General features: G+C 37.2%; 3 protein-coding genes and 1 long non-coding RNA gene across 6 annotated transcripts in view; 2 read left to right on the forward strand and 2 right to left on the reverse strand.

Moving 5' to 3' along the window:
• The first annotated feature begins 4,739 nt into the window (after positions 1-4,739).
• Positions 4,740-6,641, forward strand: LOC118765472. The gene is made up of 2 exons (XR_005001338.1): positions 4,740-4,963; positions 6,168-6,641. It is a non-coding gene; the product is annotated as an uncharacterized LOC118765472 (long non-coding RNA).
• A 582-nt stretch (positions 6,642-7,223) lies between these two features.
• LOC115217335 (mitochondrial ribonuclease P catalytic subunit) lies at positions 7,224-23,878 on the reverse strand. Of its 2 annotated transcripts, none has more exons than XM_029786993.2 (7): positions 23,119-23,878; positions 19,271-20,284; positions 17,762-17,812; positions 16,101-16,344; positions 13,009-13,148; positions 11,596-11,788; positions 7,224-7,451 (listed from the first exon to the last, which is right to left on the reverse strand). In XM_029786993.2, the coding sequence occupies exons 2-7, from the start codon at positions 20,230-20,232 to the stop codon at positions 7,287-7,289; spliced, it is 1,755 nt and encodes a 584-aa protein (XP_029642853.1). In that variant the 5' UTR covers positions 20,233-20,284; positions 23,119-23,878; the 3' UTR covers positions 7,224-7,286. The 2 variants fall into 2 exon arrangements, with proteins under 2 accessions (XP_029642853.1, XP_036363569.1); XM_036507676.1 differs by lacking the exon at positions 23,119-23,878 and adding an exon at positions 20,513-20,549.
• Positions 23,879-27,757: 3,879 nt separating this feature from the next.
• Positions 27,758-54,180, reverse strand: LOC115217687 (ESF1 homolog). 2 transcript variants are annotated; one of them, XM_036507674.1, is made up of 16 exons: positions 54,010-54,180; positions 49,828-50,311; positions 49,693-49,699; positions 48,028-48,173; positions 46,463-46,546; positions 45,228-45,412; positions 42,493-42,616; positions 40,876-41,035; positions 38,697-38,814; positions 36,982-37,117; positions 36,191-36,361; positions 33,956-34,077; positions 32,252-32,372; positions 31,373-31,476; positions 29,345-29,509; positions 27,758-28,093 (listed from the first exon to the last, which is right to left on the reverse strand). In XM_036507674.1, exons 2-16 carry the CDS (start codon positions 50,291-50,293, stop codon positions 27,773-27,775), a joined length of 2,430 nt encoding a protein of 809 aa, XP_036363567.1. In that variant the 5' UTR covers positions 50,294-50,311; positions 54,010-54,180; the 3' UTR covers positions 27,758-27,772. The 2 variants fall into 2 exon arrangements, with proteins under 2 accessions (XP_036363567.1, XP_036363568.1); XM_036507675.1 differs by lacking the exon at positions 49,693-49,699 and having other exon boundaries at positions 48,028-48,177; positions 54,010-54,175.
• Positions 54,181-61,390: 7,210 nt separating this feature from the next.
• The window catches only part of LOC115217387 (GRIP and coiled-coil domain-containing protein 1), a 22,070-nt gene continuing 11,371 nt past the window's right edge, over positions 61,391-72,089 (forward strand). The window contains exons 1-6 of the mRNA XM_029787063.2: positions 61,391-61,494; positions 64,235-64,267; positions 66,679-66,797; positions 67,185-67,378; positions 69,053-69,178; positions 71,725-71,814. Of these exons, the coding sequence (XP_029642923.1) occupies positions 66,713-66,797; positions 67,185-67,378; positions 69,053-69,178; positions 71,725-71,814 (495 nt within the window). The 5' untranslated portion in view covers positions 61,391-61,494; positions 64,235-64,267; positions 66,679-66,712. The remainder of the gene's footprint in view (positions 61,495-64,234; positions 64,268-66,678; positions 66,798-67,184; positions 67,379-69,052; positions 69,179-71,724; positions 71,815-72,089) is intronic.

Here is a 72,089-nt window from a genome sequence, read left to right on the forward strand (position 1 = left end):
TTTACATTCTCGATTAAATAGGTTCTTTCACTCGCAACATACTTGCTATAGACTTCCATCTTTTACGAAACACACTTTGCGACAGGCATTTCTTCTCCAGCCTTATTTTCCGTTTCATGTGGAAAACGAAAAAGTCGATTAGCTCGAGACTGGAGATAAACATGCCTGTTGCAATTCCTTTTACTCTCGTCTTCCACACTACTTCTTTCGCCATAGCAACTACCGAAAGAAAACAGGCTCGCTCCTCCCTATTCAGGAAGGTCGGCGGAACTATCTTAATTACAGATTCGCTCGACAGTTGTACTCTTCTCGAATGCGGCAGCAGGTGTTCGACATAAGTCCAGAGTTCAGTCACCTTGGGGCATTGCACAATCGCGTGCAGGACAGTTTCACTGTCCCTCTTACATCTTGCACAAACCGGCGAAGGTGCACACCCATGTCTAAAGAGCTTATCTCGAACCGGTAAAGCTCCTCTGTAACATTGCCAGGCCAGGGACTTTTGGTAATTATCCATAGGCCCCGGACCGAATGTTCTTTGGAACAGGCTGGCCAGTTGATTTTCGTCGAAGCCCAGAGTTTCTCCTAGGACGTCGTCACACTTAAACTCTACTAACCCTCTATAGAAGAACGCGGTAGTAGCCCCGCCACCGGCGTTGCCCGACTGGGAGAGAAGCACGAGTGCCTGATAGCACTCTGCATGCCACATGCCCAACCTCGGTCTACACTTGATCCATGGGTTCAGTTCGTTAAACGATGTGAACTGTGGAAATAACAGCTTGACAAACGGAGACCACACCTGCTCACCGTCCAGGTAAATCCAGAGGTGCCTAAGCCTGAGCGCATGTCTGCGCATTTTTAGCCACGGCATCCCTAACCCACCGTTCAGCGGCTTTTGGCAGCAAATAGAGCGCCTTACAAGAGGTCTGCTGCCCCTCCACAAAAAGCGAAAGAGCATGCGTTCCAGTTTGTTCAGCCACGAATCGGGGCAAGGCACTACGGTTAGGCGGTAAGTGATTACAGAGGCGATAAACACTTCTGCAACCTCCGCCTTCCCTTTCAAGGACAGATTCCGTTCAGACCATGTCTGAGTTAGGAGAGCCACCTTTCTCGCCACCTCGCTCCAATTCTTCTCTATCTGGAGATCTGGACCTAACCAGATCCCAAGCATTTTCACCGGTCCTCCGTCAACGTCCTACCGACGCTGTCGGAAGACATCGACTTGCCCCTCCAGGTGCCGAGTTGCAAGCCGACCGATTTATCCCGGTTGACTTTCGCTCCTGCCACCGCTTCGTAGTCCCTTAAGGCCTCACCCACCCACTGTAGGTGCTCGACTCGGGAAACGATGACGGTGATGTCGTCCGCATACGCCGAAGCTGACTTTCCGCACCCTAGATCTTGCGGGGTGCCTCTCATAGTTTCCAACCTCCTCAGCAACGGCTCGAGGGCCAAAACGTAGAGAAGCGGGGAGAGAGGACACCCTTGACGTACCGAACGTTCAATGCTGAACGGCTCCGAAAGGAAACCATTTACCCGAACTACCGATTCGATGTTGCTGTATAAAGCGATGATCCATCCGCGGAAGGTCGGGCCGAAGCCAGCCGCCGCGAGGACCGCCGCCAGATACTGATGGTCCACCCTATCAAACGCTTTCGATTGGTCCAAGTGGACCATAGCCCCACCCTTGCCAGAATCCTATTTACCCTTTCTAAGGCATAGCGTAGAAAGTGGAGATTGTCGTGGATGGTCCTTCCAGGGATGGCGCAAGTTTGCGCCTCGCCAACAAGTTCACCCACGACCCTCGCCAACCTTTTTGCTAAGACCTTGGCCAAGATCTTCAACTCTGCGTTAAGCAGAGTGATAGGCCGGAAATTATCAATTAAATCCCCCTTGTTTGGTCCTTTCTTAACAACGCTACCACCCCTCGGCTCACAGACTTAGGATTCTCCCGTTCTGCTGCCAGTTGGTGTACACGCATGCAAGTAGGTGCCCAAACAAGTCTGGCATGCTACTATAGAGTTCGTAAGGCAGACCATCGAGTCCCGGCGATTTGTCCCCGCCGCATTCTGCCAACATATCCTCGACTTCTTTGGCTGTGATCGGCGCCTCACAAGATTCCGCGTCCGGCCCCGATAGACGCGGCGAACCGGCTAGGAAGTCTGCGAGCTTCTCCCCGCGCTCCAGCTCGCCGCTCCTCCCGAATAGCTGGGCGAAATGATCATGAAACACCTTGCACATCTCCTCGGGTTCGTTTACTAATCGACCATTTGGGCCCGTCAAGGATCGAATGGTTGAGTTGTTGCCACGCTGGCCCTCTACCACCCGGGCCCATCCGGCTGCGTTGATCCCTTCCTGTCTCATTGCACGGATCTTAGCCCTAATAATGCACCCTTCATGTTTAGCTTGGAGATGTTGGTCTAGTGCTAACCTCGCCGCCAACACTTTCGATGCACAGCCTGACCTCATTGCCTCCTCTATAGCCTTAACTAGTTCCTTTTCTAATTTGTTTCTAGCACTAGCTAATTCTTTGCTAAACCTAATTGACTCAAATTTGATGGCTCTTTTCAGGGCGTACCACCATTTATTGTTGATAATGGATCAAAGAGAGAGAGAGAGAGAGGAGGAGAGAGAGAGAGAGAGAGAGAGAGAGAGAGAGAGAGAGAGAGAGAGAGAGAGAGAGAGAGAGAGAGAGAGAGGCCAGGGCAAATGTATATAAATTGATCTAAAGTAAATTTTTTATCAGTATATATACATGTTTGAAACTCTTTCTACAAAAGATTGATTCACATCCGTAATCGTGAATAAACCAGATAAATCTGAATTAAACGGGTCAGTTTGAAATGAACGCCACTAAAACTTTTCAAGTGCGATCTAGATACGTCAGCATAGATCCACAAAGAAAAAAAAATTAAAAAATGTGAAGTCAGCTGTTAGCTATTTAAAAAATAAGATGAAAGACCAATTCAGCTGTCGTCAGAATAAAATTTTAACTTTTGCATCGTTTGGCCAGTTTTATCGTATGCCAGAGTGTATAATGTGGTCCTCGACCAGTTGGAAACCCGATATATATATATATTTCTTAATTGCCCACAGGGGGCTAAACATAGAAGGGACAAACAAGGACAGATAAACGGATTAAGTCGATTACATCGACCCCAGTGTTTCACTGGTACTTCATTTATCGACCCCGAAAAGGATGAAAGGCAAAGTCGACTGCGGCGGAATTTGAACTTAGAATGTAGCGGCTTACGAAATACCTATTTCTTTACTACCCACAAGGGGCTAAACACAGAGAGGACAGACAAACGGATTAAGTCAATTATATCGCCCCTAGTGCGTAACTGGTACTTAATTTATCGGCCCCGAAAGGATGAAAGGCAAAGTCGACCTCGGCGGAATTTGAACTCAAAACGTAGCGGCAGACAAAATACTTCTAAACATTTCGCCCGGCGCTTTAACGATTCTGCCAGCTTGCCGCCTTTTTAGAAACTCGATATAACAAGGAAGAAGGACCTGTAGCTGACTACCATGGACTCTTCGATGAATGCTGACATGGAGCAACGGAACAACAACAATAATATGAACCTTAATTTTCGTTTTTAGATCGAATTTCGGGACACCTAAAATCGCGGATTTCCAGACGGTACGCCCAAACTATAAAACGGCTCTAGTCATAGGTGTAAAGAATAATTTCCTTCAACCAAAGCTCTGAGCAGACGGACAAGTTTACAAAATATATTCAAGGCCGGAAACGTTGCTTCTAGAGGCAATCAACAGAAATAATTTAATAAAAGAGAAAATAAGCCATTGGCATTGACATTAATTCTTTGATAAGCTCAACTTCCGGCATTTGAAGTTTCTATGAGAAACCTTTGTTTGTTGTTTGGCTAACATTGTAAATCATTTTAATAAAAAGATAACAGCCGCCAGCAACACCTGATTTCAGAGATTTTTACGACTTGCCAACTTTTCACTAGTAAACTCTGCATCGTCTGCCACGTCTGGACGAACATTTTCTCTAAGAAACGATTAAAACATGTCTTTGGTGAAGAATGATAAGAGAGAAATTAAATTCTCTATCTGTAAACATTCCTATTACAAAGAACGGACAGAGAAAATAAATCTGATTGCAATTATTCCAGAATTTGAATCGGTGAAAGAATTTCGGAAAATTCTTACAGATTGGATTATAATTGAGTTGAATAATAAAGTTTTATAATAACGTTGAATAATAGTTTTATAATAACAACTGCTTTTTCCTCTAAAAATATCGTTCTATATCTGATAATTTACTTTACATAAGTAACATACCAACACCTTCCAAATTTTTCCAGTCGTGAAATAATACGGGTTAACGATCACAGAGAAACAGGCTTCTTTTTCGAAATGGCTGATATAATATTTTAACATTAATTTATTCTTATAAATAAAATCATAATCGTATTTTAACATCTTTAACAGCATGCTAACATGTTGAAGATCACATCTCGGGAAAATGATTCCACTGTGCCTGATATATTAAACGAGTCTGCATCTGATATCTAATATTATTTATTTATATTATAATATCAAGTATTATTAATTTACCATTGGCCCTATCACGTCACTGAAGGCTGGGTCTCTGGGCACATCCTTGTACCATAACTTCCTAATTCTTACCATCCCCGTTCTGTAACGTGTGCGGGGTAAAGTAAAGTAAAGTAAATAAAAAAACCTTCTCAGAAGACTTTACGGTGTTGTGAAGCGTCTTTTAATCAAACTAAAAATGTCTGTTGCTGATGCTAAAGACAAACCTGAAATATGTGTGTGGTGTGAAGATAGAGTGGAAATACGTCAGATTTAATGGCGCATGAGTCAAAGATTAGAGAAACTAAGAAGTATGTAAGATGAGATATACAAGTTAACGGCTGCCAACTTGTACAATCGACAAGTTTTTCTTAATTGCGGTGTATTTTGGTAGAGTCAGGTTTGTCTTTTACTCTTAATCTTTAGTTTTTATGCAATACGAAAAATTCTTTTTTGTCTATATTATAGTGATTATATATAAGGGGATAAATGGTTTATGGAAAGATAAAGGATGGAATCCACCGATATGCAATAAGGTGAAGAAACAAATTTAATAAATTTGTTGTTTTACGAACCTCTAATTGCAAAATGATTACTTTTATGTAAAATAAATGAACCGAAACAGCATATGTATATAAATATATACTTTCAGCATTGTGTTGGCTTGTATTGCATTTCCTATTATAAAAACTACTAAAGATCTGGCAAAGTCACTGAACTTATCAGATTTTCTTTTTTTATTTATCTGTGACTGTAAAGCAGTGCTGCTGCTGTGAGTGAGGTGAGGACTAAATGGCGTCTTGTTGTGTGTGTAAAAGATTCTGTTTCATTACAAATCTTTTAATGTTTCAACAAACATTTTTACATGTCTGTGAATGTTCTTAAGGTAGTCTGTTCTAAGGTCATTTTAGTCCCCACCCCCACCTTCCTAGGCACCGTTATTACGGTCCGGGGGTGGTGATGGCAAAATTGGTTGAGCGTCAGATGAAAAAAAACAACTTGCAGTATTTTTAGCTACATTACTTAACGTTCTGATTTCGAATCTCACCAAGGTCGAATTTGCCTTACATTCTTCTAGGAACCAATAACCTGAAGTACTTATCAGGAACTAGGATCACTAGTAACCAACAAATATTTTTTCGGGAATATTCATTTTTGGAATCAAACTCAATTTCAGATGTTTAAACATAAAAAGACAATTTCCTGAGCTAAATGAACTTCCATTTCCATCATAGTACTTTCAGCAGTTCTTGTAGAGTTCTGGTTCCTAGCTTTATTTCTATTGGTTCCACCTAGAATAAATTCTCCCTACCTTCTATATATACCTACTACAGACTCCTCTCATAGTTAGACAGTAACAAGTGAAGCTACCCAATTTCTCTTCATCTTAGTTCACATTCTTCTTCATTTCTTATCGCAACTTCTCCATTCCGCTTCATGCTGCTGACAGTTAGGCGTAATATACTTTTCTCTAATGATATTGTGAAACAATATCTCACAATTTAAATAACTTCCTGTTGTCATTATCTAAGATAAACCTGATATTTACATTTTTATTCAGCCTGTACCAATAGTTAATACTGAAATATATATTTATTCACCAGCCATGAATTTAATCTACCAGGGTGACACAATAATTAACAAGTTATGCTTAAGAACAACTGAATAACATCGTCAGGAGTTGGAACTTTTAACAACAGCTTTGTGCCCTGATGAAATCTGTCACATCACATACTTCAGTCTACCTGGCTGATAACAGGTTTTACTAGAAAGATCATGCAGTTGTAAAAACAATTTCTCTGACAAATCCATCCAACCTGCTAATATTGGATAATTAGTATTTTATTGGATTTGGAAAATATCTTGACTCTGTCATACTTGGTATCAAACCTCAAAATATTTTTGAAGTTAATCATTCACCAACTTCCTACATTAGTAGTCTTCAGGTGTTTTGATCACTGACTCTGTCATACTTGGTATCAAACCTCAAAATATTTTTGAAGTTAATCATTCACCAACTTCCTACATTAGTAGTCTTCAGGTGTTTTGATCACAAAATAAAGGCTTTCTTTTTAAAATTTTCTTCTATTATTTCTTATTAAATGGAACTTTTTACCTGAAAATACTTATTTTCAAACTGTGGCACATCTACATGTTGCAAGCTCACCCTTCACAATATTATTCCATATACATCTGAGATAGCATAGCCATGAAGAATACATGCCTTGCAGAGTACAACAAAATAACAACCTGAAAGAGAACCACTAACCAACTGGCTTCAAGTACTTGCTCATCATAAAGCTTTGTTCTTCTTTGTCCTTCCTGCAATCATCTAAACTTGTTGATAAAGTCCCACTCCATCAGAAACCTTATTTTCACCACCTCCTCTTCCAACCACCTTCAATCTTAGAATAAATAATTTCTACATTTCTTTGTTCTCAAACTTATTCAGCCAATTTAAATTCCAAACATTTCTGATTCAGACTGCTTGTAAAGGTTACAGTCACTGCCCTCCACATTAAAGATTAAATGAAAAGGAAAAAAAACCCATGGCCAACATTTGAACTCTGGACCTTCAGAATAACCAAAAACTCTCATAAGCTCAAATATTAACATTTCATGGCATCAACTTTAAAAAAAACTTAATTCAAAGTCATAAAATGGATTATATATATTTAGTTATATTGTGGCTCAGTCTTTAATGTACATAAAAAGAAATTTTTCTAAAACTTTAATGTTTTACTTCTTCTTGAATAAGAAGTTGATTTTTTTTGAAGACATAACCATGAACTAGGGTCTTGCCAAGTGGGCCTTGGCTCTTCATTTTCAAAAGGGATATGCCAACCATGGTTACACCTCTGAGCACGTATATCTTCTTTACGTGGCCACTGCAAAATGAATAAAAATGGAAAATAAAGACAAAGGAAAACTTGTAAAGTAGGGTTTCTTAACCATTTTTTTAATCTATGGATCCCTTTCATTACTATTTTATTCTGGTGGACTCCCATAGCCATTTGATGCTTAAAAACTAGTTTTATAGAAACTTCTTCCAAAATTCCAATTTTGTTTTTCACACATTAACATGTGTAAGCTGAACTCTGTAAAATGTTAGAGAAATAAATTTAGCTGTTTCTTGCAATACATACCAATATACATCTAAAACCTAATTTTTTCAGGGACCCTCAAAATACTATTGTGGGTTCCTAATTTACTATTTGTTGCATGGACCCCAAGAATCTTATATGGACCCTCAGGGGCCATATGGATTCCAGTTGATAACCACTACACATTACAAATAGGTATATTCAATCTTTAGCAAATATTTACAGTCTATAATAGAAATATAATGCTGGCGTGATGACTTTCTCTAAACACAACAAAATATAAAATGTGGATGTCTGATTTTACACAGCAGATAACTTTAAAAACAAACTGTTATTATTTTCTCTATTTTTCAGCAAAAATTCAACAATTCAAAATCCTTTTATCTCAATAAATGTCAAGAAGTCTGCAGATTTTGGATTTATATCAACATTGAGCACCATTTGAGCGTGATCGTTGTCAGCATCGCCTCAGTGGCACGTAAAAAACACCATTTTCAGGCATGTCCACTGCCAGTACTGCCAGACTGGCCCTCGTGCCGGTGGCACTTTAAAAGCACCCACTACACTCTCTGAGTGGTTGGCGTTAGGAAGGGCATCCAGCTATAGAAACTCTTCCAGATCAAGATTGGAGCCTGGTGCAGCCATCTGGTTCGCCAGTCCTCAGTCAAATCGTCCAACCCATGCTAGCATGGAAAGCGGACGTTAAACGATGATGATAATGATGATGATTGAAAAATCAGGAAATAAATTGCTATAATATCAGGAAAGAAGCTCAAATTTGGTAGGAGATATACAGTTGACTGAACTAATTCCTGTTTCTGACTACTGTTTCATCTTATCAACCTTGGAGGAATGGAGAGATAAATTTTCCTTGGTAGGATTTTGACTCAAAACAGTTTAGGTATGAAACTAAATACTCAACATTTTAAAACAAAAATAAACTAAAACTGAAATTATGGATGCAGGTTAATATCATCTGCAGACAAAAAGACTTTAGCTGCATTACTTTATGTTGTGAGTTCAAATTACTGTTGAGATTGATGACAACTTTTTATCTTTCATCAAGAAGATAAATACCAGTAAAAAACTAAATTTGGTATAATCAACCACTCCCTCCAACCAAATTTGAGGTCCTGTGTTGCTGTTACAGATCTTATATTATTCATACAAGAGAATCCCTTTATTAATTTTGTTCTGATATGAGCTGAGATTCGAGTATTACAATGATATGTAAATAGTAAAGAACCAGTAGCAACATTTGACTCCTGAAGCATTGAAAATGTGGAAATCTTTGTGAGACATAGAAACTTAGAACTCCAAAAAGAGGAAGTCATAGGACAGTGCAGAGCACAAAATTCTGTGGTATTTAAAGGATAGAGCCAACGGAATATTTAAAAAGTGAAAGTCTACAGACTGGGTAAGAGAAGATGACTATTTTAGAATTATAAAGATATTGTTTATCATGTGAAGCATACATATCTGCTGGATGTGTATCAGATCAGTGATTATTTTGACAGCAATAGTCAGAGGGGTTGGTCACTATATATATTTTCTTGATCATATTTACCTCGAAGGAAGGGAGATAACGTAGAACTCTTTAGTGTTGCAGAGGACAAGACAACCTATTTGACGATGTGTTATAACGAAATGCACTCAGTACAATGCAAAAAGCTGGTAAACCAAGGGAGATAATGTTGATAACAGAGGAGTCTTTAACCTTGCTGAGGCAGCTGTAGTTGACTGTTGGTAAAGAGGTTAACTAGAAAAAGAGTTAGTGCGGCATGAAAGAAGAAGGGTGAGTGAATGGGGAGAGATAGGGTGATGGCAGAAATAATGGATGTGAGGGAAATTGATGTCTGTCAATAAATTGTGATAGAGAAAGGAAACCTTTTCTATTCTAAGTTGCAGGATTAAAGATGAATTGTTCATTGAGGCATAGGTAATGTCACAAAATTAAATAAAGACATTTAATATCTCTTTAGTTACTTATTTAAATTAAGACTGCAATTATTTATTTATTAAAAAATAGAAATATTAAATTTCTAAATATCTCAGAGAGATATAAGCAGTGGTGGTACGATTGAGCTGTTGTATACTGTCAACTTAACGTGACAGTGCCATAAAGGGAATCACACTACTGCTATTTAGCCGAAGGAAGCATCAACGTTTCCTGTCAGCCTTGACACATTTCCTGTGTCCTTATTTTTACAAGGGAGAGACAAGCACCTCCATCCAGCTAAGTCTGCATCCAGAGACATATTATATATGTTTACAAGGTCTAGACAGGCATCTGCAGCTAGCAAACCATGCTACTCCAGACTGATGACGAGCAAGACTCAGAAACATAAAAAATCTCCAGAAAGTAATGAGGTGGTGGAGGGGGGAGGGCAATGGTCAGTTAAGAACTTGATGTTTTTAGATGGTGAATACCTTGAAGAATGCAAGGACTTCATTCATGTATCTTAGCGGTAGCATCAGTTATAAATAAGATATGAAGAAAGAGGTTAACATCCAAATTGGTAAAGCTAACAATGTTTTTCTTAACATCCAAATTGGTAAAGCTAACAATGTTTTTCTTAACAATGTTTTTCTTAAAGCTCACAACAGAATGAAGATAAAAACTCAGTTGTTGTCAAGCATTGTCTTCTCTAACTTTCTCTTTGGGTGTGAGTCATGGCCTCTGACTAAGGTACTAAATGGGAAATTGAAAATCTTCCAGCAAAGATGCTTGCATAAGACACAGCACATTTCCAACAGGATCTGTCACCAACCTTGAAATACTAAGAAGATCTGGACTCTCATACATCTTAAGTCAAATGGTGACCAGCAGGAGGAGGAAATGACTAATGGATGTGATCAAGATAGATCCATCCTGACTCCAGTGGCCTCCAACAGGGTCCCAAGAAGAAAGGACATCTGAAGAAGAAATGGTTGACAGTAGCAAAAGAAGATGTTGTGAATGATGGCAAGAGCTGGACCTGGGACTTGAAGATGAGTGAAATATTCTTGTTGCTTGATGGTCTTTGAACAGGATCAACTAAGTAACAAATGAATTGACAGACTATTTAAACTAAATTTTCTTCTTGTTTTCTCTCTTTTTTTACATCCCTTGTACCCCTTTTTTTTTACCATGTTTCTGTTGAAATATGCTGCTTTTATATTAGTTTATTTTGAAAATAATGAAGCCTTTAGTAGAATAATTTTGTCACTATGAAATTACTGCCTAGAACATTAATTAACATAAGTTTTGATGGAAGGTTTTAATTTAGATCACTTTAAAACAAACTTTGTATCATGAAAATGAGGTAATTTCTACTCTTCTCCTCTGGAAGCCATCTGCTTGCGATACCAGAGGGTGCACACTCTCCTACCCTGATGTAATCTCCAGGGATACAGGCATCCAGCAACAGGACTCCGTAATGCTATGATGAACCGTGAAGTCTGGCGTAACATAGTAAATTCCATTGTCTCGACCACGGTCGAACAATGATGATGATGATTGTATCATGGAATCAGGGGTGGTTTCAGGTAGGTTGGTATCAAAAGGGTTAAGTGCTTGAAAGGCTCCCTAGAAGTAGCTAAAAGCTTCTGTTAGGGACCCATTACTTCAAATGACATGATCTAAGTTGGCATTAATGTTCCTTTTGAAACTTTCTAAGTCAACATCTGTGGGAAAGACCTGAGCTGAGAAGGAATTCCAGAGGGAAGGCATTGTGGGGAGGAAGGACCGGAAGTAGTGATTTGGTGGTGAGTCTGGACACAAGATGAGTGAAGAAAAGAAGCATGAGGATTAGGAAGAACAAAAGTGGGTTAGAAATGGCCGAGGGAAGAAATAGGTTGAACAACAACAGCCTGCTCAACCTGGGAAAGCAGGTGTGAAATGATAATGATGACATTGACATGTATAAAGCATGGTAAAATGTCTCACCTGAAATATAATGTGACCATTTTGTTTCACTTTATATAACTGCACTTGGTGACTGTACTGCCATCGACGAAAGAGCTCACCATACTCTTCTCCTAAAGAAAATTTATGGTCTCGCATTTCATCAGATGAAACAAATACTGACCTAGGACCACTGTAGAGTGTAGCGTAGATAAGATAAGGATCGTCTTCAGATCTGAAACAAAAATTAAGATTATAGATTATAGTTTTGTTTTTTCACACTCTTTTTATGCAGTTCCTTGTTGCTATAATATTGCTTAACGATAATTAATAATAAATAGTTTGATAATTAATAAGTTTGAACTACAGCCGATTGATACCACTAAGAAATACAAAACTAGGAGGAATATTTTCTGGGGATATGGGTGGGGAGGTGCAATTCTGTGGAGACAAGACTGAGCAGTGTTTAGCAAGAAGTTTGGAGATTAGATTAATCAAGAATAATGAAGAGAAGGAGGATGTATTTGATAAGTTGGAATGGTAAACAGTTTGCTAGATGAGAGGAGTAGAAGTTAGAGAAAGGAAATATGTCTGTGATCCAGTGGTGTAGTGTGTTATTGATTAAATTTTTACCATTCAACTGGATAGCCACTTTTGGAAGCAGTCTACCAAACTTTTGCTTTTTATAAAGCAGTAGCAATGTTTCAGATAAGTCAATACTCCTCCTCCTCCTCATCATCATTTCACATCTGATTATCCAGGTTGAACAGGTTGTTGCTGTTCAATCTAGACCTTCCCTTAGCCATTTCTAACCTACTTTTGCTCTTCCTAATCCTCATGTTTATTTTCTTCACTCATCTTGAGTCCAAACCCACCACCAGACTTTACAGAAATTACTACAGCTAATCCTTCCTCTCCATGATGCGATCCCTCTAGAATTCCTTCCCTGCTCAGGTCTTTCCCACAGATGTTGACTTGGAAAGTTTCAAGAGCAACATTAATACCAACAAACTCACCAACTTAGTCAGCTCCTGCAAAGGCCATGAGCACCATTTCTTCCTCAAGAATCAGTAAAGAAAAATAGTGGGGTTGAAAACAGCCACTGAGTTTTAGGACTATTTTCAAAAGTCTTCAACAATTCTATTTATATAATAATAATAATAATAATAATGAAATTATTGTATACAGTGCTCAGGTGCACCACAACTTGTCAGAAAGTGCATATAGAGTATATGCAGTAATGTACAAATGTCTGGAAAGCGAACAATGTATGAGTCAGATACATGCTTGTGTGTGTATGGAGGGGAGAAAATCAGGTGTAGTGTTGGCGAAACTATTGACATCAGCAGAGAGAATGAGAATTCATTCACCATCTGGGAATGAATTTGCTTGTTATTTCAAACTGACAGAGAAGGAAGAGAGTAGACATAAACATGAAAACAGAAATTTACTTACATATTTTCAATGAAGAAGCAGGAAGCCAACTTTTTAATAATTTTTATGTCTCTTTCAGGCCATTTCAACATATACTTTCGACCAACAACCAAAACTTTCATTTTTTTAATCAAAGCAAAATATTCAACTGCTTTCCGTAACTGTCAAACAAAGATAACATACAAGAGATATTAAAGAATTAATCTGTCATATAAAGTAACCGTTCTGTAGCAAAGTTAGAATATGAAGAAACAGATTCTCTCCAAAATAACAACTATTAAAACTGTTTAAAACTAAGGTATTTTGGACACATTTGATATCTGGCAAAGAAAGCGCAGGAATGTAATGAAAGACACTGTCTCATTTGTGTGCATAGTAGAAAGAATCATCATTATTATTATTATTATTATTATGATTAAGATGGTGAGTTGGCAGAATCATTAGCATGCCAGGCAAAACGCTTATTAACATTTCACCTGTCTTCAAGTTCTGAGTTTACATTCTGTTGAGGTTGACTGTCTTTCATTAATAAAATAATTACCAGTTGAGCACTGGAGTTGATGTACCCGTACCCCCAAATTGCTGGCCTTGTGCTAAAATTTGAAACTATCAATAATAATTCTCCTCCTCCTCCTTCTTCTTTTTCTTCATTTAAATTCTTCTGATTTATCTATGTCATAAGTCAAAGCCATCCTTCAGCTTAGTGATGCCACACTTTTTTTCAACACATGGGCTGTTCCAAATATTGCCGCCAAATGAGTGCTTCCTACCAAGTCTGGTATTTGCAGTTTTTGATGCCAGAATATTTGAAGTTTTTTTATGCTTTTTGAGATGATCTCAAGCGCACCAATCACAAAAAAGCTACCACACTCACTTTTGAGGCTCTATGGATCCTTTTCACTTCTAATCTTAAGTCTTGGTACTTCCTGAATTTCTTGTCCTCTGTCTTCACAATATTCTGATCTGCAGGTATAGATACATTGATGAAGGTCCATTCTTTGGTCACCTTCCATAGGACAGTGACATCTGGTGAGTTATGTTACAAGGAGAGTGATATCTGATCAGTTATTTTTCATTATTTATTATTATTATTATTATTGAGTAAGAGAGCAGCACATGCCGTCAAAGTGACACTGGGGTGAAGCCTAACATACCCATCATGACTACTCATCTCATAAGGGTACACCAGGTACATGCATCACAACCATAAGAGCATGACATGGTGAATTCATATCAACATACACAGAATATGACCTTGTGGGTGGTGCCCAGTTAGAATTTTCTTCAGGTTTAGTAGCCTATCCTGCACAAAAAGTCCCTGAATAACGGTTACTTAAGGATAATGAATGAAACAGCCATGTTTCCAGAGGTGAATTATTCAAACTCAAAAGAACCCCTCTCAATATATTGCTCCCCAACTGCTCCTGGTCATGATCAGAGATGCACATATTATCCACCACTAAGAGACATGCTCAACTGGCCATCAAATTATTATTATTTCCATCTTTGCATGGTAATATTGATCTGGTATGTATGCAGTACAGCATATTCTAACTCACCTTGTTTGTTACACCAAACATTCTCAAATCTAACCTCATTCATTTTTTTTCATCTTATTTTGGTTTTCCTACACTACAGGTAACTCCCAATGTCAGTCAGCCTACAACAATATTTACCTAGCACTCATCCATTCCTATCATATTTATACCCATTCAACAATCTCTCCTGCATACACTGGTTGATTTGTCCCTGTGTGTCTCTCCAGCCAATAAGTATTCAATGCCCATTTCACAACAAATCCATGCAACATCACACTTCATACTTTTGCCTCATACAATCTGCCCCCACCCGTCCACTTTTTTTTATTATGTACTTTACTTTACTTAATTTTTACTTATTTCAGTCATGTGACTGTGGCCATGCTGGAGCACTGCCTTTAGGCGAGCAAATTGACCCTAGGACTTATTCTTTGTAAGCCTAGTACTTATTCTATCAGTTTCTTTTGCCGAACCACTAAGTTACGGGGACGTAAACACACCAGCATTGGTTGTCAAGCAATGTTGGGGGGACGGGACAAACACAGACATATACATACATACACATATATATATATATATATATATACACGATGGGCTTCTTTCAGTTTCCATCTACCAAATCCATACACTAGGCTTTGGTCGGCCCGAGGCTATAGTAGAAAACACTTACCCAAGATGCCACGCAGTGGGACTGAACCCGGAACCATGTGGTTGGTAAGCAAGCTACTTACCACACAGCCACTAGATACTTTTTTCTTTCCTTTCTTTCTTCTATTTGTCACAACTCCTTTCATCTCCCAGATGACAAAATCTGTCCTCTCTATCCAGCAAGTTATCTGAATAGTTCAAAGATATTTTATGAGGGCTCTTCCTGCAAATAATTCTAGTGTCACGCACACCAGTAGCCTAGTCAATCTGTTAGAGATTCCTCAGCAGCTTTTGTGCATCCATCAATTGCAATGAGTACACAATGTTAAGTTCATGCCAACACTGTCACTGGCCTTTGGACTCTTTCTGGTTTACTTTTTATGCAGCTCTTTCGCAGATTTTACTAAGGAAAATTAAGGAATTTTGTTTTAATATCATTGATGAAAAATTATGGAATTTCACAAAGGATGGAATATTTTGGGGATGATCAGCTGCCACAAACTCAAATCATACACCAACTTCCAGCTTTAAAGCGATAACAAAACTAAAAGAAAATAAATTAAGATGGTGCTCCAGCATGGCTGCACTCCTATGACTGAAACCATTAAAGGAATAAAAAAATAGTCTTGTTTGAATATTGGTTCCAAAAAGAAACACTTGCTTTCAAAAATGGTAAATGTATTCTACACACTTCATTATCATCATCATGATGTAATTAATGTACTTCATCATCATTCTGTATATTGTCATTGTCATCATGTAATTAATTTAGAAGAAAACTGAAATTCTGTAAGTGCTAAATCACTCATTCGGTTTTTGATTGAGATGAAGTACATTTTGAGATAAAACCGACAATTCTGAAGGAACAATGATGAAGTCATTAATGATTTCAATCTAGAATGGTAAAAATAAATTTGTAGAACATACCTGAAAAGACTTATTCCTCATCTGACCCATTTTGAGGGAAACATTTAAAGAATCAAAAACTACATCAAAAGGCGCTTTTTCTTCAACAAATAATTTGAAACTTTCAAGTTCTGCCGGATTTGTATTTTGGTAAAGGTCCTTTCCAATCAGAACTTTTTCAAAAAATACACGACGCAGCTTTTGGAACTGTGAAAATGGTATATCCAATTTATCTATGGCTGTATTACAATTTGGACATATTCCTCTGAGAATGAAAAACAAGTAAACAAAAATGATACAATTTAATGAAGAGAAACATTTAGCATTAAATTCAATTTTCAAAGATTTATTTCTCTGCCAATACTACAAGTTGCATATATAGATATAATGTATAAGTTAATCACCCCTTTTAATAATGATAGGGAACATTAGGACAGCTGCATAAAGAAGTGCCAAGCTCTAATTGTGGAGGGTACCTGTTCCTATGGAACAGGTAGACCCAGGGAGACAAAGTAGTGAGAAAGGATCTTTGGATGCTGGGCTTTAATGATGAAATGACAAGAGACCAGAAGATGTGGCAATTTGCTGAACTTGATAAGACATGTCAAACGAAGTAAAATCGCTGTCTTCCACACATACAGGTTTGTCCTTTGCAGGTGCCAGTGCCTCTTAAAAAGCACCTGTGCTGGGGTTGTGTAAACGCACCTGCGCCAGTGGCATGTAAAAAGCACCCAGCATACTCTGCTAAGTGGTTGGCATTAGGAAGGGAATCCAGCCATAGAAACCATGCCATAACAGACAGTTGGAGTCTAGACAGCTCCATGTCAAACTGTCCGGCCCATGCCAGCATGAAAAGTGGATGTTGAACGATGATGATGAGAGTGGTTTACATTATGGTACCTGCTTACATCCTGGTGGATTAACCCATAAACTCTTTAGTATTTAAACCGACTGTGACCCGCTGTTCTTGAAGAGACCTATTGAGTCAAGTATGTCAACACCAAAATCAAAATAAAAATCAAATGGAAATTGTAGTTAAGATACCAATGCTGGTGGCACCGTCCAAACGTGACCGTTTTCCAGCCTCCTCTGGCCCCTGGGCCGGTGGCACGTAAAAAGCACCCACTACACTCACGGAGTGGTTGGTGTTAGGAAGGGCATCCAGTTTTAGAAACACTGCCAGATCAGACTGGAGCCTGGTGCAGCCTCTTGGCTTCCCAGACCCCGGTCGAACCGTCCAACCCATGCTAGCATGGAAAACGGACGTTAAACGATAATGATGATGATATCCAGCCAAAATATTTTACCTGTTTTATGTAAAAGCAGGCCAAGTTCAGCCACTCACACATATCCAACAATGTTAGTCTAAAAATCTCAAGGTTATAAGATAATGCAGGATAAATTCAAAACAATGTGAATAAATAACCATTACATTTGGTTAAATGCCTTTGTTATGGAGCAAATGATGTACAACTAGTTTCTACATCTTCCAGCTGCAACTCTTCTCTCACATCAATAATATTTATTAAATAACAACAGAAACAATAATCTGTTTCAGGGAGATCTATTCAGTCTAAATATCAGTTAATAAGCAAGTTCACAAAGAAATCAGGGGAAATAACTGGGAAATTTTACGTCGATAACGTAACAAAATTTCAAAGAAAGACTGTAAAAAGAATTACCTTTTGTCTAATTTGATCCATGCTTCAGACCAGCGTTCTCGGTTTCCATCTCTGGAACATAATCGTAATAATTAAATACCATGATCAGATATATCCAGTGTTTAACTGTGTAAAAGAGGATATTATTAAGTACTGACAACCATCAAATTGGTTCCTTGTTGGTTCAGCAATCTACAGTTGACTCGTTCTCTCTCTCTCTCTTTCTCTTTCTTTCTCTCTGTAATTCTCAGTTCTTTCTTCTGCCAGTAAAGTGTCAGAGAAAACTACAATGCTTTCCCAGCAATGCACACCATACATATACCACAAGTGACAGGACGTAAACCTTTTGACTCTTTCTCCTAAGGGGACAATAGTTTATATACTTCACACATATCAACACATTTAGACCATATTCAAAAAGACATGCCCACCACAGCAGAATTGATACTGATGCTGGTGCCACATGAAAAGCACCCAGTACATGCTGTGGAGTGGATGGCAATGATGATGATGATCACACACACACACACACATACATACATATATATATATATATATATATATATATATATAGACATAAAAATACATAGAATATATCCAGGTAAAACTAGATTACACTAGTAATCAACTTTACATTTCAACTTTACAATAACATGTCATTTTGCAAATTTTTCAGTTACCATTCTTAGCACCATTGTCTAGTCTTTATTATGGGAGACAAACTGTTTATCTGAATATTTCATAATTGAGAAACACTTATGGTACACAAGTAAACAATTGATTAAAACATTCACACAGTTTCATAAAATGTCCACCTGGTAATAATCAAATGTCACCCTCCAGTGGACTCTTACTGTAAAGAAAAAAATGAAAGCTATTTCATTGCTGTAGATATCAGCAAAGCTTTTGACCATGTCCAGCCTGTGAATCTGCAGCTGAAACTTTCATCCTTATGGATTTAATCCATCTCTCATCTCTAGAATCAGTAGCTTCCTGTCATCATGTTGTTACAGCTTTTTCTTTCCTACACACAATCAAGTCTGGTGTATTGCAGGGTTCAGTTTTATCCCCCACTCTCTTCCATCTAGATATCAATGATCTTGCTTTCATAGCCAACACTGCTCACTCTTACACAGATGATTCAACCATTCATTCTCCTCTGATTTTTTATCAACCATGCATAATCCACGTGCAATCTAGACATAACATGCCAAACTCATACTGATTCCATTATCAAAGACATTAGAAGCATTTTACAGAGGGGGGGGGGTCATGCCAATATTGACTCTTTCAACAGCAAAAGAAACACAAGCACTACTTATATTAAGAAAACATCATTGCACCTCATCCTTTTCAAAAATGAGCAGTACTCTAAACTAGTCCTCACAGTTGCTCCAAATGGGGGGGGGGCTTGTTATCATTAAGAATCTCTCCAGGAGAAAGTACACCTTTAACAAAGCTAGGACACCTCAAAAACTGACCCTTCTCTTCAGGGCCAGAAAGTAAAAAGAAACCGAAGATAATTCTTACCTTTTTAAATATTTTATAATTGCAAGCAAGACATCTTTGTTGGGTAACCACCTGTATTTGTGCATCAGGTGAAACAGATCATCAACAGAAAACTTACTGTTACTTTGACACAAGTCCAAAAAGGATAGATATACTTTTTCTGTTGGTGATAAACCTTTTGAACCTACTTTATGCAACAGAAGTATGCAAGAGTCAATATCTGCACAGCGTATTGCAGCAAGAATGATAGGAGTGTAATGTTTGGGCAGTGTTGGTTGAGTTAACTCTAATGTGGACAACAGCTGAAAGCAATCCTTCCAACTATCTGTACAACATAATCCATTTATAACATATTTAATAGTCTGGCAATCTAACAGTCCACCAGTGGAGTCTAACAACTGTTGATATAATTGCAATATAGTCTTCTGGTCTTCAGGTGATGCCCTGCAGCTAAGTAACATCATAAACACTGAAATAGTAGCAATATTAAGTGATCGACCTTGACTCTTTAAATAATCAGCAAGAGATATACCAAGTTCAACTAACTTACTGCTATTAATCAAACTCATACAGCAAGCTTCCCAGGATATTTTCAGGTTAGCGTTGTCTTCAAGAAGCTCCTTTTCTAATTTATTCCAGTCTTCTGATGTCATTTTTGTTATGGATTTAGAATCAACTTGTTCTTTGAATTCAAAAAGACGACTGCTTCCATTTAATTTTCTGGGTTTGTAGTGACCAATATCTTCATCTGTGTCATCATCAGTCTCTTGATAGTCTTCAAGAGAAGAAAAATTCCTTTGTCTATAAACAAATGATAGCTTGTTATTGAGTCCAGTAAGTAATTGAAAACAAGATGGTTTCACATAGTAGAGATGTGACATATGTTTATGACATAGATGGAAACATCGACCACTTTGAGCAAAGATCTGGTATGGTCCAAGAGTTTTTAGCAAGGCCCATTTTTGAAATGTTCTGGAAAACATCTTTCTCTCCACCAAAGAAAATGGTTCAAATAATTGATTGGTTTTCAAATTTCTGTAATTAGAAAATGAAAAACAAAAATAAAACACATTGAAAAATGATATCAGAAATTATATAACTATTATATAACATTTAATACTGTCTACGGTTTTGTAATAAATCACAGTGAACAAGTTTTCCATGGGAAGTGTGATCATGAAAGTCTGAGATGAAGATGTAAATCAATGATTCAGTATCATGAACACCAGGCGACAAAAATGGAATTACCAAAGAACTGTTCACCTTTACCGGAATATCATTATCATCATCATCATTTAATGTCTGTTGTCCATGCTGGTGTGGGTGGGACAGTTTGACCAGAGCAGACAGGCAAGCTGCACTAGACTCCAGTCTGATTTGGTATGATTTCCACAGTTAGATGCCCTTCCTAATCCTAACTACTTTACAGAGTGTGCTGGATGCTTTTACATGCATACGTTTTTATGTGGTACTGCTATGAGTTCTTTTCACCACCAGAGGGACCACAGAAGTCTTAATGCTTCTGCTGTGGAGTATGAGTCTTCTTGAGCACAGCAAGGTGCCAGGCATCTTGGTCTTTTGTTATCTTGTCTGAAAAGTTCAGCGCCCTGAGGTTATTCTTCAGTACTTCATCCCATGTCTTCCTGGGTCTCCCATTTCTAATAAGTTGACTGTCTATGTATTTCAAGTAATTTTTCAATATTACCAACAGATAGCAGAGTTTATCAGACTAACAAACATTAAATTTCAGTATATGAGCCAACAAGTAAGCTTCAAAATGATCTCACAGACACCCATATCTCCTTCAAATCACATTCTACTGTCTTATATAAGGAAAGGATAAATTAGACAAAGTAGTTTTGTATACTCTTAACGAGAGAGCATAATCATGGCCAGAATACTTTTATCCTAGATCTGTTCACTCAGTATTGTACACAAAATGTTCTGTAAAAATTGGATCAGAACTAAAGATTGCTGGCTTTGTAACAAAATTTGAAATTGTTATCATTATTCTTAATTTTGGCACAAGGCCAGCAGTTGTGAGGGGTTGGGGTAAGTCGAATATATTGACCACAGTACTTAACTCATACTTTATTTTATTGACTTTGAAAGGATGAAAGGCAAAATTGATCGAGTACTAGGTCAACTTTGCCTTCCATCCTTTCAGGGTCGATAAAATAAGTACCAGTTGAGCACTGCGGTTGATGTCATCGACTAGTCCCCTCCTGCCGAATAATAGAAAGGATCATCATCATCATCATCATCATCATATTTATTGTCCTATTTTCTCCTAATATAAGCAACACAAAAGACATATTCTTCACACAATGTAAAGAGGAATGAGTTAATGTTAATTTGATGAAGTATCACTTAGACATATCCAACCACACATTGGTATAATGTTTCACAAGAAATGATTTACGTGTTTAAAAATGGAATGATACATAAAACAATCGTAATTAATATTAAATTGGTGCTATATTCATTCTCCGTCTTCTCTTATTTGTCACTCATCGAAATACTTATACACTGGTTTTAACCCTGAAAAACTTGGAGTTTCTGCCACTAGTGGACTTGCAAGTTTTCTAAAGTTGCAATCTGAGAGTGCGAATAGCCAGGAGTTTGTGTCGAATGTTTCATTAGGAAAAGGTCAGGTTTCAATTCTATCTGGAACCACACGAAAGTGTATCCATGTCTTAAGACGACACTGATTAATAAAAGATGCTTTTGTTTGGTGTATGCAAAAGCAGTAAGGGAAAAGGAACCCAGAGAGATATAGTAAAACAATAACATCTTTTGACCCTCTTACAGGAAGACAAGTGATGAGTTTGTACACGATTTTCAGAGAGAAATTCTCTAATTTTTTTCAATAAGCTCTACTTTTTCTTTCCACAATTTGTAAAATTAAATATCAGCACTTTTTCATTCACAAAAAGCTAAAAAAAGATCTGATTCCTCATGCCAAATACTCTTCAAATTTTCAGTTTCGAGAATTGTTTAAAAACTTTGAAAAACAGGCTATCTTTGGTTTTAGGTACATAATTAGTTAGATTGCGGCGATTTTTTAAAACCAGATTTCTAAATCATGCTCCGGAAAACCCCAACACCAACATTTAAGGTCGGTTCTAAAGGATTCTTGGATCAATAACTCCACCGGTTTTTTAAAATCTCCTCATAGTAAACAATACTGTGTATCGAAAAGAACATCAAAAACAACTTTATTTGAAGATATACTTGATGATAACAAACTTCATCGTTTTCGTTTTGCTGTTATCTTAATTTTATTTTACTCGTGAATCTTTTCGGTGTTAGTAAAAATAAGTGGGGAGCAGTGACCAATTCGTGTCTCCCTTCAGCAGTTCTGTAAATAGATCTATAGACAATGGTCCTTTAATGTAATTGAATCAATACAAAAATAATTTTAATTCGATAAAATAGCTGGAAGAGCCATTTTACAGCATATATTCAGACCCAGTAAAAAGCTTATTCCGGTGTTGCTAAATGAAGGGCATTGAAGGGTCAGTCTAAATTTAACTCCTAAATTCATCTATACTATGGACTGAAGGCCAGCAATTAAAGGCGAGGTGAGGCTTGTTAATTACACTGATTCCAGTACTTGACGAGTACTTATTTTATTCACCCCGAAAGAATGAAAGACAAAGTCGACCTCGGCGGAATTTGAACTCAGAGCGTAAAGAGTCAGAAAAAAAAAAATGCCGCTCAGAATCTAAGTAACGATTCTGCCAGTTCGCTGCCTAATATCACGTTTAAATTATAAACGTGTGGAATTGAGTTCACTTAAATAAAGTTCAAAATGTTTTGAGTTTATAAAGTGAAGGGGAACAATATTATTATAGTAAATATCTCACCGTTTCGATCATGTCCTCCGTGTAAACAAGCAAAGCCAAACCATGAACCATTAACATGTCAGGCATGAGAAATAATTACAAATTATTCAATAATCAAGAATATAATAATAAAAAATAATTATTCAATAGAGTGGTTGTATACTGTCAACTTAACGTGACAGTCCTCAAGAATATAATAAACAATCGGTCCGATAACCTCCAGCAAGACAACGTGCGTGCAATTAATATCAAGGGAGGTAAGTGAGTAATGAACACTGAATATGAGAAATTAAACGAACGATTAATTGTATTTCTTCTGCTTCGACGGAAGAAATAAAGAATATGACCCTTCCATCGCTCTTGGTAATGTCTCAGAACTTAACCTTGATCTGAAATAAAACGAAAAAAGTTTTCTATTCTACAGTTTATCCATCCCAGAGCATCTAACCAACTTCTGGAATCTCGTCCCTACTTATATGTAAAGTATTGACTTGCAACAGGTTAAAGTTTCCAACGAGGGTCCATAAAAGATTTAATTTTTAAAAACAAGCAAAGTAACTAGTTAGAAAATCACTAGAAGAGATGAAAGTAATAACTATACTCAGAAGTAATGTTTATCGCTACATCAATATGGCTGTTTGACGTTACCACCGTTTTTAATCCCGGGAAGAGCCTCTCCAGCTAGTTATCGATGCAATCTACACCCGATGTACAAGTGCAAGCAGGGTCAAAAACGGTAGAAACGTCCATTCCTACGGAACAGCCATATTGATGTGCCCATAAACATTACTTCTTAATATAGTTATTTTCATCTCTTATAGAAATTTTATAACTAGCTACTTTGCTTGTTGCAAGTTAAGTGACTGTCGTTTAGTTTTCTATATATTATGAGCTGGAGCGAATCCGTGCTATCTCTAACGGACGGGTGTTCAGCAATGAGGATGGTGATCCTGCTGTCTGCTAGTAGATGGTAGAGGTTCACTCCCTTACTTGCAATATATATCGGGTGCAGATTACATATCCAACCGGAGGCGGCTCCGCCCGGGATTAACAGTAGAAACGTTGATTTCTAGGTGGTGAGCTGGCAGAAACGTTAGCACGCCAGGTGAAATGCTTAGCGGTATTTCGTCTCCCACTATGTTCTGAGTTCAAATTCCGCTGAGGTCGACTTTGCATTTATCCTTTCGGGGTCGATTAAATAAGTACCAGTTACTGGGGTCGATATAATCGACTTAATCTGTTTGTCTGTCCTCTCTGTGTTTAGCCCCTTGTGGGTAGTAAAGAAATAGGTATTTCGTCTGTCGTTACGCTCTGAGTTCACATTCCGCTGAGGTCGACTTTGCCTTTCATTCTTTCGGGCTCAATAATTTAAGTACCAGTTACGCACTGGGTTCGATGTAATTGACTTAATTCCTTGTCTGTCCCCTCTATGTTTAGCCCCTTGTGAGCAATAAAGAAACGTTGATTTCTACAGAACAACCATATTGATGTGGCAGTAAGCAATACTGATTGTTAAAAAGTTGTATGTAATAAATTGGTCTACTTCTACAACACACAAAATATTAAAATTTTCATTATACAATTCTTAATGATGTTTAATTATAAAAATACATTAGGATTTTTTTCTTTTATACAGAGAATGACTATGGAAGTCCAGAAGAGTAAATTAGGAATCAGAAGGGTCCCTAGCCAAAAAACAAACATGGTTGGGAACCACTGGGTTAAATGGAACATAAAATGCCATCAAACACTGGTTTCAGGACATCCTGCAAAGGTCATATTGAAGTCATACATTTCTGATTAGATTTTGTACTAATGAATAAATTTCTAATATTTATTATTTGTGTGAGTAGATTTGGCAAAACTTCAGTTTGGTGCCCATTGGTTTTGATTCCTGAAAATGCATATTTTGTAAGAAAATGTCTGCACAAATGTGCCCTCATCCGACTTCGTTTCTTCATAATTCTAGCTATAGAGTTTGTTAAACAAGTACTGCAGTTCCTCCATTGTAAAATTTATAGAATGGTTACAGATTGGTTCTTCCCAACATGACTTTGTTTCCTCATAACTTTCAGAAAAATGGCTATATTTCAATGAAATTTTCTACAAATACGTTTTAGATGTTGTAGCTTACGATTATATGAGAATTTAAAGGGTGGAAAAAATTAGTGGAACACACACACACATACTGTCATGCCCTCCCCCCTCACACACATCTATATATACACAGTGAAATTTGAAATTTTAAGAAAATTATATGATATACATCAGTATGTATGTGTGCATGCCCGTCATTATTTTTTCACATCAAATTCTGAGATAATTATAATCTACACCAGCTTTAAAGTATTTCTAGAAAATTTCATTAAAAAAACATCAACTTTTCTGAAAGTTACGAGGAAGCAAAATCATGTTGGGAAGTACTAATCTATAACTATTCTATAAATTTCACAATGGGGGAACTGCAGTATTTATTTAATAAACTCTATAGCTACCTTAGGAAGGTGACTCATGTATTATGTCCAAAGCAGAAAACTTTCAAATGAATACTTGATTGTTTGATTCCTTCTGGTTTTGTGCAGGAGCTAACGTTGAGCAAGTTTCAACTGAAATAGAGCAAATACATAACCTAGAACTTCTCAATTTCTTTAAACTCATCATACCAGAACATAAAGACAGATGAAATGCCACTAAACATTTTCTTCAGTGTGCTAACAATTCTGCCAGCTCACCACCTCAATAATAATAAAGTTATCCAGACAGATCTTAGACTTTTCCCTGACAAAATTTAATTGATATGTAATCTGGTCATAAGAATGAACATTGTTGACTTGAAAATGTATTAAAACTTTACCTTTCATCCTTTGGGGCTCAATGTGATCAACTAGCCCCTACCCAATAATTTCAAGCCTTGTCTACAGTAGAAGGGATTATTATTATAAAGGCAGCGAGCTGGCAGAATTTTTAGCACACCGGGCAGAATGCTTCAAGGCATTTCATCCATCTAAATGTTCCGAGTTCAAATTCTGGCTAGGTGGACTTCCCCTTTCATCCTTTTGGGGTCGATAAAATAAGTACCAGTGAACATCGGAGTTGATGTAATTGACTAGCCCCCTCCCCACAAATTTCAGGTCTTGTGCCTTTAGCAGAAAGGATTATCATCATTATTACTAAGGCAGTGAGCTGGCAGAACCTCAGCACACCAATTAAAATGTGGTATTTTGTCTGTCTTTAAAATTTGAATTTGAATTCCACCGAGGTTGACTTTCCCTGTCATCCTATCAGGGTCAATGTAAACAATACATTGACCTTGTTGAGTAGAGAGGCCAATGTGATTGACCAGGTCCCATCCCCCAAAATGTCAAGCCTTGTGTCTATAGTAGAAAGGCTTGTACTGCTGAAAACAGAAAGGATTGGAAGGGGGTCACAGCTCTGGGGGTGTTTAGATTCAATATTCCCCCATTTATTATTACTGAGTCACCCAAAAGTGTTTTCTATTGTTATTTCAAATACTTCCCTTACATATTTCATCCTCAGTTTTAATCATTCATTTACACCATAATTCATACCAGTAACGATCAACTTTCATCGTCATCATTGTTTAATGTCTGTCTTTCATGCTGGCATTGGTTGGAAAGTCTGACTGCACTAGACTTCTGTGTCTGGTTTGGCACAGTTTTTATGGCTGGATGCCCTTCCTAACACCAACCACCCAGCAGAGAGGACTGAATGCTTTTTACATGGCACAAACACAGGTGAGGTCAGTTTTGGCATGGTTTTTACAGCTGGATGCCTTTCCAAATGCCAACCACTTTACAGCATGGACTGGATGCTTTTTACATGGCACCAGCACTGGCAGGGTCACCAAATATCTTGCTGTAGAGGATGTACATGGTTACCCGGCCAGAGAGAGAGAGAGAGAGAGAATGAGGAAAGAAATAGATGTGCCGCTGTCAAGGAGATACATGGCTAACCAGCTTGAGGGAAGGGCAAGAGAGAAAGAAAGAGCAGAAGACAGCAAGAATGCAAGAGAGAGCATACTCACAAGGAATGGAGATCAGGATATAAATGGGATGTAGAGAGATAGATGGTAGCAAGTGCCAGGGCATACTCTCAAGGTATGGCAGTCATAATATAAGTGACATAAATCGCCCAAAATATGCTAGACCAGAGTTAACAGTGTCTTCAAATATTTCAGTCTAGGTCTGTGTGGGGGCATGTGCCATTGCAGTGCATCACTGCATTCCACTTTTGTCAGTATATTCTTGGGTCCTCCCAGGAAACATGTTGCACAGAGTCCTCCTTCTCAGTCCCCATCTCCAAGAGATACTTCCTCATCTGCCATGACCATGAGGTATGTGGTTGGACAACATGAACTATCAACCCAGCTGGGTCCTCAGTGAAGAGAACACAGTAAACAGGGTCTAACTCGGAAAAATCAAGCAATATGGCCAAACAGTCTGAGCTGGCACTTCCACATCATACAAATAACAGGACGCATCCTAGTTGAGTTAGAATCTGAAGTCTTAAAAAAAAAAAGGATTTGGACAAGCATAATTATTTTCTTTATAGAAAGCTAAACTTTTTAATTAAATCAATTAGCTATTGTCATATTTCACAATCATCACAACTAAAAAATTCCAATAATAAAGTTCCATTATAAATTTTAGGAATATTATTTTATTTTCTTCTTTTTAGAATTGTGTAAATTAGACACTTTTGATTTTATTGACCGAACAAGACTGTCTAAAGATTGTTCACCAGTTGAGTGTGAATTTGTGGCATTCATCTGTGAATAATTTTCAGAAGAGCCTGAAATACCACTGGAATTCTTGCGTTTTGTGGGTGTTTGTGTTCTTTCGTTATAGCGCCGCCGAAGTTTCTCTTCAATCAACTCCTCCATTCCAGCACTCTTCTTATAGTCAGGAGCAGATTTATCAATATTATAGTGACCAGATGTGAAAACTGCTTCAAACCGTTTATCATTTACATCAATCTACAAAAAAATAAAAGTGTCTTAGAAACATCAAGTTGCGCCATGTATCTTAATTATAAGTAATTCTATGATAGAATTCATTAAGTTCTTTGTTACAAAAAGCAGTAATTAGTAAATTTGATTTTCTTTTGCTATACACATCATTTTATGAATATCATAATTAACTAACTTGATAGAGAATAAGGCATTTGGTCAAAGGATATATATATATATATATATACTTCTCTCCTTGTTTTTTTTTTTCTGTGTCCCTTTCTGTAGAAGAGCATAGGCTCGAAACGTAAAAGACATTTTCTATTCCTGAGCGTTATACTAATACATCTGTTTGTTTTGTACACCACCTGTCTTTGTCTTTTTCATAAACTCTCCCTCTCTCTCTCTATATATATATATATCATTAACTCTCTCACCAAATGCCTTATTCTCTATATAGATAATTATGATCTATACTCTCTCCAGTACAGCATAACCAAAGACAGGCTGCTTAATTCTCAATGGGGCAGCTCTTTATAAATAGGCATCCTGCATAGGTGCTACTCAAACAATTGTGCCAACAAACATAAGGAGTATTTGGTCAGCTTGTAGTGTTGAGTTCAAAGCCTCACTGGGCCCAAAAATAAACAACTACAATGTATTTTCCGAAAGAAATGGCTGTGTGTGTGTGTGTGTGTGTGTGTGTGTGTGTGTGTGTGTGTGTGTATGTATACCCTTTTCTCAACATTACATGATGGTTTATATGAGCAATGCTGTAATGTAAGCAACGGTGTCCATTTCTAGTCTTCAGTGAAAAACATGTCAGGCTATGAGGAAACATCATTTGTTTGGAAACCGGTAAAGGCTGGTGACAGGAAAGGTGTTTAGCAGTAGAAAATCTGCCTGACTCAAGCACAGAAAAATAGACATTAAATGAGAGGATTATAATTTCAATGTAGCTTTCTAGAAGGTGTGATAAATGAAACTCTCATTCCGACATTGCAGTGAATCTGTAATAAAGTCAGACTTTACAGCAGCCGTAGCAATACTGACACAGGACTAGACGTTTACAAGACAAGGAGGGAACCTCTATGTAGTTGTACAATCTAGGAGAAACAACAGCCAAATATCTCTCAAATCATATCCTACTGCCTTAAAAAGAAAAGGATGCATTAGATAATGTAGTCATAGATATCTCCAAACCAATGAGATGTTCATGGTTGGAATGTCACTGACCAGAAATCTACTCAACTAAAATAACAAGGAAGAAATATTTACCTTGAAATCATCATCTGTTTTTGATTTCTGCTGCTTCAGTTTCTTCTTCTTGGACTTTTTCTTTTTGTCTACTTTTTTTCCTTCGATATAGTCTTCAAAATCAAAGTGGTGCTTACTCTTCTCCTCATTATCATTATCATCAGCCATCAGCAAAGCAAGTTCTTCCTGCAACAAGAAAAGTCAAACATCTCAAGAATTATTCTATAAGCAACCATATTAATATTACTAAGTAAATCATTATTATTATTATTAGGGTGGTGAGCTGACAGAATTGTTAGTGTGCTGGGACAAAATGCTTAGTGGCATTTCTTCTGGCTTTACATTCTGAGTTCAAATTCCACCAAGGTCAGTTTTGCCTTCCATACTTTCAGGGTCAATAAAATAAGTACCAGTTGAACACTGGGGTTGATGTAATCAACTTATACTCTCCCCAAAATTTGAAATCATAATCATTATTATTTTGCCATGGTTGGCTTTGTCTTTCATCATTTCGAGGTCAATAAAATAAGTACCAGCTGAGCACTGGGGTTGATGTAATTGACTAGCACCTTACTCCCAAATTTCAGACCTTGTGCCTATAGTAAAAAAAAATTATAATTATTATGGTGTTGAACTGGCAGAATCGTAAGTGCATTGGAGAAAATGTTTAGTGCTATTTCTCTCAGCTCTTTACATTTTGAGTTCAAATGCTATCGAGGTCAACTTTGTCTTTCGTTCTTTTGGGGGCTGATGAAAAAATAATGGTGTTCTCTGTAGGTCCTATATATATATATATATATATATATATATATATATCATGTAAAAAGCACCATCCGAACGTGGCCGATGCCAGTGCCGCCATGACTGGCTTCTGTGCCGGTGGTACGTAAAAATCACCAACCAATCGTGGCCATTGCCAGCCTCACCTGGCACGTAAAAAGCACCCACTATACTCAGAGTGGTTGGCATTAGGAAGGGCATCCAGCTGTAGAAACACTGCCAGATCAGACTGGAGCCTGGTGCAACCTCCTGGCTTCTCAGACCCTGGCCAAACTGTCCAACCCATGCTAGCATGGAAAACAGACGCTAAGCAATGATGATATATGCAGATATAGAAGTTTGTGTCATGTTTGCAGCTATCTTTGCACTACATATTTCTTGAGATAGTTTCCTTCAAGAGGTCAGGATGGTAGTTTTCTAAAATTGAAATTGCTATGTGTGTGGTTTAAGTTTTCACTTTGAGACAATTTTTCATTTTGACTGGCTACAGTCCAAAGTTGTTGCTTGTGGAGTATGACCATTTTGTTTGTTTATTAGTTTATATAGTTGTGGTTGCATTTCTAATTACAATCTCATTCATGCTTGTTATATCCATGTAATTAGTTAAAGACTCTTTATTACTGTTTCTTTGTTTCTTTAAAAAAGAAAAAAAAAACTTTAATGAAAACCAAATTATTTTCAGCAGATTCTAAATCCCTGATGTTCAAAATTTAGTAGACCAAAAATAAAATTTTAAATGTCTTTTCGTAAGATTACTCAACACTCCATCAGAAAGCATGAGGTAATAAAGGAGAAATTACGAGATTAATTGACCAGCTAGAAATAGCAACCAATACGCCATCAATATAAGATTACATGATTGAAATACTTAGAACTGTGTTCAAAAAAAAGAAAAGAAAAAAACCCCAGATGACTTGAAAAATAACTTTTAAAATACATTTCAATTCATATTTTGTTTTTATCATTTTAAAACTTATAAGTTGTTTAAAAGAATTTATAAATATTTAGGGTATTTTTCAGTAAATTTCATATCCATTATGTTTGATCAATCATTTTACCAAATTGATTTTTTTGTTATAAATATGTTGTTTTTTTTTTGCAAGGAAATGTCACGCAACCAATATACTTTTCATTAAAATGTATTTTAACAAAAATAGATTTTCAATGACTGTCCCTAATGCCAAGTCAACAAAGAAAGAAAACACAAAACAACAGACTATGAAATAAAATCTTCAGGTAAACCCTTCTAGAACTTTGGAATCAACCCACCTTCTCTTGTTTTTTAAGCTCGATTTCTTGTTCCGTCAGGTTTTCAGTACTATCTTCAGCAAGTTTCTTCTTTTTCTTCTCTTTTTTCTTTTGAGTTTTAGATTCTGAAAGTAAATAATTAAATAGTAAATGAGTAATTAATGTTAAACTTTGTAGTTAATTCTTTTAATCCTTTTCAAGCATCTCCCCAAGTTATAGAAAATGTGTGTGTGCGTGTGTGTGTATGTGTAAGGTATCTAAGAGTCCATAAGTCAGGAAAAAATGCACTTATATATCTGTCAGCAGAGTGGGTATATTAATTGAAGTGTACAGTATTATATATTTATTATGGCCAATCTTACCAATTGGTTTTGCACTAGAGGTTCAATGGAGTGTTAGGTAACAGTCCGATTATGTAACCCTGCGCTCCTCAGAGGTAGCTATTATGGAATGAAATAGTCACCATATATCATTCCATAATGGCTACCTCTGAAGGGCATAGGGTTACGTAACTGGACTGTTACCTGACACTCTGTTGAAGTCCTTGTGCGAAACCAATCAGTAAGATTGTCAGTTATGGATTTGCAATACTGTACTCTTTGATTAATATAGATGTGTGTGAAAGCAAAAATTTATTAATACAAAGAGTTAACTTCATGGTTGCTCAAACTTATTTCTCAACCAGATTCTTTCTGTAGTGTTCAAGCAATAGTGAAAAACTGACAATGCTACAGCTCAGTATATTTTTACTATTTCTCAATACTGTCACCTTAGCAGTCACAGACTCCATCTTTATTAGTCCCTCTATAATAGAAGAAATGACGCAAACTATGGACCAGTTGATAACTGTCAATGGAATTTCTTTTATAATTTCAAAATAAAGAGTAAAGTTAAACTCACTTTTATTGCTGTCAGTTTTAAGTTCACTGCTGAAATAAGGATCGTTTAAGTCTACATCAGAGGGCATATCATCATCACTGAACAGGGTTTTCTCCTCAGAAGTTTCCTTTTTAGCAGCAGCCTGAAAGAAACCAAGAAATAGAACAGCCATAGAGATGAAAGAACTTTGACAAAAACAAATGAAATATAATATTCAAACCATGAAAATATAAAAAGGGAAATGTTGATCTTGGCAAAAAATGAATACATACAAATTTGGTAGTAAAGCAAATATAATAAAATCTAAGGGAAATTAATGGGGGTAGTGGTTGTGACAGGAAATATTTATCCACAAAAGAATCTGTAGATAAGGAGTTGAGTTAAAGAATGAAAAAAAAAAAAAAATCTAATGTTTCAGTCAGTTGTCTTTCTTCTGAGAGAGAAAGATGGAGACTATAGGGAAATGTTACTTTAGTCACAATTTGGCAACCAAAGCTGTAATATATGTACATATTCTCACTCAATAAGACATGAGAGACTTTCATTCCTCATGGCAAGTCAAATGGAATCCACAAATAACAATGACAATACCATCAAACATGAAAAAAATCTGGCAGTAAAAATAATACTGAACATATAACTTTGTACAATAATCTTATTGCTATGAATGGTTATATTCTCATTTCCTGATCACAAGAACATTATTTAACCATATTAAATAAACTAGTCACAGAGCAATTGATTGGACATACACACACACTATTCACTTGTTTCAGTCATGTGACTGTGGCCATGCTGGAGCACCACCTTTAGTTGAACAAATCAACCCCAGGACTTATTCTTTGTAAGCCTAGTACTTATTCTATCGGTCTCTTTTGCCAAACTGCTAAGTTACGGGAATGTAAACACACAAGCATCGGTTGTGAAGCGAAGTTGGAGGGACAAACACAGACACACAAACATATATATATATATATATATATACACATACATATATATGACGGGCTTCTTTCAGTTTCTGCCTACCAAGTCCACTTACAAGGCTTTGGTCGGCCCAAGGCTATAGTAAAAGACACTTGCCCAAGGTCCACGCTGTGGGACTGAACCCGGAACCATGTGGTTCGTAAGCAAGCTTCTTACCACACAGCCACTCCGATGCCTATAGATATTATTTCTTTTACATCTTTCTAGTGAAACTCTTTTCAATGCAGATTGTATATATTTTACCTACAAAGGGTTTTCTAACTGGAAAAAAAAAAAAAATGGTGGTGCTATCTCTAGAAAAATTTGAGTTTCTAACATAAAAATAGAGCCAATGTTTCTTAAGGGCTTTAAACTATAAAATGTGAGAGGAAGAGGCTGTCATATTGTTTATCTAGGATCTCCTTCAAATGATACAATGTAGTTTTTCTTTCTTACTTCAAATGAGAAAACAAACTACACAGCATTCTAATAAAATACTTGTCAAGTATAGTGATCTTGTTATTGTTCCAGCTGTACCCAAGCATAACATTTACATAAAGATAGACTGACAGAAGTAGTGAGATTAACTGGGCGACAGCAAAAGTGCAGCACTGCATTGGTAGTGGAATACAAAACAGTTGAAACTTCAGTCAACAATCTGATATTCATTTAACCAGACTAGATGTAATTCTCTGAGATGGTGTCGTGGGAGGAAGAAACAGTAAAAAAAAAAAAAAAAATTGCTAAAACGTAAGTGACTACCTTTCGTGCAGATTTTTTCTCTTTCCGTTTTGTTTTTACTTTGTCAAGGTAATCCAACCAGGGAGTTGTAGTCTGTTTCTTACTTCTTTGCTTGAGAAGGCCTTCAGTCTTTTCTTTTAGGCCTTAAATAAAAATTAAAAACTTATGTTGATACAATGTGAACATCTCATAGTAAAGAAACATTTTGAAATAATCTTAGTAAGATCAAAAGAGATAACTTTTTAAGATATTACAAAGCCATGCCAACATGGAAAACAGACATTAAATGATCAGGATGATGATGAAGGCCATTGTCAAGTAGAAGTTGAAAATCCCATATAAAATCAACATGAAACTGCTTATTCCATCAAACAAAGTTTCTGTCATTATAAGAACCAAATTTAAAGATGTGTAACTTCAAAGGAACAATATATAATACAAAATTATGTATTAGTAGCAGCTGACCTCAATCCAATAGGGATTCCTATCTTTAAGGAAGGTAAAAAGGTCATTTAGAGGAACGATAGCATATAGCACATTGGAAAACATTTACACCTGCCTTTGAATTATGTAGGTAACCAGATTTAGTATCAGATCCAAAAAGAAACAGAACCACTCCTACACAATGGTGGTTTGCTTTATGCAGAATAGTCAAGAGGTGAGTGATACTTGTTATGGCTAATATGGGTCTTAGCAAGTTGGAAGTTAGTGCTTTGCAAAAATATAAAGGATAGAAAGAAAAAAAAAAGTGAAACAGAACATAATAGTAAAAATGTTTGTTGAGAATTGAAAAGAAAGAAACAATTTAACTTTCACAAGATAAAAATGTAGAAGCAATGAGGAGCACAGACCAATGTAATAGCAGTAGAAGTGGTAGCAAGAGAACCACAGCACAATGAGGAATCAGAAATTTAATCAACAGAATTTTGAACAAAGAAGCTTTGATCAAATAACGATTGATTTTTTTTTTCCCTTTGTGCAGTTACCAATGATTAAAGATGATATACTATCCTATGACCAGGCTCCAACCTGGGCCATAGCAACAAAGTCTGCTCAATACACTTCTTGGTCCAATATCACTGCCTTGAAGTCCTGAATACATTCCAGGCCAGTGTCTGTGGTCAAGTTGTTGATCTGAGAGTGATAACATTTTCCTCTTCTTACATCATCATGAGATGGATTCTAGAAGACTAATTTGGATGCTTCCAGCTCAGTGTGGTGCTCGCAGTGAGCAGATAAATCTCAACCATCTTTGCCTGATCTTAATGCTAACTTTCGACAGGTCTCCATAAAGGTATTCATTTATGATACGTTGCTGCATTTCACATTTAGATGATATACCATGGCAAATAAAAGTACCTTATTGCAAGGAATTTACAGATCTTGTTGTGAGTTAACAACTTTTCAAAGTATCTCTCCATTCTAAAGAGAAGGCCGAGATTCTCGTTATGCAGATAATGATGTACCAAATGGTTAGCCTCAACATTTGTAGTGAAAGTTATTTGTAAATTTAAAAACTTTCAACGTTACTATAAAATCCAGTAGCTTCAATTAATATTTCAAATAATGAAGAATTTAGTAAAATAAACGTGTCATTACAAAATTTCTGGTTGGAATAAATTAACATGGAATTTTGATGGAGGCTTTTAATTTAGACCACTTTTATGTCAGTGAACCAGGGGCAGCCTCAGGGCAGATTCATATCAAAACAGTTGAAAAACAACAACAAAAACCCTATAATTCCTACAAAAAACTGAATGCGAAACCTTGATCACATCATTTTTTTACATCCTTGTTTTTCTTTTTCTCTATTGGAATTGATTCGTCACAACTTCTTGAAGCAATATTCTATGGCTGGATGCCTTCCTTATTATCATCATCATTTAACATCCACTTTCCACACTGGCATGTAGTGAATGGCTTGACTGGAGCTGCACCAGGTTCCATAGGCAGTTTTGACTTGGTTTCAATGGCTGGATGCCCTTCCTAATGCCAACCACTTTACAGAGTGTACTGGGTGCTTTTCATGTGGCACTAGCACCCACACCATGTAAACATGGCACCTTGGGTTTGATGCCAACCATTACTTGTTTCACCATTAAGATACTTTATTTCACATCATCTGTAGAAACCAGTTACTGGAGACATAACATCAATGTTGAAGTGGTATCGAACACATACAACAATTCACTCTCCACCCCAACCACCTACATAAAGGTATAATCGACCTGGTCATTAGAAAAATTAATTCCATACCTGGCTCCCATGTTATTTCCATTTCAACATTTCCTCGCTTCTTTTTCATGTTTTCTGTGGCAGCTTCAAGCAACTTTTTATATTTGTTCATTTTCGCTTCTCTTCCTTCTTCGTTTTCACTATCACTCTTACCAGAATGGTCATCACTGTCACTTCCTATGGCATCAAGTCCTGCAAAAACACAAAACAACAAAGACATCTTTTATTGGAGCCACAATCTTCACTGATGTAGACAAGAAACTGGACATCAACAAAATATAACCCAAGCATCACTAATCAGCCAGAATAGGTTTAGACCAATGGTTCCCAAACTTTTCTGGGCTGCTGCCCCCTTGGCTCCCAAGCCACATTCCTAGCAACGTTCCCCTCCCCCATCATCATCACCACAAATTCAAAACAACTGTATTTCACAAATAAAACTTAAGCTAATTAACCTGTATTTTCGTTGTCTTTATATCCATTGCTCTCTATTCGCCACCCCATTATCATCCTACTTTTCTTTACCCCTCCCCCACTTTGAGACACTGCCCATTTTGGAAACCACTGGTTTAGACCAAAGTGTGAAGGATTTGTGTAGCAGTTTGTTCTACATAATGAGATAATTAAGCAGCAACTTAGTAAATACCTTGTTAATTGTGAGAAATTCCATGATAATTACTCTTAGCTTCTATGAGGGTTACATGGAATTAGTTAAACTACGTGTTACTAATTGTGCAATAATTTCATTAATAATCATATCTTTGACTAATTGTTTGATGTCATTAATTCTAGGAAATATTAAAAAATGAGACCTTCATTTTCAGTGTCATCAGAACTTGAAGCCAAATAAGCTTTGAAGTCATCCATTATCACATCTTGTTTCTTGGAAAATGTTTGCGTGGTGAGTTCTACTCTGTGGCGATTCGTTTCATCCCAGCTCAGAGACACCTGCAGGAAAACAGAACATTGGTCTAAAGAGATTCATCATTTAATGATTATGAATTGAAAAAAAAAACTGTTTAAGAACTTCAAAATATATATATTTAATAAGCAGTGGTTTCCAGAGCAGGTGGCAGCTACTGTTAATATGAGTGGGGAAATGAATTAGGCCATTTTTTCCGGAACGTTGAATACAACAAAAAACAAAAAGCAAATTCACACAATTTTCTTATTCCACTTCAAGTTAAGCTGAAAAGCTGCTGAAACAGCTTGTGATATCAACGATGCATTTGGCCCAGGAACCACTAATGAATGTACAGCACAATGGCGGTTCAAGAAATTTCGTAGTGGTGATGAGAGTCTTGAAGATGATAAGCATAGTGGTCAGCCACTGGATGTTGACAACAATCAACTAAGAGCCTTAGTCAAAGCCAATCCACGCACAACCATTCGAGAGCTTGCTTCTGAATTAGATGTAAGTATACGACAATTTCCAACCACTTGAAAGAGATTGGAAAAACAAAAATACTTGAGAAATGGGTGCCACACAAATTGAACGACAACCAAAAACAAAAAAGACTGTTTTCATCCATCACAGCTTTTTGGATCCAGGCGAAACCATTATGGCAGAGAAGTACTGTCAGTAAATGGATGAAATGCGTAAGAAACTCCAACAACAACAGCCAGTATTGGTCAATAGAAAAGAACCAATCCTTCTTCACGACAACGCTCAGTCGCATGTCGCACAACTGACCCTGCAGAAGTTGAACGAATTGGGCTACAAAACTCTGCCTTATCTGCCATACTCACCAGACCTCTCACCTACCAACTACCACTTTTTGAAGCATCTCGTCAACTTCCTGTGTGAGAAATGCTTAAAAAACCAAGGTGATGCCAAACACGCCTTCAATGACTTCATTGCCATCAGAACACAGGATTTTTATGCTACTGGCATAAATAAACTTGTTTCGCATTGGCAAAAGTGTGTTGATTCTGATAATGTTTATTTCGATTAGTGCATCTGAATTTAAAGGTTGTTAAAAACCGCAAGAACTTTCTTGACAACCTAATAGAAAATAATAATAAAAAAAGAATAAGTCCCTGTCTTTTATTTGTTTCAGTCATCAGACTATGACCATGTTGGGGCACTATCTTGAAAAATTTTTAATCAAACGAATCAACCCCAGCACTTGAATTTTTAAAGCCTAGCACGTCTATCAGTTTCTTTTGCAAAACCACTAAGTTACAAGAATGTAAATATACCAACATTTATTGTCAATTGGTAGTGGGGGACAAGCACAGACATTATATATATATATACAGACACACACACACACAACAAGCTTCTTTCAGTTTCTGCCAACCAAATCCACTCACAAGGCTTTGGTCAGCTCATGGCTATAGTAGAAGACACTTGCCTAAAGTGCCATAAAATTGGACTGAACCTGGAACCATGTGGTCAGGAAGTAAGCTTCTTACCACACAGCCATGTCTTCATCTTCTGTATCAAGAATAATAGAATTATGAAAATCTAAATGGTTCTGTGAGGATGTTGAGTTTGTGGTAACTTGAAATGAATTTATTTTACCGTAGAGGCACTCATAGCATTGTTCACAAATTGGTTTGGTTTGTATTGGTCTTTGGAAGGCATCTCAGTGCAAACATCCCGAGCAGTCTCAGTAAATTCCATATCAGCAGGTATAAATCTGAAAATTGCAGAAGGATTGTTGACACAAAAATATCGAAAGTTTGAAGAAAAAGTTGTGGAAGAGGGAGACTCGGGAAGACATGGGATGAAATATTAAAGGCTCATCTCAAAATGCTGAACCTTACAAAGGAAATGACAGAGGACCTAGATACGTGGTGCATTGCTGTACCAGAGAAAACCCGCCCACAACAGAATAAGGATCCTAAAACCAAGGTACTATGTAAAAGGCACCCAGTACAGTTCGTGGTGTGGTTGGTGTTAGAAAGGGCATCCGGCCATAGAAACTAAGCCAAAACAGACAATATAACCTAGTGCAGCTCCTGTCCCTGTCAGTCTGTCAAACGGTCCAACCCATGCCAGCCTTGAAATCAGATGTTCAATGTTGATGACGATGAAGTTATGATTAGTGAAAGAATATATTTCAATACTTTTTTACTTGTTTCAGTCATTTGACTGTGGCCATGCTGGAGCACTGCCTTTAGTCGAGCAAATCGACCCAGGAGTTATTCTTTGTAAGCCTAGTGCTTATTCTAGCAGTCTCTTTTGCTGAACCGCTAAGTTACAGGGACATAAACACACCAGCACCGGTTGTCAAGCAATGGTGGGGGGGGGACAAACACAGACACACAAACATATATACGATGGGCTTCTTTCAGTTTCCATCTACCAAATCCACTCACAAGGCTCTGGTTGGCCGAAGGCTATCGTAGAAGACACTTGTCCAAGGTGCTACGCAGTGGGACTGAACCCAGAACCATGTGGTTCATAAGCAAGCTATTTACCACACAGCCACTCCTACGCCTATAGTTACTCCGCACAGCCACTCCTACACCTATATAATATAAATATGAACAATGGATAAATAAAAGATCAGTTTTTTTCTATTCATTTTTTAAAGCAGAAGACAAACATGTTTTAAGCTTTACAGAGAAGTGCATTAGCTTGAAAAGTGAACACAAAGGCAAGAGTTCAAATCTTGCTACAGCATGATGTATCTCAAGGTACACTGGACTATTAACAATCTTTACTAGTTTATGGTTTCAGGGTTACAGGAAGAAAAGATATCCCGCTATAAATATTCTTTGCTCTAATAGTAAAATATATCTAATACTTATTTCCAGTTGTAAAAATACCTCAGTACCATCATTATCATCCTTCAATGTCCATTGTTCACACTGGCAAGGGTTTTGACGGTTTGACAGGAGCTGGCAAGGCCAGGAACAACACCAGGTTCCATTGTCTGTTTTGGCATGGTTTTTACAACTGGGTGCCCTTCCTAATGCCAACCACATTAGAGTGTACTGGGTGCTTTTTATGTGGCACCATTACCAGTGCTTTTTACGTGGTACCAACACTGTACTTTTTACACGACACCATCACTGACAGGGTCACTAAGTACCTAGCAAGACAAAAACCTCTCAACTGATAGTAGCACTGAGTCAGGGTAGGTGGCTGGATTTGTGGCAGTTGAGAGATTAAAGCTATAGAGGGACAGAGATAGGAGTCTTGCTGTAGAGCAGATACATGAATAAACCTCAGTTGCAAAAGAAAGGAGAGTAAGTTAGAGGGAAAGATAAAGAGAGTGGGAGAGTCAGTAAGTAACAATCATAAGATCAAATGTGAGAAAGTGAAATTTTAAAAGACCAAAAATTTGAATATCAAATACTATCATATCAAGAGATTAAAACAGCTATTTTAGGGGAAAATAGTAAAAGCTATTGATTTCTTTTGATTGGTTGCCTTGACAAGTTTTGTAGTGGAAGTTGTAATCAACTGAATTGAAAATGGCCCTGAAAAACTAACTTCATATTGGGGAAAGTTTGAATATGATTCTTTAATTATTCCACTGACCCCAACCTTATCAACAAATAAAAAAAAACTAAGTCAATCTCAGTGGGGTCTGAACCCAGAAACAGGAAAAAAAAAACATAAGATTACATATGAGATAATTTGTCCCTCCTTAACTATGTGTAAAAGTTCTCATGGCTTTGTTAGTTACAAATAAATAAGTTAGAAATACTAATTGAGGAACTAAAATGAAATTTTTTATATTACTTACCGCATATCAAAGCTGGTCCTACTTTGTTCATATTCACTGCCATCAAGTTCATTATAAAGATAATTGGCAGTGTCCTCACAATCACATTCAACCACAGAATAATAATATTTCATTCGAGTTATTTCATATTGACGTAACTTTTCATTATGGAAAGTATTTCCTACAAACACACAAACAGTGAAGAAAACTCAAGTAGTAGTTTAATACAGTATACATTAAAATATGTACATATAATAGATATTACTATATTATGTTTCTTTATCAGCCACACAGGGCTGCACAAAGACGGGACAAATTACAAAGTAGGGATTTTCTTTTTGAGGAGAAAAAAAAAAATTGGGGTAGGTTTTTGATCAAAAGGGATCGTAAAAAGGAAAAAAAAAAGATCAATAGGGATCGTGTGATGGTTTTTTTTTTTTTTACTATATTATATATATATACAATATAATAATGTTGATGAACATTGCCTCAAATACAAGAAGGACTGAGAGTTGTCTAATTACTCTTGTATATGACTGGTATTAATCTTAAAGTAATAAAGGGTAAAGCTGACCCAGGTTAGGATTTAAATCAAAACCAAAAGGCATTGTAATAAAATAGTGCAAGGCATTTACTCCACTATGCTATAATTTATAGCACTGTACTGAACTGATAAAAGTGACATTTAATACAAGGCTTCAGATGTGTATGAGAAGGTTGTAGTCAAGTGAATCAATTGCTGTGTATTATTGGTATTTATTTTATTGATCCCAAAAGGGGATGAAAAACATGGTTGACAGCAGAGTGATTTGAACTTAAAATAATCTCTGAATTTCTTCAGATGCTTAGTGATATTTTGTCGTCTTTATGTTTTTAGCGCTAACAGCTCCATCCGAGCGGGATCACTACCAGAGCAGCTGTCTGGCTTCCGTGCCGGTGGCACATAAAAAGCACCATTTGAGCATGATCGTTACCTGTGTTGCCTTACTGGTACTTGTGTCGGTGGCATGTGAACAAAACATTCGAGTGAGGTCGTTGCCAGTGCTGCTGGACCGACTCCTGTGCAGGTAGCACGTAAAAAGCACCATTTGAGCATGGCCGTTGCCAGTACCGCCAGACTGGCCCTCGTGCCGGTGGCACGTAAAAGCACCCACTACACTCTTGGAGTGGTTGGCGTTAGGAAAGGCATCCAGCTGTAGAAACTCTGCCAGATCAGACTGGAGCATGATGATGATGATGAAATACATTTCCGACTCCCATGTAACAAATTTCATCTCCAAAAATACTTCTGTGCCCATTTCTAATGCTTGTACATCATTATCATCTAATGTTCGCCTTCTATGCTGGCATGGGTTGGACAGTTTGACAGGGGCCGATAATGTTAGGAGCTACAGCAGATTCCAATGTCTGCTTTGACATGGTTTTTACAGCTGGATGCCACTCCTAATGCCAACCACTTTACAGAGTGTACTGTGTGCTTTTTACATGGCATCAGCACCAGCACTTTTTATGTGGTACTTAGTAAAATTGGCTACTTGCTTATTGTTTCTGCTACATCATTACCCTCCTTTGTATTAACAGAAATACAAACACGAACTGTTAATAAATCTAAATCTGTAAAGACAATCAAGCAATTACCTTCTTTGGCTTCGCTGTCATTGTTCTCATCATCTGACAAGTCTTTTACTATTTCAGCAAGTTCAATTGGGCCTTTCCGGTTTTCCTCTTCCATTCTCTTCAGTCCAAACTCTGATGGATAGATCTACAAAATCAAATTACATATTTAACCCTTTAGTATTTAAACCGGCCATATCCAGCCAAAATAGCTAATCTGTTTTATGTTCAAACTGACCAGATCCAGGCTCTCACACCTACCCTACAATGTTATTCTACATTAAGTAATTACACCATCAACATATTGAAGATATGAGATAATGCATGATTAATTCAAATCAATGGGAATCAATAAGCATTATGTTTGATAGAATAATCTGAACACTAAAGGGTTAAACTACTTTTGTAACTTTTAACCCTCTAGTGTTTAAACCGGCTATATCCGGCCCAAATATTCTACTCATCTTATGCTCAAACTGGCCAGAACCAGTATCTCACACCTACCCTGCAATGTCATTCTAAAAATAAACAATTACATCTTTCAAATCTTGAAGCTACAAGACAATACCAGATTAATTTTTTAAAATGTAAATGAATAAGGATTACTTCTGACATATTAATTTGAATGCAAAGGGTTAAATGATAGCACAATAGCTGTGACCTTTGACACTACACTCACAGCTGTCTAAAGTAATATAGATTGAGGTCTTTGAATGTCACTGCTGCCAGAAACACAACACAACACCATGATGCTATTAAATATGCAACTGACCCAATAAGGATAAATTGTAAGGGATTTTCCTAATCCAGCTACACAATGGCATTATGGGAAAACAAACTTGATAAAATTCAAAACTGTTTAACAAGTTCAGTTGATTCTGAAAGTGGTGCTGGAAAGTGAAACAACTACAAAGTAATGGAGAGGCAACATTTACCTAGAATGCACACACAAACACTTATCACTGTATTTACTTGGTTTCATTTACTCTTTTACTTGTTTCAATCATTTGACTGTGACCATGCTGGGGCACCACTTTTAGTTGAGCAAACTGACCCCAGGACTTATTCTTTGTAAGCCTAGTACTTATTCTATTGGTCTCTTTTGTCGAACTGCTAAGTTATGGGGACATAAACACACCAGCATCAGTTGTCAAGCAATGTTGGGGGACAAACACACACGTGCACACACACACACACACACACACACATATATATATATATATATACAGCGGCGAGCTGGTAGAAACGTTAGCATGCCTGGCGAAATTCGTAGCCGTATTTCGTCTGTCGTTACGTTCCGAGTTCAAATTTCACTGAGGTCAACTTTGCCTTTCATCCTTTCGGGGTCGATAAATTAAGTACCAGTTACGCACTGGGGGCGATGTAATCCACTTAATCCCTTTGTCTGTCCTTGTTTGTCCCCTCTGTGTTTAGCCCCTTGTGGGTAGTAAAGAAATATATATATACACATATATACGACGGGCTTCTTTCAGTTTCTGTCTACCAAATCCACTCACAAGGCTTTGGTCAGCCCGAGGCTATAGTAAAAGACACTTGCCCAAGGTGCCACGCAGTGGGACTGAACCCGGAACCATGTGGTTTGTAAGCAAGCTACTTACCACACAGTCACTCCTAATTATTTAACCATTTAGCATTCACATTATTCTGTCAAACGTAATATTTATTTATGCATTCATTCATGCATTATTTTGTAGCTTTGAGATTTTGATGAGGGTTAACCGTTAATTTTAGAATATTGTAGAGTAGGTGCAAGTACTGACCAATTTAAACATAATATAGGTAGAATATTTGGGCTGGATATGGTCAATTTAAAGGCTTAAAGGGTTCATCATCATCATCATCGTTTAACGTCTGCATTCCATGCTAGCATGGGTTGGACGGTTCAACTGGGGTCTGGCGAGCCCGAAGGCTGCACCAGGCCAGTCAGATCTGGCAGTGTTTCTACAGCTGGATGCCCTTCCTAACGCCAACCACTCCGAGAGTGTAGTGGGTGATTTTATGTGCCACCGACACAGGTGCCAGACGAGGCTGGCAGACGGCCACGCTCGGGTGATGTTTTTTATGTGCCACCGACACAGGTGCCAGAGGAGGCTGGCAGACGGCCACGCTCGGATGGTGTTTTTTACGTGCCACCGACACAGGTGCCAGGTTAAATGTCAAAAACTTTTGTCATTCAATAATGATCTGGAGACTGAGAAACAGTGGAAGAGAGGGTTGGAGAAGAGGTCAGTGATGAGAAATTTTCAATAGGCATAGGAGTGGCTGTGTGGTAAGTAGCTTGCTTACGAACAACATGGTTCTGGGTTCAGTCCCACTGCATAGCATTTTGGGCAAGTGTCTTCTACTATAGCCTCGGGCTGACCAAAGCCTTATGAGTGGATTTGGTAGATGGAAACTGAAAGAAGCCCATCGTATATATATATATATATATGTGTGTGTATATGTTTGTCCCCCCCAACATCGTTTGACAACCGATGCTGGTGTGTTTACGTCCCTGTAACTTAGCGGTTCAGCAGAAGAGACTGATAGAATAAGTACTAGGTTTACAAAAAATAAGTCCTGGGGTCGATTTGCTCGACTAAAGGCGGTGCTCCAGCATGGCCACAGTCAAATGACTGAAACGTGCAAAAGAGTAAAGAGTATATATAATACAACATGAAACAAGAGTGAGTGTAATGGTATATGTGCGACTTAAATGTCATGATTACTACAGTGCAATAATAAGATCAATATATTACCTTAACCGAAAGGACAGCACCTTGTGGTGGTTTAAAAGAATTGAGTACAATGAAAAGATCAGCTGCTGTGATATTTTCCCAGTCCATGTTGCAAATTGCTAACCGAGAAGAACTTTCCGAAGCCAAAACAGCATCTTTATCCATTTCACCCCAATCATGGATAATATTTTCAGCTCCTGCCTTTTCTGAAACAAAACAAGCATATGTTGTTTGCACCAATTCTTTACACTATTTGTAACCATAATCTATAGATTATCAATAATCATTGAATGTTTATACATTGTAAATAGGCCCCAGTCAACTTTGGTAAAGGAAGATTTACTTTTGTTGTTTCATCTTTATTTTATGCTGGCATGGTTGGATTGGACTGTTTTAATGGAAGTCCTTGTCCCTGTGGACTTTGGATCAGAGATACAAGTTGGTTTTCATTTACTAACCATCAGGTCAGAAATCACAGTAGTACTTTGTTAATCATATTAAATCAATGTGAATAAATGTCTTTTACTTATTTCAGAAATCCTAATGGTAAAAAGCTAAAGTGACATCTCACCAGATTTAAACTCACAATAGGTACGCATCAACATTCAGCATCCAGTCCAGTTCAGTTCCTTAAGATTATCACCATCTCTGGCAACCTTTAGATGCATTACAAGTCAATGAATGAGCCTCTATGTGGTCATTTTATCTACTAAAATTAATGACCAAACCTCCCTCAAATCACACTTTGCAATCTTCAGAAGGGATGGATACAATGGCTTATTTAGTAGTAGATATACAATGCACCCAGAGAAGAACAGGGTGGTGAGGGTTGGAAACTTATGATCACAGGTCTGCTTGATAAGAGCTGACCTGGAACAAAACAACACTACCATGCAATATTAAAAGGTGGCGAGCTGGCAGAAACGTTAGCACGCCAGGCGAAATGCTTAGCAGTATTTCGTCTGCCGTTACATTTTGAGTTCAAATTCCGCCAAGGTCGACTTTGCCTTTCATCCTTTTGGGGTCGATAAATTAAGTACCAGTTGTGCACTGTGGTCAATGTAATCGACTTAATCCGTTTGTCCTTGTTTGTCCCCTCTGTGTTTATCCCCTTGTGGGTAGTAAAGAAATAACTACCATGCAATATTCTATGCATAGAACATAATATGAACCCAGATAAAATATCTTGGAAAATTAGCAACTACTGAGACCCCATCACCACCACAAAAATAATAAATACAAAAGAACTTACTAACCATCTAGTGAGTCAAAATCAGAATCATCTGATGAGCTACTTTCATTACCGATGCCTCGAGCCAAATCTTGACCATTTTCTAAACCTAAATAAAATGGAGAAAATAAAATTCATAAAATATAAGCATAAAAATATAAATTAAATGCAAATGAAATAGTAAAAAATAAAATTTAAAAAAAATCAATGCATTTCCAAAATAAGTGTGAGGCTGTAACACTGACCTTCAGTTACAATCTGTTACAAAGCTTCAAATCAGTGACCTATGGTTAGAGTCATGATATACTGGGTGATGATAAACCTCTGGTTGAACTCTTATCTCTATGTTTGCAATAGACTGAAGTAACCATGAGACATGAGGCAACATTCAACTGGGTAAAATGATGCAACTTAAGCTTTAAATAGATACAAACTTGGGTATGCAGGTACTCATGGAGTGAGGACTTTGCCCTGAATAGTTATGGGTTGCCCTTTGGCAAGGTATAGCACCTGTTCAGCTACCCTGCCAGGGATATGATGAACTCATGAGACTGCAGCATGGCGGATTGTGAAGAGGTAGTGTAAGAGCTCAACTGAGTCAATGGTGCTTCTTACATTGAAGCTAAGCAGAGGAATCCTAGGTCAACAGTCAGGATCACCAAGATCTCTCAAGAGAGTAACTGCAATGCATCCACAGAGGTGATGTCCATGGTTGTGTAATCAGCTAACGAAAGATTCATGACTCAAGCTCTCAATTCAAATACGAATAGTAGAATTGGGTGGCAACAGAGAGTTGTAGGAATCTATGCAAATAGTGCGACTAGAAGAGAGAAGATATAAATACTTTAATAAATACTTTGGCGCAGGAGTGGCTGTGTGGTAAGTAGCTTGCTTACCAACCACATGGTCCTGGGTTCAGTCCCACTGTGTGGCACTTTGGGCAAGTGTCTTTTACTATAGCCTCGGGCCAACCAAAGCCTTGTGAGTGGATTTGGTAGACGGAAACTGAAAGAAGCCCATTGTATATATATGTGTGTGTGTATACGTTTATGTGTGTTTGTCCCCCCAACATCGCTTGACAACCGATACTGGTGTGTTTATGTCCCCGTAACATAGCGGTTTGGCAAAAGAGACCGATAGAATAAGCACTAGGCTTACAAAGAATAAGTCCTGAGGTCAATTTGCTCGACTAAAGGTGGTGCTCCAGCATGGCCACAGTCAAATGACTGAAACAAGTAAAAAAACCCCAAAAAAACCCAAATATGCACTATATTACTTTTAGACAATATACTTTTACTTACATACAAAACATGCAGCAAGTCAAATATTTTCACTTACAACATTGTAGCCACACCAGTAGACTGTGGTCTGACCAACTGTATTTCAAGTGTCTGAACAAAATTCTCACTGAAACCCACTTTTTCTACTACTATAGATTCCGTCCTTACCATAATTTTGTGTCCATTTATTAACCAGGGTTAGCTAATCCTTTGGAACGGATATGAGAACTAACCTTACTTAGAAAATCAAAATATAAACCACTGTGACATAAAAAAAAAAGTTGGAAAATAAAAGAAAAGAAAAGCATGCCTGATTCATCCTGGTCATCATCATCATCATCATCATCATCTTCCTCAGCATCATCACTGTCATCTTCATCATCATGGTCAGCATCATCTTCCTCCGCATCATCACTGTCATCCTCATCACCATGGTCAGCATCATCATCATCGTCACTTTCTGTGAAAAATACATGCAAAAAGTGTTTTAAATTATAAAATACATTTCTTAAATTTGAATTAAAAAAGAATAAATTTAAGTCTTTCATAGAAAAAAATGGAAAATAAATGTAATTGATATAAATGGCAACACAATTTGTTAATGTTTTATTGATTGATAATAATGAAGTGAAATAAATGCCAACATGTCACTAGAGACATTTACAATGATTTGACGTTAGACTGTTTGGATAAGTCTTCAATTTCAGGACACATAATGGAGGATGCAGCATCATCTTCAAAGTTAATAATCATGAATAGACTATTTTCTATCAACAATGACTCTCTTGTTTTCTAATTACTGACTTTTAATATAAGTTTTTAAAAAGCTAAGTCTGATGACTATATTTTCTATAAGACATACAACTGATTAGAGGCCTTCCTTTATTATTTTGTCATCACAATCATCATCATCGTTTAACGTCCGTTTTCCATGCTGGCATGGATTGAGCGGTTTGACTGGGGACTGGCAAGTCAGGAGGCCACACCAGGCTCCAATCTGATCTGGTAATGTTTCTACAGCTGGATGCCCTTCTTAACGCCAACCATTTCGAGAGTGTAGTGGGTGCATTTTACATGCCACTGGCACATGAGAGTCAGTTATCGGTACTGGCATTGACCATGTTCGGATGGTGCTTTTTACATGCCACCGGCACAGGGAGCCAGTCAAGCGGCACTGGCAACGACCTATGCATGAATGGTGCTTATTGCGTGCCACCAGCACAATGTAGGGAAACTAAACAGATTCAGTAGCATTGCAGAGATGAGGTCCCTACCTACTTCATTCCCCACTGAGCAACAGAACAATTTCTAGGAACACATCCAGAAAATTTTGTACATCATTATTTTACATTGCTTTTTCCATGCTGGCATGGGATGGATGAGTTGTCATAGATTTAGTATTATGAAGTCACTGTCCACTTGATGGATCAGGGACCACATCAAATTCATTCATAACATGTCTTGGCATGGCTTCTATGCCTTGTTGCCCTTCCTATCACCAACAACTTTACAGATCACACTGGCTATATTTTCTCCTAGTACGCTTTGTCCCAGCTCAACAACAACAAAATCCTCGCTAAGCGACATGTATTCATACATTGACACCAGATAAGTGGCTTCACTCTCAATAAAACCCAAGAGAGTCCCTTCCTCCTTATATTGTCTATGTTGATTTGTTTCTTTCTACTCTACTTTTTGGTGGGAAGAGAAACAGAATTATAGGAAAGAAAGGGTGACGGCTTGACTGGGGACTGGCAAGTCAGGAGGCCGCACCAGGCTCCAATCTGATTTGGCAATATTTCTACAGCTCGATGCCCGTCTTAATGCATCAAATCCTCAAATTAATAAAGAAACGGATGTTATATTTAAAGGCGATGGGTTTAGAAATGTTGAATTTGTGTGTGGTATGGAGGGAATGGATTTCCAATTCCCACAATAAATCTTTATTCTTCAAGAAAAACAAAACAATGAATACTCACATTCTTTGACACAGCAGTACATAACACACACTACTTTCTCTCTCTCTCCCTCACAATACTCTTGAACCAACAAAGTTTCCCATCTACTTTTGCTGTTAGTTAAAACTGTAATTAACATTTATATTAATTACCTTCTTTAATGTCCTTTTTACTTGGTTCTTTTAAATGAGAAGATTTCCTTTCCTTTTCACTTTCGACAAGAACTGGTGACTTTTGTTTATCATTCAAATTACTGTTCTTCATTTTTTCCAAGACTTCAGAATTATCTGGAATACCCTTTTTAGATTTTAACTTGTTGGCAGCAACTTCATTTTTCTGCTTTGATATTTTCTGTTTTACCTTAGTATTATCCGGAAGTGTTTCATCTTCATCAGATTCATCAGTCGAGTCGTCTGACAGATCGTAGTAACGTCGAAGATTCTCACTGGTACTGCTGCGGAATGGGCGACCACGCTTGTCAAGTCTATATTTATAGTTAAAGCGTTCATCTTTAAACATAGTCTGGAAACGTTGATCTATTTTAACTTTCCTCTCTTTCACTGGAACAGCTCGAAAGCGAGGATCCTTAGAAATATGAGAGAACCGTTCATCTGCCATGTTTCGTTGATGTTGATTCTGAAAAGAAAGTAAACAATAGATTTAGTTTTTTTTTTTTAGTAAAAGCTTCAATCTGTGGAGACTTGTTTGTTTGTTTTGTTTGTTCCTTCTCCTGCCATGCCTGGCTCATAAGGGCTGGTTTCCTTGGTGTATAGGTTCCCCACCTGGACGAGACGCCGATCCGTCGCAGGTGAGCTGCAAGATGTAGGAGGAAAGAGTGAGAGAAAGTTGTGGCGAAAGAGTCAGAAGTTTGCCATTACCTTCTGCCAGAGCCGCTTGGAGCTTAGGTGTTTCGCTCATAAACACACACATGGAGACTGGTAAACATGGAACTAAAAATAGTTCTGTTAAGAGAAATTTTTTGTTCCCTGCTTCTAAAATCTTCAAGTTATATTTTTTGATAAAAATAAATTCAAATAATTAAAGTTAGCCCACAGAACAATAATTTGTCAATGCACATTAGAGAGGTATGAGCATACACTTGTCCAATGTTCAATTTATATTTTAAAGTATTTTTACAGTTTTATTAGGAGGCTGTATCCAAGACATTTGCAGACCCAACTACACTTTTTCAAGTTCAAATTTAAACAACCTAAAAGTATTTAAAAATAATATTGCTGCAAATTAGTCATAAACAAATCAAAATAACCTCAAATCTTATTAAATCTTTTTTTTTTCCTAATTAAATAATTCTACCAAATCATATTTTCAATGCTTTTATCAACTGACTAGTTTAATTATAGTTTAATTTTGACTTGTAACACTTCTTGAACAATCAACATAACTTTCATGAGTTTAGGACAATCAACTGTTTGGGAAATACAAAGCAAAGTTAGTCAGCCATTCTGCACACTACAGAAGGTTGGTTAACAATGTAGAGTGTCTAGAAACATGCCCTTAGTTCAAAATGTTCTTTGATGTGAATGTGAGATTGTAATTTAAGAGGAAATTTTAACCTAAAGAAATCTGTGTTCATTCTACAGCAAAGAATATGCATATTCCAATCAATGGGGTGCATTTGTAGAATGATTTAGATGTGGAACCAAAACAAAGTATAAACATTATTCAGTTTAAGCGATACAAAATATATTTTAAAGTGATACAGGGATGAGGAGTCATCATCATCGTTTAGCGTCCGCTCTCCATGCTAGCATGGGTTGGGCGGTTCAACTGGGGTCTGGGAAGCCAGAAGGCTGCACCAGGCCCAGTCTGATCTGGCAATGTTTCTACGGCTGGATGTCCTTCCTAACGCCAACCACTCCGTGAGTGTAGTGGGTGCTTTTTACGTGCCAGACGAGGCTGGCAAACGGCCACGATCGGATGGTGCTTTTTACATGCCACCGGCACGGGGGCCAGGCAAGGCTGGCAACGGCCACGATCGGATGGTGCTTTTTACGTGCCACTGGCACGAGGCCAGTCGGGGCAGTGCTGGCAACGGCCACGTTTGGATGGTTCTCTTACGTACTACCGGCACTGGTATCACAGCTGCAATTTCCATTGATGTTGATCGTTTTCGATTTTCACTTGCCTCAACAGGTTTTCACAAGTAGAGTTTTGTGTCCCAAGAAGGAAAGGTATGCATAAGTGGACTGGCTACATCCCATGTAGAGGCCACGGGTGATGGTCTCACTTGTCCTGCCGGGTCTTCTCACGCACAGCATACTTCCAAAGGTCTCGGTCTCTAGTCATTTCCTCGGTGAGACCTAAGGAATGGTTGTAATAAGTGTTTAAATTTTATTGACAAAAGCTGGATATTTTGTTGTACATAGAACTGGGTTAAGTTATATCTAGGGGTTAACGGATGAAAAACTGAAGATAGAATGGGGTTCGTACTTCTTGCACCACCTTTTTCTAAACACATATCTGTATAACGAAACTGGGAATTTTTGGGTATTATTTCCTGTTTTGTTAAACGATAACTTTGCAACTATTTCCATAATTTTCAATTTTAATATGTATTTTGAACTAATATACAACTGAGACTATATACTGGATTGTAATGTGATTCAAGAGGAAACTTATTTTATCGACCCCGAAAGGATGAAAGGCAAAGTGGACCTCAGTGGAATTTTAACTGAGAATGTAAGGACGGACGAAATACCACTGAATATTCTATCCGGCGTGCTAACGATTCTCTTTGCTCACCACCTTACAAGACCGTAGGTATTGAATAAATGGTGGTGCCAATTGAGAATATTGGCAGTAGGTTTCAAAATATCCTTCCAATATTTATAAAATCCGTTTTCTAATTCCTAATTTCTTCACTATCATCTTCCACATGGCAATTTCACCCGAATTCATAAATACATCCATTTAATATTGTAACTAATATTTACACACATAAACAAATGCTTGGCGATCTTTCGTTTGTAGTAGCACGTTTCCGTCGATGATTTCCGTAAAAAATTTATTATTTTTTTACATATGGGCTTGCGGGAACATTTGAAGTAATGAGAGCGAAAGAGACTAAGAGGAAGCGATTTTATGACGAGGAAATTTGTTTTGAAGTTACCGAAGCATTGATGTACATGTGTGTGTGTGTTTGATGGGGTGTGGGAGACAGACAGTATGTTGTGTATGTGAAGTGCTTCTGTTAGTGTGTGTGAAGAGACAGAGAAAGTAATGTGTGAAAGAGAGAGATAACTGAAATTTTTTACTCGGTGTATATGTATGTATGCATGCATGTATGTGTGTGTATGTATGTGTGTATGTATCTATGTATGTGTGTGTGTATGTATGTGTGTGTATGTATGGCCAATTCAGTGTAATTATTTACTCGGTGTATGTGTATATGTATGTCTGTGTGTGTAAGTATGTGTGTGTGTATGTGTGTATGTATGTATGGCCGATTCAGTGTACACTGAATCGGCCATACATACATACATACTTACACACACACACATACATAGATACATACACACACAGACATACATGCAGACATACATATACACATACACCGAGTAAAAAATTACACTGAATCGGCCATACATACATACACACATACTTACACACACACACACACACATATATTCAGACATACATATACACATACACCGAGTAAAAAATTACACTGAATCGGCCATACATACATACACACACACACACACACACACAGACATACACACACATACATAGATACATACACACACATACATGCATACATACATATACACATACACCGAGTAAAAAATTTCAGTTATCTCTCTTTCACACACACTAACAGAAGCACTTCACTTACACAACATACTGTCTGTCTCCCACACCCCATCAAACACACACACACACACATGTACATCAATGCTTCGGTAACTTCAAAACAAATTCCCTCGTCATAAAATCGCTTCCTCTTAGTCTCTTTCGCTCTCATTACTTCAAATGTTCCCGCAAGCCCATATGTAAAAAAATAAAAATTTTTTACGGAAATCATCGACGGAAACGTGCTACTACAAACGAAAGATCGCCAAATGCTCATTAAATATCTAATCAATGGTAAAACAAAAAGTAAAAATTATTTCGATAACAAAACTCCACATCCATACAGGGTGAAGCTTCAATCTGTGGAGACTGGTAAACATTAATATAGTTATATTTTCATGACAATTATCACAACATCAATGTAACCTGTCAGCAAGTTCATAATTTCACAATTAAAGTAAATTACAACCGTTAATAAAAGTGAATTAGTCAAGAAATAAAGGACAGTGTGATTGACTTACCTCCAACACGTGTTACTAACACGGAATCGTTTAAAGATGCTTTTGACAAATTTCTGTTAAAATTTACATAGCCGTATTTTCGGAGGAAGGAGAATCAGCTGTTTATAATTGTTTTTAATTACAGTTGATAAAAAAAAATACAATATTAATTTTTTTGTCGAAACATATGTCTTTAAGATGCAATTTGAACTGAAAGAATAATAAGAAAAAATAATTCTTAGATACGTATTTTTTTAAAAGTCCCTCATTGGAGTTATCACATCTTTTACGCGTTATTATTTAGTGCCAGGTTAACCCTGATCGAGCATATCTGTGATTCCTCTCTAGTCTATGCTGTCCTTTGAAAGGAACTCAAGAAATATCTTTTCTGCTATAGACACAAGTTGGATCTTTTCGGTTTGAACGGCAGTTTTTTCTAGCGGTGTCATATGAAATTGTCACCCATAATTATGACCCTGGTATCGATCTATTGCATTTCAATCTGTTTTGGGGGTTAGGGGTGGGGGAAGGGTCTCTTTTTTTCTTCACAAATGTAAATAAACCCAATCTGTTTCTTAAACGAGGGACATATTCATACGGCACAGAATGTTTTCACCTCAATAGACGTCATTGATTGGTTCAAATTGCAGAAATTGAAGAAAAAAAACAACAAATATCTTACAAACCATAGAATTTTCTCAATAAAGCCAAGAGAAAAAGATGTTTTATAAACACATTCTACCAGTATACGAAGTTTAAAAGTGTTTAGTTACGTGCAAATTATTTTAAAAAACTGCCGGTCAAACTGAAAAGTTCCCACAAGTTCTGAAATTTGTGGGGAAGGGGACCCCGAAAAGATGAGAACGCAAAATGAATTTGGTGGAATTTGAACAGACGAAATGCCACTAAGCATTGTATCCGGTGTGCTAACGATTATGCCAGTTCGCCACCTTAGAAACGTCTAGAAATATACTAACTAATATATCCTTCCCTAATGTTGGTGACTTTTCTCACATACAAGAATTGATTTGTCTGTTACTTCTAGCAGGTCGATCGACCACGATGAAATTTTAAACTCGTTGCGTAATGGAAAAGATAGCTTTGTTCATCTCATCTCTTAACTCTTCTTCACCAACTTCAGTTACAGGCAGAAATAAGGTTGCTGACCGCATCACTCTCCCACTCGCTATTTTGTTTCTACAGCTATCTTCTCATTTGGAGTCGGCTGTCGACACTGACCATCCAACTTTTTCAACCGAATTAGTATCTTCTACCTCATCATCATCATCATCGTTTAACGTCCGTTTTCCGTGCTAGCACGGGTTGGACGGTTCGACCGGGGTCTGGGAAGCCAGGGGCTGCTCCAGGCTCTAGTCTGATCTGGCAGAGTTTCTACGGCTGGATGCCCTTCCTAACACCAACCACTCCGTGAGTGTAGTGGGTGCTTTTTACATGCCACCTGCACAGGTGCCAGGGGGGGTCCGGCATCGGTCATGATCGGTTGGAGCATTTAACGTGCCAGCGGCACGGAAGCCAGCCAACGCGGCGCTGGCAACGTTCGGATGGTCTTTTTATGTGCCACCGGCACTGGAGCCAGCCTTGTATGTTAATTGACTGTCAAACTGCACTCTCGCTCATCACAAAAAAGGCTGTGTTACAGAAGCTGTCATCATCATCGTAGGTATCATTGAGGTTTAAATGAGAATTTATCGATGTGGTGAATGGGAGGAGGGACGTATGGTGGTGGAGGAGAAAATTTGGTGGCTCAGGAGGGTGATGAATATAAAATGTGAGTGGAGAAAGATGGTATTAAGAATGAAAGATGGGTGGTAAGTGAAATGATTCCATATGGTAAGAGAGTTTAAGTGGCGCCAGGAGAAAACAGAAGCATGCAGCTCTATTCATTTAATTACAGCAGCAGAATACTGCAGTTAAAAAAACGTTGGGTGGTGGAGATGCCTTGAGAAGGGAATTGTATGATGGGTGGGGTGCAGTTATGCACATCATTTAATGTCTATTTTCCATGTTGGCATGGATTGGACGGTTTGACTAAAAACTGGTAGCCTGGGGAGCTGCACCAGATTCCAATCTGATTTGGCATGGTTTCTACAACTGGACACACTTCCTAGTGCCAACCACACCAGGAACGTAGTGGGTGTTTTTTTTATATATATACACAGTGTGTGTATATATCTAATATAATAAATAAATGTGAAAACTAATTTTTGTCTGTCAGTGTGTCACATTTAGAGCCCCTCTCTCTCTCTATTCAATGACACTTCTACTATTCCTCATGATGGGGTGAGAGCAATAGTAGGCAGAGAGAAGGTGAGGGTGGTGGTGAAGACAGACAGAGAGAGTGGCAGTGGGAGTAATAATAAAAGAGTGGATATGCGAGAGAAAGAGGGAGATGATGTACAACTTGGTTTGACCATGTCTCTTTGACAGAAACTCCCGTTGCCAACAGACTGAATACTATCATTTTTGTTTTATTTTTGCTTTCTTTAATACATATATACACACACACATATAAATTACACTTTAATTGAAATAAAGTTTCCCCAAAATTAAACATATCTAATATGATAAATGTGAATGTCAGTGTGTCACACTTTTTCTACTTTTAATAAATCCTTTCTACTGGAAGCACAATGCTTCAGATTTGGGGGGAAGGGATTAAGTCTATTACATCGATCCCCCAGTATGTAACTGGTACTAATTTTATCAACTCCAAAAGGATGAAAAACAAAGTCAACCTCTGTGGAATTTGAGCTCCAAACCTAATAGCAGATGAAATACCTATTTCTTTACTGCCCACAAGGAGACAAACAAGGACAGAGAGGAGACAAACAAGGACAGAGAGACGGATTAAGTCGATTACATCGACCCCAGTGCATAGCTGGTACTTAGTTTATCGACCCAGAAAGGATGAAAGGTAAAGTCGACCTCAGTGGAATTTGAACTCAGAGTGTGATGGCAGACAAAATACCGCTAAGCATTTCGCCCGGCATGCTAACGTTTCTGTCAGCAGATGAAATACTGCTTAGCATTTCACCTGGTATGCTAACAATTCTGCCGGCTCACCGCCTTAATATAACAATATAATATAATATGATATAATATAATATAATATAATAAATGTGAAGGTCAGTGTGTCACACTTTTTCAATTTTTCTCCTAGGGGCTGTAGCGCAACATATACCATTTTGGAATCAGGATGACTCCATGAGTAAGTTAAAAACATTCCAGGCCAAATCCAGATCTGCAATCTTGAAATTTTGGATTCCTATGTTTCCATTACTGCAATTGTTTTTAGCAATTTTTTTTACATGATTTTTTACGATGAATATGATCATTATTGGGATGACTCTGGAAGAAGCAATTGCAACAAATACTCCAAAACAAGTCAGAGATCTGTTTGTAGATCTTCCCATTCGGAGTCAGTTGCTTAAAAGCCACCTGATAGGGCGGCTTTTAAGCTAGTATATATGTGTGTGTATATATATATATATTTGGTTGTCCGGAAAGTTCGTGCCGATTTATAGTAGCTTATCTTTCGACTTATTTTAGAACATGGTTGAGTCCATAAAATAGGATTTGACTACACTTCCATTTAGAACGCAGTTTAAGCTATCTTTTCATGGAAGAAGGTCTATGTTCCTATAACCTTTGTTAATTCTGTAAAGCCTTTAAAATGGAAGATAAGAAAGTTCATTTTTGGCACTTGATGCTTTGGGAACAAGACAAAAATTGCAGCAGCTCGGCTGGGATGCGTTACCCCACCCTCCATATTCACCAGATATTGCTCCTTTGGATTTCCACTTATTCAGGTCTCTGCAGAATAGTCTTAATAGTAAAAATTTCAATCCCTTGGATGACATAAAAAGATACCTTGATAAATTCTTTGCCATGAAACCCCCTCAATTCTGGGAAGAGGGTATTTTCAAGTTAAAGGAAAGATGGAGATGCATTGTGCAACAAAATGGTTCATATTTGGTTGATTAAAAATGTAATGGCAAGTATTTATTGACCTTTTTCTTTCCTTTAAAAATCGGCACAAACTTTCCGGACAACCCAGTATATACACACACACATTGTGCTCCCTGAATCTCACTTTCACTGACACAACCTGATCTTCTTGGGAACCTCATATTGCTAGTTATCCCAGTCCTTTTTCATCTCTTCTATGAGATTTGACGTCCAGAGAGATCAGCCTTCACCATGTCAGCCCATGTCTTCTTTGCAAGCTCCATCCACATTAAGCAACCAACACTTCTCTTTATGGCTGTCCTCTTCCGTATGCATCACATGTCCATTCCAGTGCTGTCTCCTTCCTTGCATGCTCCATCACTGAAATACGCTAATTAGTAGTTGATAGAGTAGTTGAATAAATATTTTGTGTCACTTATTGATTGACAGAGTAAGAAAGGGTGAAGAACTTTGATCATGAATGATCATGGGATTGCACTTACAAAGTTATCCTCTAAGGTACAAGTCCCAGCAAGGTTGTTTATGGAAGACAAGTAGTCACCCATGCATATCAGCCTCCCCTCACCATGCCACTAATGTTATCCAAGGGAAAGGCAAAAACCAAACAGCTTGGGACCAGTAACATTGCAACTCATTTCTACAGCTGAGTGAACTGGAGCAATGTGAAATAAAGTGTCTTACTCAAGAATACAACACAGCCTGGTCCAGGAATTGAACTCATTACCTCATAATTGTGAGCCCGACACTCTAACCACTGAGCCATGCACCTTCATGACACAATGATAACACAATTCACGTAAATAGCATTACACACAGGTGAAAACATATCACACTTTATTTAATAACAAATAAATTAAAAAGATGTATTCAAATGTACAATAAATTTCTCCAGTATATTTTTGTGTGAGCACCCTTCAGTGGGTGCAGGGACAGCTGAGTAGTAAGACATTTATTTTGTTTGGCAATTCTTTGGTTTCAGATTCAATTTCATTGCATGGAATTTTGGGAAAGGGTCTTCTGCCATAGACTTTGGGTTGACCAGAGTCTTGTCAATGAAATTTGACTGACAGAAACTGTAGAAATTTCAGAGAATGATGATTAGTATACTGAAGCAGTCAAAAAGAAATGTGGAACAAGAGCAATAATATAGTTTTGATACCTTAATGAAGGACATACAATAACAACCCAAGTTCAAATGTTATACTTTGCTGGTGGTCTTGATGAATCTGGAATTTTCTAAATTCTGAATAAACAGAATTGAGATCTTAAAACCAAGGTGCTACATAAAAAGCACTGGTGATGGTGTCACATAAAAAGTACCCAATACACTCTGTGGAGTGGTTGGAGTTAGGAAGGGCATCCAGCCATAGAAATCAAGTCAAAACAGACTATGGAACTCTGGTGTGGCCTTTAGCCTTGCCAGTTCCTGTGAAGCCATCCAACCTATGCCTGCATGGAAAACAGATGTTGAATGTTGTTGATGATGATGATGGAAGTATGTTTGCCCCAACCAGTTCTTACTGTTCCTTCCACAGGACAGATTGTATTGTTGCACAAAAGTTGTATTACTGCTCATTCAACTTTCTATATTGCAACTTCCATTGATTGAGATTAAGGTTTGCAGTGTTGATGTCAATAACATACTCATAAAAATGATCCAAGACTATTGAGGTACAGATGTTGAAGTGTGCTTATGAAGATCTTAGTTGCACATTTTGTGGCCATCTGGAGGCAAGATCATGACATTTTTAGGGAATTTACAATTAGCACTGCATATTTTAAAGAAAGCTAATAGAACTGCTGTCACGAACATAGTTAGAAGCATAAACATAAGAATCAGAAAGTGGAGCAGTTGCAAATGTCCTTTGAAATTCAGGGAAAAAACAGTGGAGAAAATCTGAGTAAAGCTAGAAAAAATCAGAGAAAGGAAAAAGATTAATTAACAATGATGACAAATTAATTGCCACATAATAGTCAACCAAAATTCTTAAATAAGTCCAGGTGAGCTGGCAGAATCGTTAGCATGCAGTACAAAATGTTTAGCAGTATTCTGTTGTCCATCTTTATGTTGAGTTCAAACTCTGCCATGATTGACTTTGCCTTTCATCTTTTGAAAGTCAATAAAATAAGTACCAGTTGTGAACTGTTCCATTGATGCGGTGCTTGATTGTTGTGCACCTGCTCACATGTCCAAGATAGGATGCTTTACACTAGGGAGAGAGAGCATTGCGTGAATGACAGTGCCGAGTGAATGGTAGTGTTTCTTTTTTACTCCGCGTGTGTTGTGCATAAAAACGTGTTTATATTCTTCAATGTGATAAAGTGTAGAATTAGATTATTATCCTGCTTCCAGCTTCAGCTTTGCTGCCAGGATTTGAAAAATAGGGCACATTTTCCCCACATTTTGTGATTTAGGGGAGATTTTTGAAAAACAATGGAGAACTCACGACGGTGTTCACTGAACAAATTAAACACACTACAAGGCAGTGGCTAAAACGCAAACCGATCAAGTTTGTGAATGAATTTCCTTTTACACAATATTAAAACAATGGCTAAAAATTTTCTGAAGCAGTACCCCCACTAATTTTATCTACAAGCTACCACTGGGTTTTGATATATTTGTGAGATGCTTAAGGTGCATACCTATTTCTTTATTACCCACAAGGGGCTAAACACAGAGCGGACAAACAAGGACAGACATAGGTATTAAGTCGATTACATTGACCCCAGTGCGTAACTGGTACTTAATTTATCGACCCCGAAAATATGAAAGGCAAAGTCGACCTCGGCGGAATTTGAACTCACAACGTAACGCAGACGAAATACCGCTAAGCATTTCGCCCGGCGTGCTAACGTTTCTGCCAGCTCGCCGCCTTACTTAAGGTGCATACCAACACACCTGTGCCTCCCCTCCCCTACCGAATTTCTTTCCTCATAACTTTCGGCAAAATGGATATTTTGTAATGAAATTTCCAACAACTACCTTTCAGATGGTGAAGATTACTATTATTTCTAAATTTAAAGAGTAAAAGAAAATTGGCGGGCGCACACATAGACATACCGACACCCATCCAATATTTACCTACAAAATTAAACTTGAAATTTCGGAAAAAGCTAAGTGACGTGTGTAAGTATGTATGTGTGCGCCCACCATTTTTTTCCACATTAAATTCGGAAATAATCGTAATCTACTCTATCCGAAAGATGAGTATGGAAAATTTCATTCAAAAATATTCATTTTTCTGAGAGTTATGAGGAAACAAAATCGTAAGGTGTGCATACTAGTGTAGGTATGCCAAACATTTTTACCTGTTTTTCAAAAATCGTCTTATCCATCGTCCTGTCTTTATTTAACAGCTAGCCTTAATTATTCCTCAATTAAGACCCATTTAAGTCATTCCAAATTGTTGCATGTTTACAAAGAAATCACATGTCAATGTTGTTACCGGAAGTGACTCAAATCGTCATGCAATGCATTCTGGGTTTTTCCCCATTAGGTTCTAAACTGTCGACGTGGTAAGTTACTCTAATTAAGTCATTAATTAAAGTCAGTTAATTTTGGTCTCTTCAATTTTAGTTTCAATCTTCCACATAAATCCTTTATTATCCTAGTTTGTCCGTTCATTAATGTGTTGTCAATTTAAAGTTGTCGTCGTCAGATCAAACCTGGTCGTGGTTGGAAACCTTATTTTAAGATGTTCTTGTTTTGTTTCAAATTCCAGATGTTATTGTTGACGTGCTTTAATTGTTTAATGAACCAGATTTGTCAACATTATTTGGTATTCTCTTTTGCTAACCATTAAGCCAAACAGCCCTTGACTACTTCTGATCTGTCTTAAATATCGATAAACATGGTCTGATATTTTGCCATGTCACACCATCTGCCAATCTCTCACGCCTCACCTTGTTATGTTTAGTGAGGACGACCCTTTGCATTACGAGTTCGAATCCATCTGAAAGTAACTTGACCAGTCTTCCTTTTTGGGGGTCATTAAAATTAAATACCAGTCAAATGTTGGGACGGATTTATATTTTTGACCGTAAACGGAATTATGTTTCAACCTAAATCCCTTGAGCCTTTGAGAGAGCTTCTGTGTGGTCACTCGACCTGATAAGTTTACCTGCAAATTTACTTCCGACCACGTTATACTATTTTAAAGTGGGAGGGACATATTGAGGTCTTCGGTGCTCACTGCTTTTTAAAAATGTGACTAATGGACACGGTTAGAATACCTTTGATCTAAACTGACCTGGAACAATGCCTAATTAAATACCTGAGCAGGCCATTGTTCAAACTTCTAAAATCGATTGAACAGACTGTTGAGGTATTTAATTACACTGTCGTTGTTCCCGGTCAACTATGTCATTATTTAAACAGATAACACATTTTTGTTTTTACTTGTCAAACTGTTCATTGTTCGTTCATTTTCGCACACGAATGTCAGTCTCAATTATTAATATGTTTTTTTCTCTCCCTCGTTTATATTTTAACGTGTCTGAAAACTTCATCTCGTATCGGAATCTTCATTCTCGAAATTTGGTGAATATAGGTAAAAATAAAGGTGGAGGGAATAGTAAAGGCAAGTTGATACAATGTCTCGAGAAAAGTATTTTAACATCATCACTCAGTTTAATTTCGTTGGGACCAACGAAAAAGAAATATTTTTCTTTAGTTGATATATTATTAACTTTGACAATCCAAACGGATTCAATGGCGTGATATAGACATCTGACTTGCAGAAATAATTTTAGAAATATAAAAAAGTGGCCAGATTTCTGTTTTGAGTTGGGTCTAAATGTATGAAATTCCACAACTGTTTGAGTCCTTGAACACTCACCCGTTCCGTTCGTTCATTGATATTATGTCCCAAAGAGCTAAAATAATGTAGAACCCACGAGAACTAAACTCAGTTTATAGTGGCTGTTATTTATTTCAGTTTTAAGTTTTTTTTTAAATACTTATTTTACATTTGTCTACGTAGCACATGAATTGATTGGCAAAGGAAGGGAATGTAGTTTCATCTACTTTTGCAGATTTTCTATTTCTGTGTCCCAGTTAACAGGATTACTTATTGATTTTCTTATATATTTAGGTGACAAATGGATTAATATTTAAATACGATCTATGCTGAATTTTTATGTGAAAATTAGAAAATGTTTTGTTTTTTTTACTCAGAAATTATTGATCAGAAATAATCTTGTGTTTATCCAGTGACTCAGTAAAGGAAATATTTACTTAAGAAGAGTAGAAAGAATGGCACTTGTTTTCTTCATAATCTTAGGACTTCAAGTGACACCAAACACTGACAAAATACTTGTGAAGCAGCATTCTCATCCCTTTCAATAGTTGGTGTCACCAACATACCATCTGTGATGGAGCTATGCTCACTGGCACTTAACTTTCCTGGGTGCTGTTCTGTTACCTTGTAGTAACATTGTCATCATACAAATACAGTTTGTGCAACTATCAACATTTTACAGCATTAATCATTTCGTTATGATAATAGTTAATTAGCACTACTATTATCATTGAATTTTATTTTATTTTATTTTTTTAATTATTATCATTGGATCTTTTCGGTTTGACCGGCAGTTTTTAAAAATAATTTGCACGTAACTAAACACTTTTAAACTTCGTATACTGCTAGAATGTTTTTATAAAACATCTTTTTCTCTTGGCTTTATTGAGAAAATTCTATACTTTGTAAGATATTTGTTGTTTTTTTTCTTCAATTTCAACCAATCAATGACGTCTATTGAGGTGAAAACATTCCGTGCCGTATGAATATGTCCCTCGTTTAAGAAACAGATTGGGTTTATTTACATTTGTGAAGAAAAAAAGATACCCTTCTCCCACCCCTAACCATAACCCTAACTCTAACCCTAACCCAGATTGAAATGCAATAGATCGATACTAGGGTCATAATTATGGGTGACAATTTCATGACACCGCTAGAAAAAACTGCCGGTCAAACCGAAAAGATCCTTATCATTAACAATGTAATATCCAGTTTGTGATGATGATATGGATTAGATAATTCTTCGACACATTGTATTTCCACATATCTGAATCTTATATTAATCCCATGTAAGAAGTCCATTGTTCACTCTTCACTGTTTCCTCTCAGATCACTTTTAGTCTACAATTCTATTGTGCCCACCTCATTATCAACTTTAAGACTTTTCTTTATTTGATATACAATATTAGTTGAAATTTCATTACATTCTTTATTACCAACTCAATTATCTTTACTAGATGCAGTTTTCAATGGGACAATGTCTTGATAAGGTAAGATTCGTTACTATTAATTACTGTTGTAGAAGTAAAATAAGTTCATGTATAATTATAGTCTCAGGATTGTATCTCCTGTAAACATTTCATTGTGTTTGGGTGAAGTGTGACAAATTTACTAGCTGTTAGAAGTATGTACCAGCTTCTGTTGGTGTCCAATACATTCCTTGGCATCTTGTCCAGAAGAAGCTTTATGAATCATCATCATTTAACGTCCGTTTTCCATGCTGGCATGTGGACAGTTTGACAGGAATTGGCCAGCCGGAAGCTGTCCAGATTCCAGTTGTCTGTTTTGGCATGGTTTCTATGGGTGGATGCATTTCCTAATGCCAAATCTAACTTGAAAAATGACAATTACAATTAATACTGTTTTACTAGATTTCAAAAGTGAAAAATCTATATATTATTTAGGCACAGGAGTGGCTGTGTGGTAAATAGCTTGATTACCAACCACATGGTTCTGGGTTCAGTCCCACTGCGTGGCACCTTGGGCCAGTGTCTTCTACAATAGCCTCAGGCTGACCAAAGCCTTATGAGTGGATTTGGTAGACGGAAACTGAAAGAAGCCTGTTGTATATATGTATATATATTTATGCGTGTATATATGTTTGTGTGTCTGTGTTTGTCCCCTCTCCCAACATAGCTTGACAACCGATGCTGGTGTCTTTACGTCCCCGTAACTTATCAGTTTGGCAAAAGAGACCGATAGAATATGTACCAGGCTTACAAAGAATAAGTCCTGGGGTTGATTTGCTTGACTAAAGGCGGTGCTCCAGCATGGCCACGATCACATGACTGAAACAAGTAAAAGAGTATATTCGACGATATATTTGCTGGATTTGGCATAAAATTGAAACTACTGTTACTTTTTAAAAATGTTTCTTCTTCACTGTTATTTTACTTGACTTTTTCTTAAGGTTGGTAGGAGGATACCTACAACAATTTGTGTATGTTCATCATTATTACTGTTGTTGTTTTATGTTCAACTTCAATGTTAGCATAAATTAGATGGGTTGTTGCTCTTGTCTTACATGTGTTGCAGGACCGAATCTTCCTTATGAATTTCACGATAGACTTAGTTTCCATCGTTGGATTCCCTTCCTAACACCAGCCATTGTATAACTGGATGCATTTTAATGTGGTATCAGCATTGAAGAGGTTGTCATGTCTTTGACAAGATTAAAGGATCATGTCAATGCTACATGTAATAAAATATTCTAGGTACATTTTCTGTGGCGCCAATACCGAAGAGGATAGGGGTAAAGTGTAAAGACCCTCTTCAGTTATGAATGACCAGGATTTTTGCACCTTGAGATTTACCTTCTGAGGCACAAGTCTAGGCAAAGTTGTTTGTGGAAGACCAGCAGTCACCCATGCATACCAGCCTCCCCTCTCCATACCACCGATGTTATCCAAAGGAAAGGCAAAGACCAATACAGCTTGGCATCAATGACGTAGCAACTCATTTCTACAGCTGAGTGAACTGGAGTAATGTGAAATAAAGTGTCTTACTCAAGAACACAACACACATCATGGTCCAGGATTTGAACTCATTATCTCATGATAGTGAACCAAATGCTTTAACCACTGAGCCATGCTACTTCTTAGTGGATGGGGGTAAAAGGAAGATAAATGGTGGATGTGAATACCAGAAGGCCAGTAGTTGATTACTGTTAGAGTGTATTTGATGAGGTCCCATATGCTTGTACTTCAAATGGGTGAGTTAAGACGATTGAGAGAGAGAAGTGGAGTGTTAGTGTGGCATCCATTCTTAGACAGGAAACCATGTTTGGTCAACAAAAGAAATCCAGTGCTATCTTTAATCACACCAACAGCATAAAAAAGTGAGATGAGTGATCGTGAGAAGAGCAATAGGGGCAAGAGTAATAAAAGTATGAATGAGAAAGAGACGATTGATTAGGGTTTTAGAAAATCAAAGGCTGTCAAAGAGGTCTAAATAGAAAATTGATAATGCTGTCAGATAAAATATAAAAACACTGTCTACACGAATTTCTTAACACACACACACACACACACACATTTATATATATGCATATGGTGAGCTGGCAGATTCGTTAACATGCCAGACAAAATGCTTAGCTTTATGTCCTCTAGTTTTAATGTTCTGAGTTCAAATGCCACCAAGGTTAATTTTGCCTTTCACCCTTGTAGGGTTGATAAAATAAGTATCAGCTGAGTACTAGTGTTAATGTAATCAACCAACCCTCTCCATCTAGGTTGCTGGCTTTGTTCCAGAATATGAAACAATATGCATATCTGTCTGTCTGTCTACATACCTACTTTATCTCTCTCTCCCTTCCCCCTCTCTCTATCTATCTATATGTCTGTCTGTCAATCAATCATTAATTAATTAAGTTTGTGTGTTTCTATGTCTTGTGTAATTTCAGTCACCCAATTAAGATGGATCATTTCAAATGAAATATGGACAAGACAACAAGAAGTGAACTAATAAAAACTATTGAGAGTCAGAAAGACAAAATTCAAAGATATGAAGCCAGATTAAGAGGTAAGTGGTTACTTGTATCAGGAAATTCAGATACTGGAAAAAAACAACTGGTAAATTAATCCATTGATATAAACCTTCTGGCTCTGTCTTGTCTCGGTACCACACAATAAGCCTAAGGGAGGTAACTGTGACTGGTTTTTGTCTGATTCTATCTGAATGAGCCTGTTGTGTTTTGTTGTAACATTTTTGATGGCTCGGTCGTCTGAAATAATTTCAGTATCCCTTCATGATTATATCTTGGGTGTAAATGTATCAGGAATCGATGATTATAGGTAGACAGCAGACAGATAATTATTTTATAATTAAATTGGTTCATTATTTTAGTGTAAAATTTGTATATTGTTATTGAATATTTTATCAATAAAAATCTAATTGTTTATTATCTAGATTTAATCAGTGCTTACAAAGGTTTGTCGAAAGAGAAAGAGGCTCTGGAAGCTAGCATCCAATGTTTAACTGCCACTGATTTGAACAATGGTATAGGTAAAAAATCATTTTCTGCTGCCAACAAGGAAAACAACAATGACAAAGAAAAAACAGATGAAGAAAAACAAGAAATTCCTCACCCATTACAGTCAAAGGTAATTATTTAAAGCTTTTTTTTTTTATTGTATGTTGTCAGGAATTTTGAAGTATGTCCTTTTACAACTGGAAGAGTACTGGGATGTATTTATTCTTCTAATGTTACTGATTATCCTCGAGTATAATCTGCACTTTTTCCCCAAAATCCAAAGGTCAAAATCCCTAGTGTGTACTATATATGAGGTTAAAAATGAAAAATATTTTCTAAGCAATGTCCAAGTCTATATTTTCTGTCTGGCAATGTTTATTCAGATGCATTTTGTGATGTCGAGCGTGAAAATACCTTAAGCTAAGCCTGATAGCAATGAAGTCATAAAAGAATCATCCATAACTTGCAGTAAGCAACATTTATTAAAATAAAAGTATTCAGAAAACAGAATAACATATAACAAAAACAATTTGCAAACATATTTACATTCCCATATAACAGTTAAGAACATCACCATTATTGTATTACGCATGCGCGGAAGTGCTTGTTCGACTAGGTGCTGTTGGCTTAATTACGCACAACTCAAGTTAGAGAAAGGGTGTGTATTATACACAAGGTTTAGGTTTTTCAGAGGTACAGCCCCCTAAAAATTCCCTGTGTATTATACTCAAGGGCAGACTATACTTGAGGATTTACGGTATTACTGATTTTTTAAAGCTTTTTGTACACGACTAGGTTTATTTAAGATGTCTGTAAGTTTGAAGTAACAGTTTTTGGCTTTCAGTTGAATAAAAGAGATGTCATAATGGTATTGGCACTTAATAAATTTCCAGTCAATGAGACAAGTGTGACAGATGCTTGACTTTGAGAATCAAACACAGACAGAGACACACATACATGATGGGCTTCTTTTAGTTTGTCTACCAAATCCCCTGATAAGGCTTTGGTGGGCTGAAAGCTATATTAGAAGACACTTGTACCATTGCGTGGTACTGAACCCAGAACCATGTGGTTGGGAAGTAAGCTTCTTACCACACAACTGGGTAAAATGCTTAGCGCCGTTTCATCTGTCTTTATGTTCTGAGTTCAAATTCCACTATGGTGAACTTTGCATGTCATGCTTTTGGGGTTGATAAAATAAGTACCAGTTGATCATTGGGGTTGATGCAATTGACTTACCCACTCCCCTGAAATTGATGGCCTTGTGCCAAAATTTGAAATCAGTAATATTGTTTGTGATTAGGAAGCCTATCTCAACCCTTTTGTTACCATATTTCTGTTGAAATGCTCTGTGTTTCTTTCAATTATTCTAAATATAACAAAGAATTTAGTAAAATAACTTAATTATCATTAAGCTAGTGTTAGGAGCATATATTGTGATTAAGGTTTGATGGAAGATTTTAATTCAGAACTTTTGAAAACAAGACATTCGTACTACAGACCAGTGACGATTTCAGGTGGGCTGGTATCAAAAGGTTTAAGGTGATTACTAATTAATTGTAACAGCTTGGCTTTGATTATATTTAGATAAATACTATGACACAATGTATTTCATCTCTTGTTTTTTTTTTCACAGTCCTTTTAAGATACATATTTTATACAGAATTCTCAAGTATTTTGATATTTTCAATGAAGCCATTCTATTTTGTTGATAAAATTAAATCTAAGAGTATTTCATGTCTAATATAGACTCAGTATTGCTGTTTTATTTTATTTTAGACTCAAATTTAATTTTCTATTTCAGTCCAGTGAATCCCATCAGACTGATAGTGAAGAAAAGTTGGCTACATTGACGACCACATTAAGTGTTTTGACCAATGAAAAATCTCGACTTGAAAGTAGTTATCTCGCTGAAAAGAAACAGCTAAAAGTAAGTTTGTACCTGATATTTTTAATTATTTTTGGGAAACTGAAAGAAGCCTGTTGTATATATATATATATATATATATATATATATGTGTGTTTGTGTGTCTATGTTTGCCCTCTCAACATTGCTTGACAACTGATGCTGGTGTCTTTGCGTTCCTGTAACTTAGTGGTTCGGCAAAAGAGACCGATAGAATAAGTCCTGGGGTCGATTTGCTCGACCAATGGCGGTGCTCCAGCATGGCTTCAGTCAAATGACTGAAACAAGTAAAAAAAAAAGTCCCATGATCATGAAATTCAAATTTTTCTTTCAATTTTGGTATCAGTGCTAAACTTTTACTGTATTCTTCACAGTTCTTACAATGTCTGAGACAAAAAAATAGAAGCAGATGTACCAAATATTTAGTAGTATTTTAGTATACAATGAGTGCATACTATTTTCATCTTTGATGATATTAGCATAGTATAACCATTGCATATGTTTTTTCATATTAATATTACTCCAAGTTGTAAGGTGTTGAGCCGGTAGAATTGTTAGGATGATGGGCAAATTGCTTAGTGGCATTTCATCTGTCTTTACATTCTGAGATCAAATTCCACTGAATTTGATTTTGCTTTTTCTCTTTTCCAGGTCAGTAAAATAAGTACCAGTTGAGCACTGGGGTTGATATAATTGACTAGCTTCTGCTCCAAAATTGCTGGCCTTGTGCCAAAATTTGAAACCAATATTATACCAAGCAGTGTATATGTTGGATTAATTTTGCTATTAATGAAAATGCAGAACTTTGTTTGCTTCTGTTTCGACAAGTTGTAAAAAGCCAGCTTTTAACTGTTTTGATAGCAACCTGCCTGAAACTGCTTGATATATTCAAAATTAACTGAGACAAAGGCAGTGTATTTCAAAAGACATCACCATCGTTTAATGTCCATTTTCCATGCTAGCATGGTTTAGACGGTTTGACTGGGGTCTGGGAAGCCAGGAGGCTGCACCAGGCTCCAGTCTGATCTGGCAGTGTTTCTACAGCTGGATGCCCTTCCTAACGCTAACCACTCAGTGAGTATAGTGGGTGCTTTTTACATGGCACAGGGGCCAGGGGAGGCTGGCAATGGCCACGATTGATTGGTGCTTTTTACGTGCCACCAGTATAGAAGCCCGTCAAGGCAGCACTGGCATCGGCCATGTTCAGATGGTGCCTTCTACATGCCACCGGCACAGGTATCACAACTACAATTTCCATTTGATTTTTATTTTGATATTGATGTTGATGTACTTGACTCAATAGGTTTCCTCAAGCACAGCAGGTCGCCCTACGATCCAAGGTACTTTGGATAGGCTGGGGTTGCTATGTGAAGCTGGTGAGGAAACATATGGTAACAAAAGGGTTGTAGTAATTATTTCAACAATATAGAGAAACCCAAATTTACAGTGCTATCATATAGAAATGGATTTAAAAAAAGTAACAATAATGATGATAATAATTGTAATAATGGTTTCTAATATGGTGCAGGCATGGCTCTTGTAAGAAGCTTCAGTCCCACTGTATAGCACCTTGGGCAAGTATCTTCTATTATAGCCTTGGGCTGACCAAAACCTTGTGAGTGGATCTGGTTGATGGAAACTGAAAGAAGCCCATTGTATATATATATATATATATATATAGGGGGAGTTTACGAAAAAAACAAAAGACGAAGACAGGTGGTGTACAAAACAAACAGATGTATTAGTATAACGCTCAGGAATATAAAAAGTCTTTTACGTTTTGAGCCTACGCTGTTCTACAGAAAGGGACACAGAAAAAAACAAGGAGAGAAAAAATGTGTGTAGTGGCTAACGATCTATTATGGCGACATATATATATATGTGTGTATGTATATCTGTGTGTCTTTGTCTTGGTGTCGGTGTTTGTCCCACATCACCGCTTGACAACTGGTGTTGGTGTGTTTATGTCCCTGTAACTTAGTGGTTTGGCAAAAAGACTGACAGAATAAGTACTAGACTTAAAATATAAGTCCTGGGGTCAATTTGTTTGACTAAAATGACTTCAAGGTGAAACAAATAAAAGAATAATATAATCAGATATTAAATTTCGAAAAGGGGGACAACAGATCATTTTGACCCTTCAGAACTTGACTAGCCTTATTTTTATTCGGCAGGGAGTGGTGGCGATCCCTGCTGTACTCTTTCGCCACAACTTTCTCTCACTCTTTCTTCTGTTAGCCTGCTTGCTTAGCCAGCGGGGTGGTGTCATTTGAAGGCTAAAACAATGCAAAGCGCATTGTGACCGGCGATGTGTAGCAACATCTGATAGCTTGGTCGGTCACGGTGATCACAGTGATAATACAATTTTAGTTGAGATATTTTTCTGATGCTGCAATAAATGATAAGTCAATAACCATTAATAGTAAGTTACTGTGTTGTTGATGAAACCATAGTAAGCATTCTGAAATATTTCCACAAACTATGTTGTGTAGTAATGAATTGTTTTCATTCAACTTAACATACCTATATAAAGTTTTGTAATTAACAGTCTTCCATTTCTTTTCAATTAGACAGAAAATGAAGATCTCCAGAGACGGCTAGAAGAAAATGAAAAAGTATCTAATCTAAAACAGCGAGGACAAGATGAAATTATCAAGGATGTAAGTGTAATTGATAAAGGAACAAAACCATTTTATTTATATCTTCATATTAACATACAGCTGAGATGCATTATTTATGGGTAACTGTAATGTGAAAGAGTTGATATGTAAATTTTAGTTTAAAAGACCCTACATTATTGATTCTCTGTGAAATATCCCCATTATTACACAACATACAATGTAATTGTGTTGTAAACAGATACATAACTCTGCTTGCTTTTAATCTATGTAGCCAACAGCAACTTTAAGTACATTATGATTGATTGATTAGCGTC

This window comes from Octopus sinensis, linkage group LG11 (assembly GCF_006345805.1).
Source record: "Octopus sinensis linkage group LG11, ASM634580v1, whole genome shotgun sequence".
NCBI lineage: Eukaryota > Metazoa > Mollusca > Cephalopoda > Octopoda > Octopodidae > Octopus > Octopus sinensis.

Bases quoted from the DNA above. Each gene is read 5' to 3' on its own strand.
- LOC115217335 (XM_029786993.2), bottom strand. From the start codon at position 20,232: ATGTTTTCCAGAACATTTCAAAAATGGGCCTTGCTAAAAACTCTTGGA. The intron at 17,813-19,270 runs GTAAGAATTATC...ATTATGTTCCAG, and splicing joins ATTATAAAATATTTAAAAAG to AGATGGAAACCGAGAACGCT. The intron at 11,789-13,008 runs GTAAGTAAATTT...TTTTTGTTTCAG, and splicing joins TGCTTCTTCATTGAAAATAT to ATCTGAAGACGATCCTTATC.
- LOC115217687 (XM_036507674.1), bottom strand. From the start codon at position 50,293: ATGGCAGATGAACGGTTCTCTCATATTTCTAAGGATCCTCGCTTTCGA. The intron at 38,815-40,875 runs GTAAGTAATATA...TGCAATTTTCAG, and splicing joins AGGACCAGCTTTGATATGCG to ATTTATACCTGCTGATATGG. The intron at 37,118-38,696 runs GTAAAATAAATT...GTTTTCCTGCAG, and splicing joins ATGCTATGAGTGCCTCTACG to GTGTCTCTGAGCTGGGATGA.